Genomic DNA, 70,323 nt, shown 5'->3' with positions numbered 1-70,323 from the left:
CGTCTAGGTATGCGGTATACTTAGATCCATGCTAAAGCTAGGAAACTCAAGAGAATGGGGAAACTTACGCGAGGCTTAAGTGACGGAGAAGGTGCTCATTTCGACGAAAGGCAGCGGGGCATATGGTGCAGCGGAGCTGGGGAGCCGTATCCATTGTTCATAGGAAGATAGTAATGGTGGACTCAGAACAGATGCTGTGAAGGTTTGCCGGAAATCGACTGCTTATACGGGCTTTTCCCGCCTCCGCAACTTCACCCCGCATCACCGCATCACTGGTAATGGAGGCGAAGTTCACCAGTATGTTGTTTTAGTCTGAACCCCACCCAGTGGTGATATGGGGGTCAGATGAGATCCATGCGTTATGTGGAACTCACCGTGATTGGATATGTGGACGAGGTCGGCAATCATAACACAAGCAATTGCCGGTAGATGTATACGTCGACGGCAAAGAGGATCAAGAATACAGTCTCAACCGATATGATATCTGAGTGGAACTTTTGCAAATCTTGCATATTAAGTCAAGGCGAAATAGCCTAAAAGATCATTTATGCTAGTTTATCTCTGGTTGTGACATGTGGCTAGCCAGCCGTAAGGCTTTTGCGTCACATACGTTAGGATTCTAGTGATCTTGGGATATCTTATCCTAGTAGCTCTAGTACTAGTATATAATTTGTATATCAAATGTGCCTTTATGTGTAGGAGCTACTAAAATGTGTTCCCCCTATGATTATATAACTAGTACCAGGAACTACTGGCTGACAGTCTATTAATTACATATACTAAATCTACTAGTAATATTAAGTATAAAAAAAGAAAAAAGAAAAAAGAAAAAATTAAATATCTTTTACTAGAAGGCTCTTTCATGTATATATTTCTTTTATTCTTTTATTTTCTAATATAATACTACTAAGAGCATTCATGTTATAGCATCGCCTAGTGTCCTTGCCCTAAGTATGGATTGCTCCGGTCAACCCCAACAGCGCTCTATCAAGTCCTTGAGGCTCAGAGAATTTTCACATTTAGCTTGTCGTGACTCTGATCACTTATCTATTAGCTATAACATTCTTAATCTTCTGATATTAATATAATAATAGATTATAATAGCTATATATATATATATACTAGATACTAATAGTATTAAAGAATACTTAGAAACTAATAAAAAATTCCTTCTCCCAGCCCTAACTTTGGGTCAGCTTTTTACTTGATTTACTTTACTATTTTCAAAGAGTAGCCCTACTTGATTGTAAAATAAGACATATCGACATACGCATGAACTTTTAATTCATTCCGCGGCTATTGACCGCATGACGATTTGACGATGCTGCATATTGAGCAGTTATTGTTTAGTGGTACTTGTCCTACTCACTATATTTCTTAACAATATCTAGAATCGCTTCATTGACCTCCCGTGGACTAGTTGCATTCAGGTAATGACCACCACCTTGCACCATCGTCAATCTAGCTTCCTTGGACGAGGTAAAAAGTTTGATCTGCTCGGCGGGGAGAGTTGTGCCGAAAGGGGCGTCCTCGGTACCCTATTGCATAGGAATGATTAGTCAATAGTATGCGCATGTTACGGGAGGACAAATTAACCTGCAACCAATACACAGGACACTTAATATCTTGCAGCCTTAATAACAACCCATCCCTGGAGAGGAGGTTGATTGAAGCCATTCGAACCTTTTTGCGGCCCTCTTCTCCAATATAAGTGGATTTCAATGTTTCCTTCCAGAAAGCTAGGGTTTCTGCAGAGACAGTACCGCTAAAACCCAGACTAGCCACCATGCCGCACCAAACATCATCAATGATGAATTCCGGAGTTTCTGTCTTGCTCGTCCATTTCTCTACGAAGGGTCCGATAATGGCATTGGGCTCCCAGGCTCCTTGTTCGCGTGATTTCGCCGATTCATAATCCATGGATGTACCTAGGGGTAGAAGACCCAAGATCTTTCAGCCAGTCAGAATGAATTTCACAATCAGAGTGATAAACTCATTCATTTATAGACCAGAAAACATACCTTCTCGGGCATCAACAACGCCATACGAACAACAACCCAGCCGCCTTGGCTAGTACCGAGCGCAAAGGCTCTCTTAATACCAAGCTTTTCCATCACTTGCAAAGCCATTATCGCCGAGTCCCAATACGTAAAATGCTCGTTTGGTGAGCTCGTCGAGCCATGGCCAAGAGGCTCAATGGCTAAGAGGTTTACCGCATCGGTTAAATTCTTATCTTCAAATTGCTGTTGATAAAGCGCAACTGTAGTGCACATTGAATTTATCATAACCACTGTTGGATTTGAAGAATCATATCCGTTGCCTGACAAGAAATAGCCGGCTTTGATACCACCCAAATGGGGGACATCAATTGTCGAACTGGAAATCATTGTTTTATTCCTCGTCGCGCTGAATCTATCCAAAGACCAATGCAAGACAAGGAATAGATTCCCTATGCTGGAAGTATTGACGAAAAAGTTGTGTATATGACATCCGAAGACGTTCACGAGATTTCAGGTTGATATTAAGTTTTCGGCCCCTTAGAAATTACTGTTGTCCCTCGCCATCCCACTCCATACATCAGTGCCTTCGTTTAATCTCTATAGTACGCATGATTGGTTGATTAATGCGATGAAAGAGACGCTAAACGTTGTAGTTATCTGTATCTGATTTCGAAACGAGGCCCCTGGTGTCAAGTCGTCAAGCAAACTTTCTAGAACTTCCCTTTAGGGTTAAGTCCCCGTCAAAGTCGGCTTGAGTAGCGTGTACCAGGAAATCCCCATTTTTCCTCGTCAACACGAGGGGATCTGAGCGCTGAGGGTCTAATAATGAATGACACCGCAGCTCCATCGTGTGGATTATTCAAATTGTACACCAACCTTTTGTTAAAAAACCGACGATTCGGCAGCCACTCCTCTCCTCTATACTAGTAGTATACACGGCCGTCAGCGCAGTCAAGCCGGATAACTCGGGGTGCTAAGCAGTCAATGAGCTCGGCTAAGTTAGGAGCTAGTGAAGGGCTCAAGAGTACACTAAAACTTCTAAGACGTCCTTTCTACTAGCTGTTAGACTCATTCTTAACGCTGATCGGACCAAAAAGAGGATTTATACCCAATTGCCAATATTCATATGGCCAATCAAAGGTTTAAGGCTCCAACTGGAATCGTCCTAAAATCCTTAGTGAACACTAGCGGTACGCACAGTGGCTCCCGAGGGCTTAATGCTGATGAGCATATTAATACAGACGTATCACACATATTACAGTAAAACCTGGATATGAGAAACCAAATTTATAACACCACGCTAATTGTGTCAATAATGGATACATGATAGGGATCACTAGCCAATTAAAATTGTAATTTTTAAGCACATCCCTGAATATAGACACAATTTTACCTAAGTGTCTCCTATATAAATGTGCTTCTAGCCAGTTTGATCACGTGTAGATCATGTGTAATGAATATTATTGGCTTAAAATGACGCTAGTAAAAGCACACCTGAGTTATAGCACCAAAAGATTTCTGCCTGATTAGGGTGCTTATATCCAGGGTTTACTGTACTACGGGGACCAGGGTCCAATCTAGATACATAGTGAGTCGAGTAGGCGATTGACAGGCTAGCGCCTCTATCCGCTCCTGCACGGTCCAATAATTTGGACTATGAGAAAAATTGCATACCTCGACACCCACTCAATTGATTCTTTTCTGTTATTGAAATATGACGGACAGACAGACCATGACTTTTGCTTCCCCTGGAAGTTGTCATCGTCTCGTCGCATATCTGTTTGCTTTTTGGCTGTCTTTCATTCATGAATTTGAACGTATCATTACTATGAGTAGTCACGCTCCAGATGACCTACAGCCATGGTCAATCGCAGTGACCGCCAGCATGACTTCTCTGGCATTCTTTTGTGTCTGCTTGCGTCTCTTGTCTCGGTATGAGCGGAAACAGGCTCTCTGGTGGGACGATTATATGATTGTCTTTTCCATGGTATGTGTGCCGCACATACTCTGTCAAATACAAGAGTCAACCACTGACAAGTGTGAAAGGCGTGGAATTTGATAGTGGTCGCATTTATTTCTCTGATGATTCATGCTGGTATGGGTCTCCATGTTACAGTGGTCGGTGTTGAGGGTGCCGTATTGATGGCCAAGTATCTCGTTGTGGCCGAGGTTCTCTACGTGTACAATCTAGTCTGGACCAAGCTGTCCTTTTTGTTGATGTACTACCGAATTTTCCACTTCGATTACTTCAAGCGATGGGCCTACGCCATTGGCGGCTTTGTCATTATTTGGGTTATCATCGTCACTTTTCTTTTTGTTTTCATCTGTGTGCCAGTTCAGAAGTTATGGTATCCTGAACTGCCTGGTCATTGCATCAATCAAGTGGGAACTTGGATCGCCAACGCTTCATCGACGATTGCCACCGACTTGGTGATTCTAATTTTACCTATGCCCCAGATTTGGAAACTGCAATTGGGTAAAGTGGAAAAGGTGGCTTTAACTCTGACATTTTGTCTCGGGTTTTTGTAAGTCTGCTTTCTCAAAAGAATGAATCTTTTTTTTCTTCAAATTAACGCGAAGACCATGCATAACGTCGTGTTCGCTTCTGTCTACCGCTTTACAGTCCTGTTTACCTACAGTTCCGAAGATCCGACTTACACGCTCACTCGCACAGTCGGCTGGACAGTAATTGAAATGTCCGCAGGAATAATGTCAGCATGTCTCCCGACGATGCGACCTGCGTTTATTTTCTTGACTCGCTCTATTGGGATTAGGCGTGCCCCAACACCCTGGAGTTCTCGCATCACCGCGTCCAGACTCACGAAGAGCCAGGGCAATAGACCACTCGACAACAGCAATAACACCCTACGGAAGGATAGCCCACACGCCTTCTCACAAATTCCCGACAATAAGCTGGGCTCTAGGGATGATTGGGACCCAAACTCCAACGATACGTCGCTAAGACCTGACAAGTGTGCGGAAATGATTACCAGGGTGATGGGCTCGAGGGGCGATGAGGATAGCTTGGAGGGCGATGAAGTTCCGTTGCACAATATTAGAATACAGACCGACTTTGAGCGGATGGTTAAATAGATGGCTGCTGTCCATGCTGACTGTATTTAAGAAACTATGAATTATAATATCTCTTTAATTAATAATCCTAACAGTAGATTCCAGTGCAATAACTGTTACCTCACTTTTTTGGAACAGGCCAAGGCACATCCCGATGCAACTGCAATCACCACGTCCGATGGGAAGCAAGTCTCTTATATTGACACGCTTAGTCAAGCCCGAAGCATTGGTTATATTCTGCGGAAATCTGGGATCCGACCTAAACACCACGTCGGCATTCTAGCCCGCCCTGGAATTGATACACTCATTGCGGGAATTGCCATTTTGATGATAGGCGCGGCCTACGTTTCCCTGGACCCAGATCACGCACCGGACCGCCTTAGTTTCATGGCGTCAGACGCCAGTTTGAAAGTGCTTCTGTTTGATACCTCTGTTAGCTTCGTAGCAGAGAGTGTGATCTCTAATATTGAGCCAACAAAAAGACAACAGCTGCTGGAAATAAGCGTCGCTGCCGTCTCGCAAGATGAATTAAAAGTTCAGCCTTCCTCTCCTCACAATCCTTCTTACATAATATACACCTCAGTAAGTATAACCATTGAAGCTAGTTGAGGCATGTCCACCTATATATATTGATTCGTCACAGGGTAGCACAGGGTATCCAAGGGGCATTGTGGTAAATCATGCCGAGATGCAACAGATGTTGGCAAGTACAAGCGCCAAATTCCGGTTCTCTCCGCAAGATTGTTTTCTCCAGCAATCTTCGCTATACTTCGATATCTCTGTAGTTCAAGTATTTTCAGCTTTAACTGCTGGCAGTCAAATCTGCGTACCTGTTGGCAATATTCGAAAGGACCCTTGTTTGTTGGCCGAATTCATGCGGAAATCGTCCACATCAGTGACATTCTTTAAACCCACTGAGCTAAATTTTTTGGTTGAATGTGCCAGTGATATTCTCACAAGGTGCACTCAACTACGGATTATCCTTATGGGTGGGGAGGTGTTGCTACCTCGACTAGCAAAACGTTTCTATGATCTCGGAGGACCTGCAAAGTTGTACAATACCTGGGTTCCTAGTGAGCTGGTAGTACAAGCTGTGATTGGCGGGGTTACTTATCCCCACCAACGATGCTACTCATGTTCCATTGGGTCGTCCAATGCCTAACTGTCGCGCGTATGTTCTCGGTCCTCGTGATGAGCTCTTGCCCATTGGGTTCATTGGTGAGCTCTATATGGGTGAAAGCCAAGTAACGGCAGGATATTTGAATCGGCCGATGGAGAATCGACGAGCTTTCCGAAATGACCCGTTTGGTACAAGCGATGATCGAGCCAGAGGCTGGTCTAGACTGCACAGATCAGGTGATCTAGGCCGATTCCTTCTCGATGACCAGTTGGAATTTCATGGTCGGTTTTTGGGAGACAAGTAGGTAAAGCTGAGAGGCTTTCGCATTGATCTAAGAGAAATTGAAAGCCAGCTGTATCAAGCCACGTCTATTAAGATATCAGTGACCAAGAACAAAGAATACCCGAGGTCTGTGTTGTTGTACGGGAAGCTACGTCGGGCTCAGCTTCAATTTCTCCTCTTCATGATGAGAAAACAATCGTTGCGTTTGTGGTAACCAAGGTACCCATGAAAGATATTTGTCAAAGGAATGAATATGCGATCGAGTTAGAGGCTCGAATTCAAAATCACTTAAACTCCTACATGTTACCTACTGGGTACGTCTTTTTTAAACGCCTTCCAGTAACAGTCGGTGGTAAAATCGACCGTCCCAACCTCCAACATCGCAATATCAGCGATGACATCGTTTTACCTATTGAAGAAAATCTCTCGACAAATAAGGCAAATGGCAGTACTATGGATCTGGAGACTCCTCCAGATGATGATTACGTGAATGACGTCCTTGCTGACTTCCGCCAGGTGTTAAAAAGGGAGCAGATCTACCCTCATGCCAACTTTTTTGAGATTGGTGGAAACAGCCTTCTGGTACTCAGGCTTCGATCCAAATTTCAGCGCAGATTTGATTTTTCTCTGAATTTACCAGATTTGATCAACCTCAAGACTGCGCAGGGGATTGTTGAGTTTATTTGCGCCCTCAAGAACCCTTGGGGAACTGTTGCTGTTCCTGATATCACGATTGATTGGATTCAGGAAACCGCTCTCCCATCCGGTCTTGAATCAAAACTATTTTCAGTTGCCTTGAAGAAATATAGCAGAAAGGCCGAACTACTGGCGCAGACACTTTCGTTGGCGCTCATCTTGTAGCTCGCATTCTAGTTACAAACCCCGTTGTCAAGATTTATGCCATTGGCGGCACAAGCGAACTAGGTATTCAGACCTTGTTCAAAAAGATAGACGATTACCATCTATTTAGCGGCGGATGTACTGTCGACGATTTCCTCAAACGCACCACCTGCATTTCTGGCGGTGCCTTGGTCTCACAACAACTAGACCTCACTGGCACTGCTTTAACGAGCTAGCAAGCACCATAGACACTATCTATTACCTCGCTGTCGAAGTTTCGCTTCTAACGACCTATCTACAACCGAAACCATTCAATGTTATGACCTTACATATCATTCTAGAATTAGCAAGCGAGGCCGAATGTACACCTGAGATCTATTACCTCTCAACGACCAACGTGCCGCATATCCAGTCGTGGACGGATACCACGCATACGTACCTAACGGTCAGCTCTAAGGAAGAGACAGTCCAACATTTTGCACTTCCTCCGACTACGGACAAGAGCTATTTCAAGTCTCGATGGGTTGCGGAAATGCTGCTCACAACTGCTGCAGAACAAGGGTTCCCAATCAAGATCTACCGTTCTTCAGCGATAACTGGGAATACAGAAACTGGTGTAAAAAACCCAGAGGACAGCTTCGTTTGAAAAATGGTGATGAGCATGATTAAGCACGGTGCAGTGCCTGAAATTCAAGATTCTGTTATCGACTTTATCCCGGTTCATTACCTTGTGGCAACAATGTTGGATTTATCCGGGAGCCAACAAGACGTTGCCGGGATACGATTTCCTTCTATTTACCATCTGTGTAATACGAAGCCATTGCCCCTATCAATCTTCCTGAACTTGTAACAGGTATCAATACGGGAAGCAAAATAAGCGGTCAATCCATCTCTATTCAAGACTGGTTGGAGATTGGCGGCGAGCAGCCGGATAAACAAGAGCAGCTCCGAAGAGTCGCGATCCAGGAGTATACGATTGGTGGGTATTGCACTTTTGCGTTGGATTACAGTGAACAGATGCTGCATTGAAAAGTGTGACCGGAGCGGTTGCATGCCTTCCGGTGGATTTGGAATACTTGAGGAGGCTGTAACCTGAATGTCGAAATTGAAACGTATTTAGATTTAGGTATCGGCGTTAGGACAGAAAAAACAAACAATTGTTGAGTGAAATTGGATCACCTTTGGCACAGTTTATGATCAAAAAAAGTGTAAACGTGCCGCGCCATACATTCAAAATCATTGTTAGAGCACTAAGTGACTATCTAGTATCCAGGAATGCCGTTGAAATTCAGTACAAAGATGAACATACTCGTAAAACGTTTTGGGTATTATTTTATTACACGATCCTTATAATAAGGAAGGCTCATGAACAATGTACAATGAAAAAAAGGACAATCAACCTCCCACTACGTAATCCATTTCCCAATAGTCTCACCAAACCAACTCTTAGCCTTCCCCTGCCTCTTCTCCAGAAACTCTTGCCGCTCCTTGATCAACGGCGCTACTTCTTCGGAATACTTCTTCTTCTGCTCAATATCAGCTTTGATAGACTGGATTTCGAGTTCTCGTTGATGCGGTGTAAGCTTCTCTAATGATTGGGGCAGCTCATAGCCTTCGGGGAGTTGTTGTCCACCGGGAATTATGGTATTATTATTATCATTACTCGGCGATACGGGTTTGGCATTTGGATTGAAGAGAGACGTGATTGGGGGCGTGGCTCTTGTCCGACGGCGCGTGCTTCGGCAACTCGGTTCTCATAGTCGAGCATTTGGTGATATAGTTTGTCGGCGTGTACTTGCATGCGTTCCTCTTTTTCTTCGTCTCAGTTGAAGGAGGCGGCGTAGCCGAGGGCTTGGAGGAATTTCTTTTTAGTTGCTAGTATACAACATTGCCCATCGAACAGAAAAAGACAAATGGCTGGGAATGAGAGAGACAAACGGCTTGTGTGATATAGCATTTCGAGAACTTCCTATTCTCATCTGAACACACGATGTTTTGCCAGGGCATTTCTATCGTCTTTCTGCATATTATTATATCTTCAATAGCATATGTCGGTTCTGATCACCATGTTCACGATCATCATAGAGTGCTTTCTAAGCGATCAATCTCTGATACTATCCCTGGCATTACAATTGGCATGCCAGATCCACATACCTTGACAAATTTTACGGTTCCTGTTACGTTTGGGGAAGAAGGGTATGCTACACCCCGAAGCTTAGAAGCTATTTGAAAGTCGGCTTTAACACCAGCAGGCTCATTGGCCCGATTCATGTAGGCACTCCCGGGCAACTCATTTACGCTCAATTCGATACTGCATTCAATGGGATGATGGTTGAATCTACTGATTGGAAAGGTTCTACTCTTGTGTATAATCATCTAGATTCAACATCATGGTAGATTATTGCCCTCCCTATAATCAGATATTTGAGGACGGCACTACAGCGATGGCAAATTTCACGGTGGAGACATTGAACATTGGGGGCTTCCTCTATTCCGATGTCTAATTTGGCCTGATGTATCAATATAGCAGTGAACTGATTATGCCCTTTAGCGGGGCTAGTGGTATTATAGGTCTTACTCCTTCCCAACAGCAGCACTTAGGATTCCTTAATTTTATGTATGCTGTTCAGGATCAGCTAATAGGTATGTGTTTATAAGCGCAATGTGACTAGATTTTAACAGCGTGTTTAGAATGGACCTGTTCTCTTGACTTGTCTCGCACGTGGAAAAATGGAACATGGAGCTTTGGAAGTCTAAGCAGCGTAGACGCTTTGTCGTAGTCTGATCAAGGCTATTGGCCATCCTATGCTGAATGGGCATAAAATGCCCTACGATATTGATGACGACGCTATACTACCTAGTACGTGCTTGCAGCCTTCCAAAAAAAGCGAAATAAACGTTTCGCCGTACGTATCACATCGACACTGTTCCTGTATAATGTACTCTATCTGCGTGCAGAGGATCAAGGAAGAGTAGCTTGCGGTTATATCTTCAGGCCCGACTGCTAGGAATTCTGCAGCGCTCTTTCACCCTAGCCGTAGAATCCACGAGACTCGGCGACTGTGGAGGTTGGCGGGGTGTAGCCATCGAAAAACATTCCATAATGCGGTCGACTAAGGTGGGAAAGACTATGGCATCGTATTTATACTCTTCCTGGTCCCGAGCGGTGCGCAGGATGCTTTCTACGATCATCATATCCGGGGAATGTCTGATGAGCTTCTTAATAGCTGGGGACTGAAAGCCCAACTTATATGCGAACATTACTATCTTATAGATTACTAATGCGTCTAGCGTTTTATTTTGGGATTTCGCCGAGTTGGGTGTGGTCAATGATCGTATTGCTCTGGGGTACACACGCATTGCATATAGTATATGAAATCAATTGTCTTACTTACCTGATCGTTGACTAGCTGGTGCCCTTCACTAAGAGAGCAGGTAGACACTTATTTCGGATAGCTAGGCTCAATTTCCCGGTCATGCCAAAAGGATTAATTACTTTTCACAGGGCCAAACAGACACTTCTGTTCAAGCCTTCGACGTACAGGGTCTTTGATTGGCTACGAGTGGCTATAGAGGATGGCTGCGTTGCTAAATACCCATCCATAGCGATCAGATCCTATATCAAGGTTTCCTTCTAATGAATGCCACCGCTGCTAGCCTACCTATCTAGTTTAGAAATATAAAAGTAGGTAATTTAATTATATTCAAAGGATTACTCTATATTTTTAGTGTATTATTCTGCTGGGATGGCGTAGCGAATAGGAGTTGTCCTTAAACTTCCACCAAATGTGATGGAAGATGTATCACTTTATACAGGTTCTTACAGAATGGATGTTAAAATTTGATTCATCTAGTGAATTAACTGTATAATTTACAGTATTTTATAGCATATGCAACACCTATGCGAGGGATATACGTAGTAGGTTGGTTTCGTAACAATCAGCGCACTAGTGCCATATAGGGTTAGTCCCTCCGGGCGTAATGAATTCAATTCAATTCAAAATGATGATAATTATGACAGGATTACTTTATACGCATTACCACTCAATTTCTCAAATTATCATCCTCACCGTCGTCGTCACCATCATCACACTCTTTCGCCTCTGTCTTCTAAAATAATCTCGATGACTCCACAGCAACCACTGTTCCATTGTCACTTCCCCGGATGTGGCCTTAGCTATCGACGCAAGGAACACCTTACTCGCCATGCCAAAAGCCACTTCCAAGCGCAGTCTTATGGATGCCCTTTTTGTAGTCGAGTTTTTGCAAGGAATGATACGCTCCGTCAACATGTCCGCACGAACCATAAAAACAAGGAGTTGCAGTCATGCCGGGCAGTCCAAGCCTGCGAGTTCTGTCGCCTGCGAAGGTCAAAATGTAACGGACAGCGTCCCTGTGATGCCTGTTCCCAGCGAGGGATTCAATGCTCCTATTCCCAGAATCCGCGACGCCGCGCATTGGAACAGAGATTGCGTAGTCCTGATAGCCACATGAACTCAACGGCATCTAAAGAGGCGGGTTGTACCTATTCCATGTATTCTTCTGTGGCGGGATCAAGTTTTCTCCAGCGGACGGAAGCGATTGAGAATAGCCCATGTGAAATTGTACCATACGTTGAGGCTTACTTCGAGAAATTCCACCCAAAATGGCCATTTTTACACCCTGCTACGTTTGATGCAGACCATGAGCCAGCATTTTTCCTACAGTCAGTGGTTATGGTGGGACTTTGGGTTACTGGGGAAAGCAATATGCAACAAACGGCAAAATATCTACATCAGAAACTCACCTCATCAATCTATGAACAAAAAGTAAGTTACATATTCTCATTTCATTTTTGTCTGTTCTATAATATATTTATACCTAGTGCTACAGGAGAAATGGGCCATATCGAATCACCACAATGAGTCACTGGAACCAAATGATACACCCTCGTCTGCGCTTACCCCTTGGCCTATGGCAACCTATCAAGGGATATTGTTACAGCTAATTTTCTCCCTTCTTCTGTGTTCTGACCAAATGGATCTGCAATTGACTCACACACTGCCTGAAAAACAATCTCAGCTTCTCGTCGCTCTTGTCCGCACCTGTCGAAAGCAGAATATGTTCTTTTACCCCTCGATACTCAATCAATTCGCGGCAGGCGTGGCTCCCCATGTATTCATATGGCTTGGTGTCGAAGAGGTCAAACGATTCTGCTTGTCATTGTACAAGGTTTGCCGGCAATCCCGAGTACATGACCCAAAGCTTTTGAAGGACGCGCGCAGTTTCAGTCCCCATTGTGGACCACGACTGTCCTGGGAGAACCTTCTGTCTCTATCAGATTTGCAATTTGCTTTGCCAGATAGCGATGAGCTCTGGCATGCTACTTCAGGCTTGGCTGCGCGGCTCGCGAAAAATCAGGCCGCGTATGACAATGGAAACATTGAGGAAAATTGGATTTCTCAAACTGCTCGGCTTTTGCAGCCTCGGAATATACAGTTTCAGTGGATATGACACTTTTTAAAGTTGAGCTCCATACAGTGTACATAAGTCTCTTTTGCGGAGGGATAATTGCATGGAAAGGTGAAAACATAGCATAAAAAATATATTAGCTAATACGCAACATGAAAAACTCCCTGTGAGTTGGGATGCCGTATCGGTTACAAAGCACGATACTCTGTCCACATGCCGAGGCTACTGAAATAGACTATACTATAGCTAACAAGCCGGAGTCACTCTTTTCTGTTATCTAAGCAGTACAATATAATAAGACTACAAGTATGAAGCAGTCATGTAGGTTTTTCAGGTCTCCCAGATAATAATTACTAAAAGCCTAAGCTATGAACTTATGCCAATGCCACCTTATCTCCTAAATACGCAATGAACACATCGCCCGTCCTAAGAGGTGCTGCCACCGATTTCAAACGCTTGTGTGCCTCGCAGTCAGAATAGTAGAAGTTCATATCATCCACATTGCGGAAGGTTGTCTCAACAGCTAGTGTATAGTCCTTGGTCCGTACATCGGGCAAAGTGCGACCAGCTTAAACGGAGAGTATATAAGGTTTCGAGTCCTGTATTTCGGCCATGGACGGACCAATAAGTACTGTCAGAAGATCTGGTACGACACACCCTGTCAATGCCGATAAGTGGTCATAAGCATACCCTCTTTGCTTCCTGAGCAAAGTTACGATATTCATCCAAGAGAATGAAAATATTCTCCGGCTTAGAGATGTTGAACATGGAAATACTGGCGGAAGCTCGCTTTCTTCTCAGACGGTAGATATATATTTTCGCTGAGATCGTAGACAAATTTTCAAAAAGGGTTTGTGTGAAACTCATCGTATATTTAAGGCGACTTCCACGTCAACCTCCATCGAGCTTCGACTGTAGTTGGTAGGATGCTACCTAGGTCTCCGGAGTCGGTATCAATGCGAGATGCCGTGGGGACGTTATCCCAGCGGTAACCCATTGTGGCTTCATGTTCCACTTTAAGTCAGTAATGGCAAAACTAATTACTAACTAAAGGCGGAAAGGGCCCGATTATCGCTATCCCAGCGGGATCCCGTAGTCTCCTTTGTTCGGTATCCCATCGTAATCCCACATTGCAAATTAAGAGCCCTCAAACCCAGATTGCTAACACAATCTGGGTAATCATGGTTACGGTGGACAGCTCATTGTTTTTTGTATTAAGATGTTCGTATAAATATCCAACCGTATCCCGAAATTAAATGAGGGAGGCCGATTAAATCACTGGCAATTCAACCTTTAGCAAGGAGCCTAAATAATCTGCAGATATTGCCTGAATAGTTGAAATGACTGAGCTTCTGAAAGCAGACGGGGGCGAGTCGGCTCTCCCCTTCACTCTTGCAGAGTCTCAGACACCCGGCTCGAGCTCCCAGCTCAGTGAGAAGTATGACAGCTCCTCGGAGGAAGAGCAAGAAGGGTTCAGGACTATCACCGGGTTCAGGGTTAGTTTTATCACCGGTTCGTTGGGTATGCTGCTAAATTTATGAACTATAGTGGATTCTGGTCGTGACTGCTATCTTATCAAGTCATATGCTTTTTGCTCTAGACAATACCATTGTGGCTAACATCCAACCGGTTAGTTCTCTTACCTGCCTCCACTAAGCAGATATTAGGTCTAATCATGTCTGATCTTCAAAAGGCCATTCTTTCGCATTTCGAGGAGGCTGATCAAATTTCGTGGCTCTCCGTTGGGTAAGACTCCCACTTTCTTTCCCACGAATCAACTATCCATTGACCGCCAATTTCCCGGCTAGATTTACTCTCTGCTCATCTGCTTTATGTCTTCCTTGGTCTAAGGCCTACGGAAGCTACAATGCAAAGTGGCTGTACATTGGGGTAGGTGAAAACTATTCTTACGAAAAGGTTATGCAAAATGGACCGTTTCTGATCATTTTCAAATAGTGTGTCGTTCTATTCATGGGAGGTTCCGCTCTCTGTGGAGCTGCCCCAAACATGAATGCTATGATTGTTGGTAGAGCCATGGCCGGCGCCGGAGTAAGTCAATGAAATTTTGCAATGAAAAAGCCTTACAGTTACAATCACTAACATTGCTTCAGGGAAGTGGTATGTATCTTGGTGTCTTAACGCAATTATCGGTCAATACGACCGTGTCCGAGCGTCCGTTTTATATTGGATTGACGTAAGTCAACTTAGAACAGTAAAATTCGTGCTCATACTGATAATGCATAATAGCGCGGTCTCATGGGGTGTCGGAACGGTCACTGGGCCGGCCATTGGTGGTGCATTTGCCGAGAGCTCTGCCACATGGCGTTGGGTATGTTTCAAATTATTTTGGAATTTTTATTTCACGGAAAAATGACCAAATATAGGCATTTTACATCAATATTGTCATTGGTGCAGTGTTCTCTCCAGTCTACGCCCTCCTACTGCCTTCAGTCGACCCTATTCCAAATGCCACATCCAAGGAGAGAGCCAGGAATATTGACTGGGTCGGAATCGTTCTCTTCATCGGTGCCCTAGGAAGTTTGATCATGGGAATTGACTTTGGAGGCGTAGAATGGTCATGGGTTAGTGGCAGATCGATTGCTCTCTTTGTAGTGTCCGGTGTGCTCTTCGTCTTTTTTGGGATACAGCAGACCTTCTATATTTTCTGCAATGAGCAGAATAGACTCTTCCCTATCCACTTTCTCAAGAGACGTTCTTTGCTGTTGCTATTTATTCTCAATAGTGAGTTCAACCCTGCCACAATATGCCTTTTTCCTTCGCCACTAGTTACTAATATTCTTTCACTAGCGTGTGCCAGCAGTGGACTGTTTATCTCGGTATACTATATTCCCTTATACTTCCAATTTACTCGGGTAAGATTCGGCAATTTTAAATTGATACTGAAAATATGATTGATTGGATTTTAGGGTGATACCGCCGTCCACGCATCTTTGCGTATTTTACCTTTCGTATTAGTTCTGATCTTCATCATCATTGCCAATGGCCACATGATGTCTAGATTTGGTTACTATTCACCGTGGTATCTTCTCGGCTCAGCTTGTGAGCTTGTCGCTGCCGTCTTAATGTGTAGGTTTTACCATGTAGGCTCTGCGAAATTCCCAAATTATTTTAGAAGCTAATTAAGCCTGCACATTTAGATCTCGTCAAGGCGGACACTTCCGCTAGTGCAATCTACGGTTACACATCCCTCATGGCATTAGGGGTTGGTACCTTCAACCAGGCAGGCTACAGTGTAGTGCAGGCCAAGGTGAAGAAGACCGAGATACCTTGGGCTCTGGGTTTTATGATGGTTTGTAGGTGATACCTTTGGAAGTTTGCCTTTTCTACTTGCCATCAAAATTAACCTGAACCAACAGCGCAATTGGGAGGCATTGTTCTGGCCTTGGGCATGGCAGGTGCTATATTCGTTAACAAGGCAACGAATGAGCTTCTGGCGTTGCTTCCGAATGCCAATTCAGCCGATGTTAAGAATGCTATCGCGGGAACGACTAGTGGATTCTTTAAGACCCTGACAAAGGCTCAGCAGACGGCAGCTCTTAATATTATCGTACAGGCTATCGACGATGTGTAAGTGTTCATTCCTGATCAACTATTTTTCCGGAGTCCTAGGTTTACTGACTTCTACTCTAAGCTATATCCTTCTAATCGTTGCTGGCGCAGTTGCTATTCTTCTCTCTATCTTCTTGAAAGTGAGCCTCTTTTCTCTATGACGGCCTCGTTTCCAGATGTCCGCTAACGTGTTAACAATTTCCAGCGTGAAAAGTTGTTCATAGAAGCAGCAGCCGGTGGTGCCTAGATTGGACATGATAATTGACGATGAATGTGACAAGAGAAATTAGAACGTACCTAGAAAAGCATATAGCAGCATAGAAAATTATCATACTGAAACTAGAAACCTAGATTGTTACCGAGTTTCTTTGATTTCTGGTATTCTACCTTTTATATTCACTTCCCTTTTCCGTATATTTCTCTTCGCCAGATAATTCTCATCTACGAAAATTTCACTTCTACCCAAATTTCGGTTTAACGAAATTCACAATTTCCCGAAAGTACTCTTTCCTACGCCGCCTTTGTGCCCTGTCTGTGACCCGACAATTTCGGGAGTGTGATATTTCCGGAAAAGCGAAAATCTCTCTTCTACGAGGATCTCATTCAATCCTTTGCGACCTACGAATGGCCAGAACGCCTCACGATCTGCAGACGAGATACTACGTTGCCGACCATGTCCGTAGTTTCCAAGCCTCATTCAACAAGTTCAGTGCCCCTGACAAGATCCCGTATTATAGTATGACATACTACGGAGGCGTCGCCCAGGCCACCTATAAGTTTGTTCTATTTTTCTCGTTATCACAGTCGTGGTTTTTGTGTCTACACTTAATTAGTACGGAAGCAAACATAATACAAAGCATATTACTGCCAACACAGTCGCAAGAGAGCCGACAAATCATCGTGACGGGGAAGCGAGAGTGTGAGAATTGAAGGTCATGCCTGCGTCCAATCCACGAGTCACGATCAAGGGCTTTACGTTGACCATGAACCCCGGCGAGAGCATCGAGAAGGAAAAGAATCGGTCTAAGAGACATTGGAGAGCCTTGGTTGCGTCCAGACGAGACCGGCACGGGTGAGGTACGATTGAGATTCGTATGTGAAGCGAAGTGAAGGGGTATGGTTCTACGTATATTATTTCACTATTGAGTCTTAGGATTGAACCAGTCTCCTGAATATTAATGTGTTTCAATCTATATCATTCTATACTTATTGTTATACGAGATAAACATAAAATCTGTAATCCAAGCTCTAGCTCACCACAGCTCTTGTATCTTCAAATAGATTTATTATTATTATAAATTAATAATTCTTTGTTATTCTACTACATTTATTTCTAAATCAAATCTATTATAGTATTCTATAAATCAATATTATAAGCTAGATTATTATTAGATTAAAAAAAGTTATTCAATAGATCTATAACTATTACTAGATTCTTACTTCATAAAAGATTCCGCCCAGAGACAGTGAAGTGCAACCTAAGGGATAGGTTATTGCTTATATAAGCTAAGTATACTGAGATTTCACTATATAGAAACTAAGCTCTCAAGACAACTGGTGTTAGACATTCAAAAATTAAAAAAAAAAAAAAAAAAAAAAAAGTCTTTCTCAGCAGTCCTTGACTATGAGTACAAGGTACACCCAATTCCAGCTCCAGATGTCGCAGCTCTGGGATGATATCCTGCTTCCTGGTGCAATGATGCTTGATCTGAGTTTATTATTGGGTTTGCTGGCAACATATACCTCAATCTTTGGTTGTTAGTTCTACCTTTGTTCGGTTGCGTTCTGTTCATATTCGCTCGGAGACAAACTCTGCCGAGAAGAAGAATGTGGTAAGCTTGGCAGCGGTTTGGACTCCCACGAGGGTCTAGGGTTAATGATAGTATTGGTAACTGTAGACTGTCTTCGAGGCGTCGAGACATTCCAGTTGATCTTGATATCCATCAGCTTCTCCTCGGTGCAATCATTTCCCGCCTGCTCTTCAATGCCCCCAGTTTTGAATACGTGCACTATAGGTATGCTCTCTTGCTGCGAATTTGATTCCAAGGAGAGCACTTTGACGCCTGCGAATCTTACCCTCCCACTTCCCGACTGGTTGCGGGACGATTGCGAGCCTCCAATGGTCCTGATTTCCTTCTTAACCCTTGATGTAACTGAGCGAACTGCCGGTGCAGCCGCGCAGATATTTACAGTAATCAATTCGGAACAAGTCCAAAGATAAGCGGGGACATTATTGTATGTTGGATCATCCATGGTTGCGATGTGAGACAGAGTAGGAATGCGAGCAGAAGCAATACCTATAACTCTATTACGGGTTAGTCACCTGGAGATCAGGGGTGTCATTTTCAGGATGACGCACAACAAACCGGCACCAATTAGTGCGTAGAGTGCCACCTTCTTTCTCCCTGCAATACGCAAGGTATGCAGCATGGGCAATGGCAGGACTAAAATAACTGCTTCAGTGGCGATATTGACGGCAGCGTTAGCGTACGCCACATCTGAAATACTCAGACACTGAGCGTTCTTTAAGTCCAGTTGCCAGGCTGCGAAAACAGGATTGCACTGCCAGATTACCATTGGAAGAAGAATGATGATTGAAATGCTCAGGAATGCGATCGCCGCGTAAGTGGCTATACGGAATCTCTTACTGGGAAAGATACGCAGATACAAACACAATATCGAGATTTTGACGGAGTAGATCGCAAGGGCCCAAAATATTTGACAGAGGTAATCTAAAGAAGCACTCTGTCAGCACTAACATAGACGAACCGAGCATGTTATTGACTGACACCAGAATAGCAAATTATAAGCTTCAAAGACAGAAGTAAAAGTGATATCGTAAAGGTGATACCCAAACCCGTGGTTCGCGCCTAAAAACTTCCGTTAGACCTGATTCGCAAAGGTATAAATTTACAGACTTCTGAACCCACAAAGGTTGGCGAAAACACTCAAGGGCACGATAAAACCCTATCAATCAGAGGTCAGACTCTTGTGAAGGATGTACTACCCGATCAAGTAAATCTGAAGAGAAGAACCCAAGGTAAAGTGACATACCCCTCCCACAATGTGAAAATAGTCATCCCACCAGAGGTTGCCAATTGTATACAATCTGCCGACACTTCGCAACAAGATGGCCAGGTATACAATTATCGGTGTTCCCACTGCCAATGCTTTAATTGCCGCATGGTGATTGTTATGAGGTCGATTGCATTGAAGTGAGTCAACTTTCACTAACTCTGTTACAATAGATTTCAGTATGCAATGACCATGGTAGCTATCAGGGTCATATGGCTGTACCTAGTGACTCTTCTAGTGTACAATTGGCTAGCATGCAATTTGTAACTATTCCAGTGAAATTCGTTCGCGAGCATTGGCAGGCAATATCAAGGAGTTGGCAGTTAACCAAAGGAGCCTTCTCAATGAGGCAGTCCAACTATGTATATCATGAACGGAATTAAAATCTATATTAATTCACCAGATTGAATACATGTCTAGCACTTACCGCACACGTCGACAGCTCGGAGAGCAGGCTGGCGTTCATGCCAACCGCGAGAGTGCTGCCCGGTACACCTACAAGGAAAAGGATCCAAAAGACCGATGCGAAAGCGGATTTCATATCTGTATTCTTTCGTTCTGATCTTCCTTGTATGTTCAAATATCAGGGATGATAATTTCCAGCAACTGCAATGTAGTTTTCAATCACGGTCTGATTGATGACAGCAGCATACACATATTAACGGTTGCCCCGGTTTGACTGCCTCGTCTCCATGTTACAAGCATCACTCGCAAGCAACATGTTCGCAAAATGCGGGGAAACGGGGAAATTTAATGGTGCGGCAGTTCTATGCAGGGAGATGTAGCTAGCCAATGGTGAGTCGAGATATGTCTTAAACTACTCCCAATGAAGAAGTTTTGTCCGTTAGGCTAAATCGAACCGACAGTTTAGGGCAATATTCAATATGTGCATGGTTTTAACAGGCCACCAGAAGTGGGATAATTACATTAGTTTCGAATTGTCCAAGAGCCACCAATCGTCTGGTCCTTGTCCCTTCATAGGTGAACATATATAAACTTCACTTGTACTACCTACTACTTTCTTAGAACATTTAGCAGAATTTCTTGAAATACCAGAAAGTGCTAAAATAAATTGAAGTAATGCTTCTGAAACAGTATACACTCAAGAATATTCAATTCTTTATTGTTATATGCGCTTTTCTTTTCAATTCCTTGGATACATTTCTTTTGTGACAAATATGGGATCGCTTTTGCTGCATGCAACCCTAGCCCTGTCGCCTCAAAGGACATGAAACAACCGGATAAGGCCCGTACTCATTCAGATGGGGTTCATAGACCTATTTCCTAATTTCTATTCAAAATTTGTAAGTCATTTGATTTTAACTAGTTAGCTCTCCACCCTGCATTTTCTTAGCAACTACTAGATTTGGCAATGTCCGTAAAGCCATGTCCAAGGGGATTCCCAACCCCAACTATCGACTAGTAATATGACGGTCAACCTTGCAATCATAGAAAAAAAATCATAATTCAATTGTCTGTGGAGACTTGCAGTTCGGACTCTTATTCATCCGGATCACTACGCTTTTATCATTCCCCCAGGAGACAGAGCAGGTAGGAAGCTAGATTATAAGAAGTCAAACGAGGAACAAGCACACTTGCAGTGTAGTGCTCGAAACCCTTAATCATTTCATTCTCTGAAAAGAAGTGTAACCCCCCCCTCCCCCCTACGTTGTAAGATTTCTTATATGGATGATTTATGCTCAGGGACTTTGTTCCTAGATAGACGACGAAACAATATATTACATTACAGGTCCCACTTACATTCCCAATTCTTCCGTCCCAACTGTACTAGCCCAGGCTCCAATGCTGCCGTTTTTGAGCCAAACCACATGTCCAAATCCCACGGAAATATTCCGTGCACTTACATGCCTGAACATCCGACTGTGGGAGTGACTCTTTAGTATCTCCCCTAGCTTTACGCTTTCTTCATTTGAATATAATCCCTCATGCTCTTTGAATCTAGGCATCTAACCCTGAAATATCGGGCTTACATCCATTTACTGTACAGTCAGTACTGTGCCTCTATGACTACCAAGTAAATGTACCCCCATTTAAGTGAGGGAATATAATTTACTTCCCCCCCAACCCCGTCTTATAGGTAAATGGCTCATCATAGTCTAGAAGGTGATTTGACGTAATAATATGTCACATAAATGCGTAGATCTAAGATGCTCTCGGGAATGCCGTGCCTAGGCGGGTAGCAAGTAGCTATAATTTCGTACGAAGAGTTAATGATATGGGATAAATGATGGATCTCTCTCCCACTTTCTTCACTATCTGGTGTCACTGCCCCTATGATCACGTCTTTGGCCTACCATGGGTCGGTATTTGAACAAAGAACAAACTTCGCGGACGTCTTTAGCGGATAAGCAAGGGCGGATTTAAATCTTGAAATGACCATAAACTTGATGAAGAATGTTGACCAACGTTAGATCACTCTTCTGCTGCTTGTATATTGAGTTTATTTGATTTTTTGCTTTAATAATAGATTCATTAGGCCTTATGAACTGTCTCGTGGATGACTCCTAACTCCACATCACTCCTTTCGCCGCTACTCAGGTTTGCCACACTATCCGCGTCGTCTATAAAAAAGGTCATAGTAGCCGGCTCGGTGTTCGCCTTCAGATTATCCTGGCTAGCACATCGGTGCAATTGATCGATTTTTCGATTGCTCAACCGGCCATGAATGATTGCCTCTTGTCTGCCCGAACCGCAACAAGTATGGTTGAAAACGGCAGTTAAAAGTGGCCTCAATGTTGCAACGCACGCGGCGACAATACCAACTCCCACTTCCACAGTCGACAAAATTGCGAAGTCCGTCGTTTGCCCTGGAATCCCAGTCAGTTCATCTCAACTGCAGCTCATATCAGATGTGCAAAGAATACACAAAAAGTCCGTATCATCGACCAATGTGGCGACATCTGGGATGCGAACCACGGTCACAGTACCTCCACTGGTTGTCGTTAGTTTCTGGTAATCACCTCTTCATTTCTAGGATTGTATTTTCACGTACATCGCGGCAAAGCCTAGAATACATGAAACAGCAATCTTTGTTCTCAATGACATGTTGAGTTCCCGTACCATGAAAATCGGAAGGAGACCAAATGTCCAATCCCCGACAGCGTTCACGATTGAAGCCGTATACATGGTGCCGAGAACCACATTGGGTTTAAAGCAACCCTGTTTGGGAATAGTCCACCAACCAGAGATTGGTTGGCATTGGAAAATAGTCAAAAAGAGATAGATAATCCCAAAAATCATGGCTCCCAGCATGAATAGCCGAAGAATCCAAATATGGGTTATTCGGATGGTAATACGTAGTAGGAAAAACCCGACCGATACTTTTATCAAACATGCACTGATGACGTAAAAAACCTCACAAAACCACCAGAACTATGTAGAAATTTAGTTAAGAGATACAAATGCATGAGGCAAATGTGAGATGTTACCTGAAGAGCCTTTTCAGCATGTTCAATAGATAGGTCAGACAGATGGCGGCCAGTCCCGTATATCGCTCCACCCAGCTGGCAGGCGAGATATGAAGAGTAGAAAATCTAAACATAATCTTGTATCTTTATCCTTCATATTTCTCAGCCATTTGGATCGAAAGATTTCTTACTTGCGTGCCGACCATCAACCAGTCATCGATGCCAAATGCCTTCCGCAAAAAGCCTCGTACATATACGCGCAATAAGAGCGCCAGCCACGTGAGAATCCAGAACACAATATTAACGGCGAGAAGCTGTGGACCTCGGTTATCCATTGCGTTGTGTATCTCCGGAATATGCCGTGGTATTAATTATCTGAAACGCACCCTTATGGCTGGCAAAAGGGAATAAAGACGGTTGGATCGTGTAGCAAAATAGAAAAATAATAAGAAATGAAAAAGAAGATGAAAATAAAGAATAAAGGAGCTTCCTTCCACCATAATAGTTGACATAATAACTTAACCACTATCACGAATGTGGTCAGTGTAGTGCATATATCTACTCCATGCCCTTATTGGAAAGCGAGCATGCCTTGCTACAAGGTATTGCCCAAGAAACCCCTTACTAAACTAGCGTGCATAGCTTTACGCAATATCCTGTACGTAGTATGACAGCCGATGCCAGATAAATTCTCTCTTTTAGTTAGATACACCGTACAATACATTACGCATTCCCACTCAATTTCTCAATAGTCTTCCGCGAGTCATTCTGAAAATGCGCCATCGGTACCGATACCTCCAAACGTTTGAGCAAATCATACATCATAAAATAGAATTCTTAGCCTAATGCGGGGAGAGCCCAGAAACTGCCCCATCATACGTCGCAGCGGCCTGCGGAACATGACACCTTTCCCAGTTAGGGCTATTTGTTGGCTATCTTTATGCAAGTCGGTTTCATAGCGTTGTAAGACTCGTAACTGACCCTGTAGGCTATTTCAAATTCGGTATAGCTTATCCTGGGTTCCAACACCCGCTTCAAATCACATGTCGTGATCCTCCAGTTAGCTACTATCTCCGGCAACTCTCTTGCCGAAAGGGCAGAGATGGTGAAGTTTCACAACGTCTAAGAACATATCCTTAGAGAATTTTGTTCTATCTCTAGGAGTATCCTCATTCTAAAGGCTTTGTCAAGTACTTTATAAGCTTTGTTTAAGGGATTTATAAGGTTTTCTTAGGCAAGCTCTGTCAAGGAATATATCTAAGAGTAAGCCGTGATTAGGCATAAATAAAACCTTGTAAAAGACGCTTTGACTTGGGGGAAAGGTAGTGTCAGCAGTCAGAACACTAAAGTTCTTGGCGTCTTTACTCCAACTGTCACAGACCTGGATCCACATCAGTTAAAACCGCTCGCCCTAACCCCTAGTGACAGAAGAAGGCGGTATTTGAATAAAAGAATAAAAGTCTGGCTAAAATGAGGCAATAAGAAACTCTAACATATGGGCTAGGTAGCTGTTAATGATCTATACTAGCTTAAACTTCTCATATCTTCATCTGGCTGATACTTGACATTTTTCATTATTGATAATAGTATCCTACTTTATAGATAACTTACGCCTTTGTATGACATATTATGGTCTATGGAGTGTCAAGGGGCTAGAAAGGCTCTTTGAAAGCACTTGATTGAAAACTAACGAAGACGACGGCGGATGTCTAACACTAACTATGGGGGGCGAGAAGCCCATACTTATAGGCGTGAGTCCCTGTGCTCGGCCTTCCATTGGGGCACGCATAGGAGATATCCAGGGGATATACAAGTATTATATTGGCAATGGCATAAGTTAGTGCGCAGTCTATGTCAGATATATATTCCGGGGTCGATAATTGGCGTGCATACATGTATTCTCCCGGGGTTGTTGCCAAGGCCCAACCGGTGGATCTTCGGCCAAATATGTTGAAATACATATTCTCCGTAGTGGGCCCATGACATATAAGATTAGCAGAAGCAGCAGCAGCAGCAGTGCACATAGCGGCAAGTCTGTTGGCAGAGGAAGATCTAGATACTCTGATCCGAACGGTAAAGTGTGCTCTGGAACCGGTACATCGTACAGATACGAGACATGCGGCAAGTGTAGGGATACAGGACGCAACATCACATATTCAGACTTTGATTGCAGTCAATGCCACGGGCGTAGGCGGGTGCCGATCGCTGTGTGCAGCTGTGCCTATGGATAATATAGGGCCCAATTCTATGAGATGCTCGATAGAGGAGAGGTAGTCAAATTCTGGTACTACTCGTGTCCTACTGTTTTCTATATTTGTTGATTGCTCATTCCTGTTGTTACCTCACCAAATTGTTGTGCGGCGGTGGGAATTTCTGTCACATCATTATTAATGTTGTCTTTGTCTTTTTTGTTTGTGGATGCTTCCATGTGCAGTTTATCTTTCATTATTTGCACTGCCTTAGGGTAGTCATGAACCTCTAAGAAGCTTTTCCAAATCAAACTGTGCATACAGTAAAAGAACCAGTGCGGACTAAATTTGGAGAAATTACACGAAGAATTGAGTTCTAATAACTTTACTATAACAAAGAAGAAATAAGCAGAGACCAAGAACAATTTTAGAATTCGACTAATAGTCTTCCTACTTATCGTCATTATCTATTTCCTTTTCTAGATCCTGTCTTATTGATTAAGTAGTCGTATCTGACCGGTTGCCACCTTCCTGCTCGATGGGGGGATTTTCTTTTTCAGTCTCAGCTTGAATATCTCTTTTCTTAATATATTCCTTTATGCTCAGTTTTCGCTGCAAGGAATTATCTTCTGGGAATTGCGCTTCCATCTGTTGTACGAAATTAGCCCAAAATCGAGGTCTAAGCTGTCTTTGAAGCCAGTCTATATCCTCAGGGTGGTCCTTCATATATTCTAGCTCGTGAACAGGGACTTTTGCGGCCGAACGTAACCAACTCCTAACGCTTTCTCGTATGGGTGGCTTCTTTCTTACTTTGCCACGCTGATGGGTGAATGGGTGATTCTTGAGTTGTTCTTGGACTTCTGCGGACTGACGTAGCTCGGGCGTAGGTTCACTTTTCGTCCTTGATTAGAAAACTGACAGTTGACTTATGAAGATGTCCAGAGTAACATAAAATGACTCGCCTGTCCATTTGTAACATAGAACTGGCACATCAGCATCGTTATCGGCTTTACCGCAATCAACTAGGAAAAAGCATAGTCGGTTATTGTAACCGAAGTCAGTATCATATCCGTACCACCGGATTCCTGGCTCCAATCGACAATTCCAGTGATATTCACAGATACGATTGACCATTGATATAGTTTTATCGAACCAAGGGTTGCCGGGAGACACCTCGTCGGAGGGAACAAGGTGAGTGAGTGTTCGAACTAAGACGCGTAATGGCGAAGGCTGATGAGCCCGTGGTGGACCAGTGTATTTTCCGGGGTACGAATCCATGCCGGTGATGATTATTCGTAAGAGTTATATCAAAGTTAGTGGAAAGTCGGGTTAAAACTCTTGATATATTGCAAGAATCTAGACAAAGGTCCGCGCATGTAATTCTCAGAAGTAGGACGAGTTGCGTGGCTAAGGCAATGATACTAGTGGACGGTTCAGTTACCAAGGCGGGCGGCAGTCGGAAAAGTAATACGCACCATAAATGCGCTTACCAAAAATATGCGGCGCTTGGCTAGCACAAACACCGTCATAAAACCAACGAGGGGTGCGACTACTTATTGCATCCCACTGTAGGTTGAAACGGTTGCGATGGATGTCACCAGGGCAGAAGATGAAGTTGGAACTATAAGTGACGAAGTTGTCCCATATATTCCAATTCGAATACAGTCCATAGTAAACCTCTGCAAGTCTTATAGTGTGACAAGTACGGGGGTAGGGTCGCCAGCTCAACCTAACCTACCGGTAGGTAAGCACCAGCCCCAGGGCGTATTCTGACTGATACGCACAGGGCGTATTCAGGCTCGTACGTGATCATAGACTGTCTTTTGCAGGTCAGACTGCGCCTTGATTTCAGAAGGATATATTTTCTTAATGTTATACATCTAAGAAGGGAACAGAAGAATATCCCATAAAATAGACATGGTAATTGGGTGGGTCGGGATGGGCTCTGGGACCTTTATTTTCAAACAATGGGTTCGGGTAATAACCCTAAGCCACCTACCCTAACCTGGAATCTATATTGGCTTTTTTGACTTGTCAGTCAACCTACCGGTAGGTCTAATATTTATTCTTCTTTATTATCCTTAGCTTTTCTAATAACTTTAATTTGAGAATTATTATCATAAATCTCTTTTTAAGGCTAGGTACTCAAGTTCAGCCAGGCTTAAGGAGTAGATACACATACGCTATACGCTCACTGCGTAAGCGAAATACGCTAATCGGGATACGCTGCTGCGTATACGGTCAGATTTCTATGCCCAAATCTCTGTAATTGTCGATCCGATTCGAAATCTGTCATGACGAGACGATGAATTTTCGTCGTGGAGTCAAGTATAAGAACGGCGGTCTTCCGCCGACTTTCAAGCTTGACGTAAGGTAAGCATCGACATTCGCGCTGCCTCTCATAGAGTCGTGGCTGCACAATACAAAATGAAGAACGTTCTCTCTCTTGTCTCGTTTGGGTTTCTGGCCCTGACCTCCACAGTAGCGAGTGCTCCAACCGCATCTGCCTCGGCTGGATCAGCTACGCCAGCAAGATACTGCGTCCATCTCCAGATACCAGTTCATGTGGTGACCACAAACACGCACTACAACCAGCCTCGGGTTGACAGTAACCTTGACGCCATTGATTGGACAGTAAAGACCACCACGTGGGACTTCAACTGGACTGCACAGGCCAATGGGACTAAGCACGTCGACGAAATATTCGGCATCAATGCACAGCTTTGTGTTCCATCGCGAAAAACTAAGAAATCAAGTATTCTACAAATTGCAACCGCAGGTCAAGGCTTTGATAAGCGGTGAGTAATAGGAACAATATGGAAGTATAATTAGTGACAGTCAGCTGATACTCCATATAGATACTTTGACGTAGAGACCAACCCCTCAGAGTATTCTTATGTTGATGCAGTTGTTGCTAAAGGGTACTCTATTCTAACTTACGATCGACTCGGAACCGGGGCATCTGATAAACCAGATGCTTATGATGTTGTCCAGATTCCCACAGATGTTGAAATATTAGCTGGCTTAACAAAGATGGCTCGCAGCGGGAAGATTATCAGCTCAGCTACGGTACTCAATGGGAGCCTGGTTTCCGACTTTATACCTACAAAGATTGTCCACGTGGGCCATGCGTATGGATCATATATGGGCACATTCATGCTGGCAAAATATGGCGACCTTGTTGACGGCGCCCTCCTGACAGGTCTACTCTTTAATGACCAACTAGAGGACAACGGGATCACCGTCCTGACTTATAACCACGCATTCCCTAGAGAGGTTAATCCCATCCTCTTTGCCGATTATGGCTCSGGCTACTTCATATTAGATTCGGAGGAGACTCTTCAGAAACTCTTTTTCCAAAAAGCTAGCCTAGATCCGGCGTTACTAGCATATGCCGAGAGCATAAAGCAGCCCGAAACCGTAGGCCAGTACGCCACGGAGAACGCGCTTGAAATTCCATCGACGGCGGCCAATTATACAGGACCGATTCTGGTAAGTTCAACAGAGCCTAATTTGAATAAAAAATTCCCAACTAAGAGTTTTTCACGCGTAGTTCTTCAATGGCGAGTTCGACAACTACGTCTGCAACGGTGACTGTAACGGTGTCCAATATCAGAACCAGACCGAGTATATTTATGGAAATGCAACCGATCAGTTTTCCTTTTATCTGCAGCCGAATACTGGTCATGCCACAGGGCTTTCTATGAATGCTTCTGCCGGCTATGAGGTCATGCTACAATTTCTAGACTCTCGAGGCCTGTAGCTGAACAGCCTTCCGTTGCTCAGCCTTCCGCTGTTTTGTTTATATATTTGCATAGATAATACAGAATAATCACAATACTACCTAGAGATGATATTGCTAATAGGCGGGCCGGGTTTTGAAAAAATAAAACCTGACCTGCTAGGTTCTGGGTTTCTCAAAATGAGATCCGCTCTACTTTGTGGATTATATAGACTAGGTTATAAAATCTATAATGAACTATTCTACACATAGAAAACAATTTTGTGCTTTGGATAATGGAAAGCATGGATTTTGATTTATGATGCGGGCTACTCTCTCAAGTATTCTGGATAATCATAAGATTGAAAGGGAATCTCCATTATTCGCTACAGGTCTAGCATGTGTCCTCTTTCCTTCTGGATCGACGGGGAGGCCCAAGGGAGTCATGACCGAGCACCAGGCAATTGTACGACTAGTTAAGAACTTCAACCTCGCCGAATCCGCAGGAAAGCCTCTACCTCATATGGCTGGTCTATCCTTTGATATGTCTACCTGGGAAGTCTTCATGCCTCTCCTAAGTGGTGGAGTGGTGGTTTGGATTGATGTGATGACGGTCCTAGACTATAAAGCCCTTAGCGATGTGTATGCCCGCAACCACATGCGAGCTGCCATGTTCACCCCTGCGTTTTTTAAACAGCGTCTGCATAGTATTCCTGCATAGTATTCCTTCCATTTTCAAGAACCTGAAATTATCGATTCTAGGCGAAGATCGTCTGGATCCAAAGGATGTCTTTCAGGCAAAGGAACTAACGCGAGGAGTCACCTTGAACGGATACGGACCCACTGAGAACACAGGTGCTAGTACTATTTACACAATTCCAGATAAGGATGCATTCGTAAACGGCGTGCCTATTGGGACATTCAAGGTAGCTCTGAAGCATATGATATGCATGATTTACAATGCCGTCCCCAGAGTTGTAGTTGGGGAGCTTATTGTCGCTGAGAATGGGTTAGCGAGAGAATATACCGACGCAGAGAAGAATGGAGGTCGCCTTGTACACGTGCTCATTGGTCAGGATACAGTCTGGGCATATTGGACCGGGGATTATGCTCGATGGAGACCGATTTGATGGGCAATTGGAGTACTTTGGCCGTCGAGACGACCAGGTCAAAATCCGCGGCCATCGGGTGGAAATGGGTGAGATTGAACACACCCTCCTCTCCCATCGCGTAGTACGCAGCGCTGCAGTCGTCATGAACGGTGTGAGAGCAGAGGCTGACCTATCGGCTTTTATGACATTGCATCCGTTTCAAGACGACGTGGCGGAGACGGAACGAGTAGATCCATAGAATTTATTTGATACAGAGGCGTATGACAGCTTCACACATCAACGCAATAAACTGAGACGAGATTTTGTTGGTTGGCTCTCTTTGTACGGCGGATCCAATATTGACCTTATAGACATGGATGAGTGACTAGATGACAACCTTCAAGCGTTATTAAACGGGCAAGACCCGGAAAGGTGTTGAGATAGGCACGTGTTCTAGAATGATCCTCTTCAACATCACCAAAGAGCTGGAATAGTACGTTGGTGTTGAAATCTTTCCAAAGCTCATGGTGGAGCAAGTGACCAAGGCCGACGAAAGATTCGCAGGAAGAGTGAAGCTCCATGCAGGTGTCGCTGCCCGTATCGAGAATTGCATGCATGGGTTCATCCCCAACCTGGTCATCATCAATTCCCTCGTGCGATACTCTCCAAGCGCAGGCTATCTCTCTAAAATTATTCTAAAGCTTATTCGTTGCACGGCGTGAAGACATCATTCTTTGGTGATATCAGGTCCTAGCCTTTGTAGGACGAGTTCATAGTCTCGAAGGCCTTGCACAACGCCGGCGCGAAAGCCATATAGGATCAAATCCGCAAATACATAGAAGAATTCAAAACAGCAGAGACGGAGTTGCTTGTTAATCATGGATTTTTCACCTCCTCGACGAGTCAATTCCCAGATCGGGTAGATCACGTTTAGATTCTCTCCAAGCTGATGAGTGCCACAAACAAACTCAGCTGCTACCGCTTCTCTGCTGTCATTTCATCTCAAAAATGCTATATTATCGCCGCGATTGCCCATCAGGTCTAAAATAGTAAATGGACCGATTATACGGCGCAGTCTCTCGATTCCCGAAGCTTGTTAGAGCACCCGAGAAATTCGCGTAACAACACCATAAAAGCAGTAGAAAATATACCAAATCGTAGGATGATCCTCGAAAGCTACATGGCGGTCGCCCTCAGAGTCAAGGCTCCTTCTCGTTCTTTGAACACTAGGAGTTACTGGCAGGKTTGTCACCGTAAGCGAGCAGCACAAAGTGCAGCCTTGCTGCCAGGAACTCTGGTTGCCATTGTGAATTGGGCAGGCAGGCATAAATTAGCTGGGCTCGACAAAGCCCACAGCGCGGGGTATTTGATGCAATCTTCCACCGACTGGGATCAGACTGTGAACAGAAGCGGGTGATGTTCAACTTCCCTGTCGATCATCAGTGTCGGAACGTAGACTTCTTCACAAACCATCCAATTCTAGTAACACGGCTCGCATGGCAGAAAGTAGTCGAACGCGAAAAGACAATCCGCACTGCTTTCATACCAGTTGCTAAGGATCTCTCTTCGACATGCATTACCTCCAGCGCATTTTGGCAATGCATCTTCAAAATTAACTCCCGTTAGGTTCACCGGCTCTTGTCAATTGAGATGCGAAATTGCGAAATGGACCGCCCTGCTTTAGGCTTCGGTCATATCCCAGTCTCGTTAGCATTAACAGCAACCGCAAAAGCTCCCTGCTTACATGCAGTTGACCACACGCAGGAGCAGTCGGGCGACGATACCAGTCCAGCGTGGTTGACCAAGTGGTCCCGCGTCTAAGTAAACAGTATGACATCGTGCAAGTTTCTGATCCGTTCTTTGGAAAGCTTGATGGCGCCGCATCTCTGTGCGTCTGGGCCACAAATTACTTGGAAGCGCTTCACACCTACTTCAAACAGTACCGACCCGTCGTTTTGCTTGGGTATTCTTTTGGCGGCCTGTTGGTACTGGAAATGGCTCGATTGCTAGAGATTAGTAAAAAGGGATCACTCTTCGCTGAAATCGTACTCGACACGCGTTCTTATGATCCAGACCAGCCATTTTCCAAGGACGAGGAAGAGAGACAGATAGCTGCTGACGATGCCGTCCGCCTCTGTGGCCCCGGCCAGGGAAGACTGATTGAGAATACTGATAGAAAGATACTTTGACAAGCACGCCATAATATGAGAGAATTCTGGACTCCCGGATCACTACCTCGGCCGTTCACTCTACCTAGCCACCCCGGAGGTCGTGGAGTCGTGTATTGTAGATTGGTGGCAGAGTCAATGTCCACATATTGAGGTTCAGCAAGTGGAATGCTAGCACGGAGAGATTTTCGAACCCGCGATGGGTGGTCGCATAAGTGCACTGATAAATGAGCATTGCGGCCTAGATTCACGCGCATTGAACCTTAGGTAGGAGGTGCGCCTCATACGATGATATCTACATTGGTTGGAGTCTGGTAACTGTCTAGTTTTATTGATGTTAAGCGAGTATGGAGATATGCTATGATAATAAAGCGGAGACGTCATTAATCTAAGGCCCGATATCTTGTAACACCAGAAGATTAAGTAACCCTAGCGCCGGACCATGAGGCTCTCTACTCTATAAATTTCACACTCGGGTCGTCGCAGGAGCACCTAATGTTGGGAGGGTGGAGTGATATTTGTTGAGCGATTTTTCGACTAGAGTTAAAGTGGGTTGAAGAAGCAACAAATCAAGGGAATAGCATTCGATATGTTAACTATATTTGGAATAGCCCCTAAAACATTCTTAAAAGAGTTTTATATACAAAAGAATATGTACGTATAATTAAAAGTTATTGAGTAATTAGTAGGTAAATCTAGGCTAAAAATGTCTAAATTTCTCAAAAGTGGGGTTTGGCATAAATCAACGGTTGGGGCCGTAACTAACTAACTGACGCTGTTGACAAACCGACCACGCTGGGACGAGATCTGAAGTGAGCTCAATGATTTTCTGTACTTTTGACTAGAGGGTAACCTCAGGCCTTTTTCGGGAGAAGTTTCAAACAATTGTGTCCACTGAGGCACCCATTTTGCGGCGGGACTGCGGTGATTAGATCTATCCCAATGATTTGTGCTCCACTAAATCGCTCGCGACTTTATGCTTAGCCCAGCTCAGATGTCGCATCCGCGTCGCCAACCGAGGTGAATCACCAGACCTCAAGGACCCAGTAAGAGCCTATGAAGCACTGCCGAGCCATCAATTGAGATTATCACGACATGCTCTGCCCGGATCAGTTCCTTCATCCTGCCTTCCTCTCACGATGCGTATCCTCTAGCATGCGCCGCCAAGAACCTGAATGTAACCATGATCGGCAAGATTATCTTCATTGGCAATTGTCGCCTACCTATCCGGACGGCTGCCGATCGCTAGGATCTCTTGATCGAAGTTTGGACTTTTTCCCGTCGAACTTCCTTCCGGGATACTGCCTTGATTTGGTAGGTGGTTTACTCGACGCCGGGTTCTTGATAACACCGTCGTATTTCGACGGCACTCTAGAGTAGCGGGCGATCACATTCGTCTTTTAGCATGTTTCTCAATGCATCGAATACTGTTTGGCCTGTGAAGCCGTGGTATTGTTCTATATTTAAATGAGAGGTTTTCCAGAGTCGTAAGAGTGAATCAAAACCTCCTTCTTCAGTAATCAAGGTCTTCGTGAAAGTACTAATGCGGTATCAAAAGTGGCTACTGCCTCTATTGGCAGGCGGGGTCAGAGCTGCCCCGGCAAGCACCACGAAAGACAACGTCTCGTCTGTCGTTAAGAATGGCGTCACATATACCGTCTTCGAGCATGCCGCGACTGGCGCTAAGATGGAGTTTGTCAAGAACTCTGGTATCTGTGAAACCACCCCGGGGGTCAATCAGTACTCGGGATATCTCTCCGTTGGCAATAACATGAACATGTGGTTCTGGTAAGTGTCGCTATTTATCAATTGGGGAGTTTTTTTTTTGTCTAAGTAAATAGGTTCTTCGAGGCGCGAAACAATCCCCAAACAGCTCCTCTGGCTGCCTGGTTCAACGGTGGTCCTGGATGTTCCTCCATGATCGGCCTTTTCCAAGAAAATGGCCCCTGTCACTTCGTTAACGGAGCCAGCACTCCCTCACTGAACGAGTATAGCTGGAATAACTACGCCAATATGCTCTACGTTGATCAGCCCATCGGTGTTGGTTTCTCCTACGGCACGGACGACGCGACTAGCACGGTGACTGCGGCACCCTACGTCTGGAAGCTGCTGCAGGCGTTCTACGCACAGTTTCCAGAGTACGAAAGTCGTGACTTCGCCATCTTCACCGAGGTAAGTCACCTGTCCAAGTCAACCAGCACTGACTAATTATTTAGTCATATGGTGGACACTATGGCCCCGAGTTCGCCGCGTACATCCAGGAACAAAATTCCGGTATCGCGGCGGGATCTGTCTCAGGTGAAAATATCAACTTGATTGCCCTTGGTGTTAACAACGGTTGGATAGACTCCACAATCCAAGAAAAGGCCTATATCGACTTCAGCTACAATAATTCTTACCAACAGCTCATCGACGACTCTCAGCGCACAAGCCTCCTTAGCGACTACAACGACCAATGTCTTCCTGCTATTCAACAATGCGCACAAACAGGAAGTAACTCCGACTGTCAAAATGCGGATAACGTTTGCTACAATACCATCGAGGGACCAATTAGTAGCTCGGGTAACTGGGACGTCTATGATATCCGGGAGCCGTCGAATGACCCATATCCACCTTCGACATACTCGACCTATCTGTCCAACTCCCGCGTTGTGAAGGCTATTGGTGCCCAGACCAGCTATCAAGAATGTCCAAACGGGCCGTACAACAAATTTGCATCCACTGGTGACAGTAAGTCTCAGTCTTTACCTTTGCTATCTTGATGCAGGATCTGACAACGTAGACCCTCGATCATTTCTCTCTACACTCTCCAGCGTGGTCCAGTCCGGCATTCACGTGCTAGTCTGGGCTGGGGACGCGGACTGGATCTGCAACTGGCTCGGCAACTATCGGGTTGCCAATGCAGTGGACTTTTCAGGACACGCAGAATTTAGCGCAAAGGACCTGGCACCATACACGGTCAATGGTACTGAAAAGGGCATGTTCAAGAATGTGGACAATTTTTCGTTCCTTAAGGTATATGGCGCGGGACATGAGGTCCCCTACTACCGTGAGTCCCTTGTCCAAATTATTTTGTGAATGGGTGTTAATGATTATGATGTAGAACCAGCGACAGCTCTACAGGTATTTGAGCAGATCCTTCAGAATAAGTCAATTGTCTCAACTTGAAGCTTGTAACGTGGTATGCCTTTCCTGTCTATGGATGGATATTTCTGCTGGTTGCACATACCGAGACACACATGTCGACCCAAAAATACCGCATTGTGAACAGTGTATTACTTGCAAATTCACTACTATTTATTCGTCCATTATTAGCAGAGATGATAGAGAATTATATTGTCAACTGAGTTCACTATTCGTTCTTCACGGGTTCATCTGGTAGGAGAGGCGTGTCCCGATCAGGTGTGTTTGATAAGCGGTCATCTGATCTGACTGCGTAGTATATTATCGTGATATCATATGTCGGGAATATCTTCGATTATTTTATTACTAGATCTAGAAGATATGAAAAATAAATTTTTCTACGTTATGTTATCTCTCTACTATATGTAGCTTTATATTAACTCGGACTCCGGCTATTTGTATATTTCCGTAAAGAATATTCGGATTTACTTTTCTATGCCCCTGATTGAGTCAAAGTTTAGACAAACTTACAATATAGAGGGTTATGGTGTAAAGCCACAATAAGAATTTTTCCTTGATTAAGTGCATATTCTCAGAACAAACTGAAGCGCGTACCCTCTTATACAGCGGCTGGTTTGTGTGCTCTTGTAAATCGTTCATCGTATCGCGGATGTTATCGTTGCATTCTTCGACTTTTATAGACGTATCGAGGTAATTACAAGCATGCAAGACTCCTGGCATCAGCTACCACGTTATTACAGACCTAAAATGCCGTCCTTATACGTGTGCACTCGCTAGCACGATATTGATCGCTTGCAGGCATTGCCGCAGCGAAGCAAAGAAGTCTTAAAACATTCGAGTTACTATAGTCATCATTATCAACCGTTTCAGCAAGCGACTGCAAAACGTCTCGGAGATTGAGAAGCTCGGTTTTTCAGCGCGCAGGCATTCTTCTCATGGCTGTGGAAGTTGCGGATAGTCGAGACAATAGCAGAGAGATAATCTCTTATTATCCAGTGATTGGGTTACAAAATGCAGCAACCACATGACAAAAGCTTTTAGGTCATGCGATGGGTACAGTGACCTGTTCTTTTATCTGCGACCCTTGTAACTTATAAGTATTCTCGAGTCTGAAGTCCAAACTTTCCAAGAAGCTGATCCCCAACCCAGCGACAGCAGTCATCTACTCCTTTTTTGATCGCCATGAGTATAATGCAAAGCTCATCCATACCTTCCGGGTTTGCATTCGCTATATTAGAAGCTCAATTAGAAAAGCGTATGGGTAATGCATGACGTTTGGCAACAGCTGATTTCCATTCGAATCGTGAAGTTGCGCACCAAAGAACTCTTTGTCTGAAAAATGATAACACTGCAATGTCATGATGCGCGTCATCCCAACCAATTTTAAGGAATGAATATAGCCCATACAGGCAGTATCCAACTATAACTGTGCCTCGCATACTCTCGGCAAGGCTCCAAGTTTCCCAATCATCAGACCCTTTTGTCCTCAGTAGACTGGCTATGCTTGATTCAGGGTCTCCAACACTTTTCATGCGAGGCTGTAAATGCCCGACATTATTCACAAAAAAAAGTATGTATATGCTCAGCATTGGCTCTTTGGCGAATGTCTCCGTCAAATAGACGGAGTATTTGTAGAAGAATTAATGCCTGAATTGAAGCCAATAAACCGATATGGGAGTCGGACATTTGCGTAAACTCAATCAATTCATCAAAATATTGCTGGATAGTATTACAAATCAGTTGTTGATTTGTTTCCAATTTTCTCTCATAAGACGAACGAATCCCTAATATTCTAATCAATAGCTTTGGGAGGTGGTTTCGAAGTAACCTGTTGGGAATAAATGGAATCTAACCATAAGGTACCAACAACTTGGGGAATGACTTTGAACGCTCAACAGCGTAAACAACACGATGCTGGTATAACTCATCAGCCAGCACGCTTTTCTCAGCTGTATCATTTATGCTCAATATGTTCAGAACTCAAAAATCGTGGATGTTTGTCATGGCTTCTTGCTAGTCTATATCGTAGTCTGGGAAAAGCGGCAAGGAGTGGTTGTCTATCCCAAAACCAAAATAAAGGGTATGGTCCTGTGTATACGGAGTTGTCTCATATTCGTTGGCTGAGGTGGTCGTTTCTTGCGGAAGAGACTCTAAGTTTGTGGGCCTCAAAGAGGGAGATGGATAGTGGCACTAGAGTGATCGAATACGACATCGATAACATTTTGGACTGGCCACGTCGCACCGTCTCTTTGATCTGATACACGCAGAACATGCTTGGCGATAGGGAGGTGGCATGATGAAAGAAATACACTAATTATGTTATCACAAAAGTCGTTGCTTACAATGATGAGGGGAAGTTAATATGAGAGAATCAAAGAGTTGCGCATCTCAAGACTCTCTGATTGGTTCGACCTGTACTTGACTTCCACAAACCTGTGAGTCTTAAGCGTATAAATTGAGTTGTATAGTAAAATTGGCTTATCTATATATGTATATGAAATGATTTACCTCTTTATTTATTAGTCATGTGCAGCGTGAAACGTATATTCTTGGAGTTTTCTTGCCAGCTCAGACTACAATCTCGTGCACTTCCAACACCTTAGCTGCCAACGCTTGGAATGTCAAAGTAGTTGCTAGCAGATCTTGGAAGGCGATGTTGAGACCCAGCTCCTTGAACAACCAGTTCCGAAGCTCAACGCCAATCATACTATCCAACCCGTACGCGCCTGGAGACTTGCTGTCAAGCTCCATTGATTCAATGGGGATCATCAAGATCGCGCTACATTTAGCCATGATGTGACGAGCGGTAAATTCTAATGCTACAGCCGGATCAGCGTGTTTGGCGTGTAAATTTGATAGCTGTTCAACAAAGCTGGCACCATTGCCAGATTTTTTATTAGCGGAACTGGAAGAGCCTCCGCGTGAAAGCTCCGATAGCGCTCTGATTTCTGAGAAACGGCCAAGAGAGAACCAGTCAACATCCGAGTTTTCAGTTTCCTGGGTTGCATGCATTGACCTTGCAATCTTAGTAGGATCCAGTCCCATAATAATAGCCGCATTGGCTTGAGTTAGTGGTTCTGAACCCAAAGTTGGCCTGGGTTGCGACATGGCTGCACCGAAGCCTCGCAACATTTCTCGTTCATTGTCACCATAAAGCCCTCGACGTGTTACCAGAGCCTGCGCGGCTTGACTTTCCTTTTCAGCAATGACACCTACACCTATTATCATGGGCAGTGCCAAAGAGGTTCCAGGCTTCCCGCTCAAGTTACGGCTCCAGGCAAGATTATCCAGGAAGGAGTTGGCAGCTGCATAGTTGGTCTGGCCGGGAGGTCCCGCTGTGGCCGAGATGGACGAAGTTATGACAAAGAAATCAAGATCTGCATCAATGCCGTTCGAAGCTAGCGCCTCATGAAGCGCCAGCGCTCCATCAACCTTGGGCGAGAGTGTATCATTCCACATGTCGAGAGTCATGTTATGAAACATCACGTCGTTCAATACCATAGCTGCATGGACCACACCTTTAATCTTTCTCGCTCCGTCACCCTTTGTCACGGCATCAATGGCTTTTTTGATGTCCAATACAATGGTCGCGTCGCCTCTGAATACTCAAGGTCGAGCACCTGCAGCCTTTATGTCTTCGATGAGTTTCGCGGCGACCGGCTTATCAGCGCCTGATCGAGAAATGAAAATAAGATGCTTGGCTCCTCGGTCCACCATCCAGGTCGTTAGACTTCGACCCAATCCACCCAAGCAGCCAACAAGAAGGTAAGCATCTTCGGATGAGAAGCGGATCGAGTACTCCGGATCAACAGATCTGATCGTATCCTTTCCGTAATTGAAACTCAGAACTGATGCGTCTGGTAGCGTCTCGCTCGATGCTAAAAGATGATTCAGAGTAATCATTGAATTCTCGCCGATATCGCTGTTTTCTTGTGTGGCAACAGCGATCGCTGTTTGCAGGTTTCCACCTATTACTGTCGGATCAAGTGCAAGGCTGTAAGCTACATTTGTCACGATGAAACGAGCCCCGCGATAGTATGGTGTAATGTCGGGKGCAGCTTCAAGCGTGTTGTCCGATGCCGGGCTTGATACGACAAAACTGGCACCTGCTGGGATGTCCTTCCAAATGCGCTGACTTGTATTCGAGAAATTCTCGACTATTACAACACCAGCAGACCCTGCTCTCTTCAAGGCTTGATTGATGCCCTCAAGATCGTTGCTGTGAAAGGTGGTCAAGTGATCCGTAGTTCGAAAGTTGGGGTCATCTTGAATGATGACTAGTTGGAATCCAAGTGACCTGCAGATTGCTATCGTTGAAGTTTTCAAAGCATCCGATGAAGGCATTAGGAAAACGATTTTTTGTGCAGATGCCGACGCAGCTTGGAGAGCACTCATCGCTTGCATGATGGTGGGTAGAGATCGAATTAGTTTGGTCACGTCTTCCGGCACAGCCGACAATTCTACAGCGGCAGCAGCCTGAACTCTGACAATTGTGTCATAAGCACTGCTGGTATATGCAATAATCGGTTTGTTCTTGAGACTTTGCTTAACATCAGACCCAACCTCAATAACCGTACCGTAAACGAGTCGTGGATCTGAGGGAGGAGACTGCATATCCTTCTTCTGGAATTCAAGCGCTTCAACCTGAATGTCCACCTCGCCGACGCCGATTTGAGATCGTTGCAAGCGGCCATTTTGGCTGAATGTTAGCGCTCCGTACTTCGGTACACCTTGGAGGTATTCTCCTCGTTTAAGCAGGCGCTGGATTGGCTTGTCGCTGGTTGCAGATCCGATCATGCGCATGTTTAGGCTGTTGTTGGGAACTACACGACTCACATGGATCTGACCATTGTGAAGCCAGTATTCCGACTCGAAATATCGAGGACGATCTTCGTGAGCAAAGATAGAAATAATGGCTGTCGCAAGAGATTTGAAAGTGGTATTTGTGTCGTAGTCCAGGACCGAGGCAATGGACGTTTTGTTTTCCTCTCGTACGACGCGAAGGAGGCCAGCAACTGTTGAAGCAGATGGATTCTGGCCCTGATTCACGCCCGTTGTCAGCCAGAGAATAGGTGAACTGGTTCCAAGGAGTTTTTTGAGATGTTCGAAATTTTCACAGTCAGCGGCTGTGATGAGGTTGGCGTTGGGATTGAAAACCACAATAGGTTTGTTGCTAGTCGACGCATTGGTATATCCCTCCAGTGTTTGAATAGTCACCAGGATTCCACATGCCTTCAAATTTACAGCTAAACCCTCGGGAGAAGCAGAGTGTCTTGGAGAGTAGACAAGATCGACCGTCGGTGCTGTGGCAGACACTAACTCATTTGTCCGGGAATTTTTCGTAGCTTTGCTCCATATTAAAGACTTATCAGCAAAGGAAACAGCAGAATTCTTGAATCCAGCAGTGTCAAGGATTTTCAGAGCCTTGGTCATTTCTGAGGACTCTAATAGAAGTACGGCATGACCACTTTCAGACAAATGCTTTCTTAGCGAAGAAGCTGAACCTGTTTCAAGAAGTTGTGCGCTCTCTTTAGTTCCCAAGATGACAAAATCTTGTTTATCAACATTGACAGCTTCAAGCGCAAACTGGCCTTCCGGAATAGATAATTTTCCAAGTCTGGAATCTTCTTTAACCCCCTCCTTGTTGGAGACAAGAGAAATTGTTGTAATTAATGATGTATTTCTCAGTAGCTCCATTTCAGGTATCTCACCGTCCTCATCTAGTAGAAGAAGATATTTTAGGGGATGCTTGTGGCTCSCCMTCCCAACCAGTGCAACGACAGCTGAGACGGCTTGCATACTGTTTGGTTGATCGTAAGCGTTAGATAAAACAAGATGATCAAGATCTAGTTTCCAGGAGACCCCAGAATACGGCATGGGAGGCAGTGTTGCTTCATACCTCGGAGGCAGAGCTGCTTCGTAGGCCAGGGTATGTAGACCTTTGATGTCTAACACAACTTCACCCGTCTTACCAAAGATTTTACCGTCAGATAAAAAGCGCCGCAAGCGATCTTTACGACCTTCAGGTAACCAAGCGACAGCATCACCGACCGTACCTTCTGATTCACCAGCCTGCCTAACAGTTACCTCATCGATGCCAACGGGAATGACTCCCCATAGCATTTCCTGATAATCTCCTCCATGTATAGCTATTATTATCAGCTGCAGGAGTGAGTCCACGGTAGCTGGGTGCAGGAAGTATCGAGATTCATCTTTCATCAATTCACTCTTCGTAGTTATCGGAATCTTGCCTGCCGCTTGACTTTCATACTTGCCGTGAGTACGAATTCTATCTAGAGCTCCAAACTGACGCCCGTACTCAAAACCGACCCGTTGAAATGTCTCATTCCATGTCTTCCCGGAATGGCGCTGCGTCAAATTATCAAAATTGACGGGGTGTTTCTCGCTGGGAGGCTCCGAGCCAACTGTTTGGGCTGTGCATGTGCCAGTACAATGAATAGTCCAAATGCCGTTGTCGTTGACGGATTCCACAGCAAAAGAGTAAGACGTGGGCTCTGTTTTGGATGATGAAGATGTTAATCGAACTTGTATTTCAATGCCTGCGTCTGTTGGTGGGATCACCAACGTTTCCTTGAGTTCCACGTTTCGTAATGTAGTGCCTATAGACTCAAGACCGATTACGTCGCAGCGTTGGCGGACAGCCTCAATAGCTAACGCTAGATGTCCAGCACATGGAAAGATGATTGATCCACCAAGCTTGTGGTCTTCAAGCCATGGCACATCCTTCAGACGCAACACATTCCGCCAGGCTATGTTATTATCTGACAAGCCGAGAATCCTCCGACCAAGAAGATCGTGCCGAGCATGAGTAAGATGACGATACTCAAAGTTAGCTCGAGGCTCTGCCCAGAATATCTTCTCGTAATTCCACTGATATCTCGGGAGGTCAACAACTGTTTGAGGGGAGCTTAGTCCTTTGAGCTCTGACTTGTTGACCGCAAGCAAATTGACGGGGTAGCCTTCTACAAAAAGGACACCGGCAGTCTTCAGTAAGCTGATAGCAGCATTACCTTCAGGGCGCACAATAGTTGGAACATAGGCGAACCTCAACTTATTCGATTGGCATATCTGCTTGAATGGCCCGCCGAGAGCAGAATGAGGTCCGACCTCAATAAAACCTTGCACATCCTTAAGACTTCCACTACTGGCAAGTAATGAAACACCTGTGTTGAACTTTACTGGATTTGTCAAGTTCTTAGCCCAGTATCGACCATCAACATCAAGACTATTTAACATCTTATTAGTGACAGTGGATAGCATTGGTTTAGGGTCCTGACGCCACTGATGATCAGGGCTGTCTAGACCAGCTACGGCGCTATCAATGTAGTTGGCCATTGGCTCGGCAAAATTCTGCATGTAATTCGAATGATAAGCCATGCCAGTGCGAACCTCACGCGCAAAGACTTGCTGTGCAGCAAACATTTCCCGGGCCTCTTCAATCTCAGCAGCAGGGCCACTGAGTGTCACACTGTTGGGCGAATTCTCGCATGCAACGCTGAGATTAGGGCCGAGTTTAGATAAGTCAAGATCGTCAACACCCTTCCCAACTGCCAACATAGAGCCGCCTGACGGACCAAAAGTCCTAAGACAATAACCACGGTAATAACTTGCAACAATAGCTGCAGGGGCAGATATCAAGCCTGCTGCGTAACATGCCGCGATTTCGCCAGCGGAATGACCGATGGTTGCTTCAGGTACAATTCCCCAGGACGCGAGAAGGTCGACCACGGCAATTTGTATGGCAGTAAGAGTAGCCTGAGCCACATTCGGATCGTGCAATTTACTCTCCTCCTTGGAGCAGGACAGTTGTTGTTCAATTAAGAAGTTTGGGGGATGTCGAAGACCCCCGAGAACGATATCAAGCTTTTTAATAACCCTACGAAACAATGGAAAGTGCTTGATTGCCTCTCTTCCCATAGTAGGCCACGCTGCACCCTGGCCGGTGAAAAGGAAAGCTACTTTCTCAACTGGTGTAGAGCTTGACGTGAACCTGAAATTTTCGCCATTCAAATCCTTGGCTACAGCCTGCTCGGTAGTAATGATGAAGCCCTTGGTACTTAACACGCTGCGCTTATTGTTAAGTGTGTAGACAAAATCGTGAAGATTGTAGTAATCCACAACCGCCGCATGCGCTCTAATATTTTTTGTCAACGTTGTCTTGTCGTGGGCCGACATTGTCAGCAGTAGTGGTCGGTCCTCCGAGACCTCAGAGACAACCTCAGTGATCGGTCCTTGAGCCTTCAATGCGACATGACTGTAGTTTGGAACCAAGGCCTCGACATTTTCCAAGATAACGTGCGCATTAGTGCCGCCGTAGCCGAAGGATGAAATGCTAACCCTCCGCGATTCGAATCCATCAGGCCAAGCGCGAGCATCACGATTGATGACGACATTCCACTCCTTTTCGTGAATAGCTGGATTGAGATTCTTGAGACCAGCAACACCTGGAATGACGGCCTTCTCCACCATGAGAGAAGCCTTGATTATGGCAAAGATACCACTAGCAGCTTCACTATGACCGATGTTGGGTTTAATGGCACCCAGAAGTAGTGGCTTATTAGGCGAACGAGTGTCATTCATAGCTCTCGAAACAGCTTTAACTTCAATGGGATCGCCTACGGGAGTACCGGTGCCATGCGTCTCAAAGTAGGCTGTATTGTTTGGGTCGAGGCCAGCTCTCTTGTAAGCATGTCGGAGACCTTGTAAGCATGTCGAATAACTCCTTCCTGACCTTCGATACTAGGGAAGGTAATTCCGTATCCAGGAACCTTTCCATTAGTATTGCAGGCGGAAGAGCGAATCACAGAACGAATCACATCGCCATCGCGGACAGCGTCATCCAGTCTCTTTAGGTAAAGGGCTCCAGCCCCCTCAGCACGACCATACCCATCTGCAGATGCATCAAAGGTGTGGCACATGTTTGTCGGCGACATAATGCCTAGATTAGCTGTATTCATGTGTTGGTCGATAGATATGATGATATTAACGCCGCCGCACAGCGCTGCATCGCAGTCTCGGGCGCGCAGCGCATGACACGCATTGTGTACAACATAGACGGCTGAGGAGCAAGCGGTATTGATTAAACCACTAGGGCCTCTTAAATCAAATATGTTTCCAATACGAGCACTGATTATTCCGGGATCAACACCAGTAGCTGCGTAATTGTGTCGAAAGTCATGATCCTTGAATGTCATCTGTTGGTAATCGGCAGTGAACGAGCCACAAAATACCGCAGTGTTGCTTCCAGCGACATGACTTAGAGTTACACCTGCGGATTCAAGAGCCTCATAGCAGACTTCAAGCATTTTCCGCTGTTGTGGATCAAGCCACATGGCCTCCACAGGGGTCATGTTGAAGAATGTTGGATCAAAATTCTCAGCATTTCCATCCAGATAGTAACCACCGGGAATTTTGATGCTACCGGGTCGATCTTCGTTAGAGTGTAAGAAGGCATTGATATTGAAACGGGACTTAGGAACCTTTTCGCTGTTCCCAACCCGCTTATCGAGTAGCATCTGCCAGAGATCCGAGGGCCCGTCAACAGCACCTGGCAGTCGACACGCTGTGTGTAATCAATTAGCAATCTTTCAATAGACATAGTGATGAGAAAACCATGTACCCATTCCGCAAATAGCAATTGGTTCTAATTGAACATCCTCATCTGGAGGACATGATTCGGGTGATTCAACGTATGGCATCGTGAAAGATATGGTGAATCTGTACAATGGTGCTTTCCTTTTCGAGCTGGCATGATTTCTCAACTCACGGATATTTGCTCATTTATCTTTCTCTTTTTGGAGGATAAGTGGGGGCCCAGAAACCTGTTATCCGATGAACACTTCATTTCGGAATGAATGTAGCAATCCTACGTGAGACTTGACAGCTGGAAGCATCTTGCACATGAAGACTTGTTCTTCGACAATGTCATCATCGGAAAGGGCCTAATGGTATTCTTGACCGGGTCCGGGTAACATGCCGAGCAGAGCATGCGGAAAAGAAAATTCGTATTCGGACAAATTCGTTCCCTCAACTGGGAATGGGTTATCGCCAGAAACTTCGTTACGAAAATAGGGATAGGGTTAGGGCGGAAGTATGTCGGCTCGGGACCTCGGCCGATGGTTTCGCGCTCTATTTCGGATCATATACTGACCAATCGCATCACATATCCAGGCATATAAGGCAAACAATCCCTGCGAGCGAAATTCGGATGACTCGATTTCTCAATAAACATCTCAAGGAGCAGTTTTCCAAATGTCTTCCAAGTACGACGCGATCATCGTAGGAGGTGGGATTGCGGGCCTCGTTGCGGCCGCTCGATTAAGCGAGGATGGTACCAAGAAGATACTTGTCGTTGAGTCCGGTAAGGATCGTCGCGGCGATCCATATATCGATACACCAGGCTTGTTGATTGAAACATGGGGAAACCCAGTGTATGACTGGTGCTTCTGGACCACTCCACAAGATGCCTTAGGTGGTCGCCAGCTGCCACAGCCTAGAGGCCGTGTCCTCGGTGGCTCTTCTGCCATCAACGCGACAGCGATGCTGTATCCTTGTCCGCGCGATTTCGAGAACTGGGGTATACTTGGAAACTCGGGCTGGGGATATAGCGACCTTCTCCCCTATTACCGCAAATCGACAAAATTTTTCCCGCCCTCTAAAGAAACGTCTGACCTGTTAGGACTGAATGCGTACTATCAGCCTGAACTATACGGCAAACAGGGCCCAATTGCTCAAAGCTTTGCAGAAAGCTTTGGTCCGTTTGATACTGCTTTCATTGAGGCATTAGATAGCACTGGACTCAGCAAAAAATCGGACCCGATCCTGGGAAAGCAACATGGCCCCTTCACGCCGACCAGTTCGGTTGATCCAACTATCCATAAGCGATCATACGCCGCAGAGGCTTACTACTCGGGAATGGCTGAAGGAAGGGAAAATGTTGAAGTATTGTTTGAAACGCACGTTGATAGGCTCATACTGCGTAGACCTGGAATGAAGAATTCCCTGGTTGATGCAGAAGGGGTTGTCACCATTGATAGCGATGGAAACATAAAACGGATATACGGGGACACTGTGATACTAGCAGCAGGCTCAATTCAGACACCGCTAGTACTAGAAAGATCTGGGATCGGTCGCCGTGACGTCCTCGAGCAACACGGAATCGACGTGGAAATTGATAGTCCGGGTGTCGGAGAGAATTTGCAAGACCATGTCTTTGCGTCCATATCAATAGAAGTCGCTGATGGCTTAACTACGAAGGATGCCGTAAGGAGTCCGGCAGTTGTTGCGGCGCTTGTGAAAGAATATAATGAAACAGAATCGGGACCTTTAGCGAGCGTACCTCTCAATTACGCAGTCCTGCCCCCTGTCGACGGATCTGGTAATATCTCAACACAGAAATTGGAGGAAATAGTAAAGGTACATGGTCAATGGAATCAAGCTCAAACTCTCGCTCCTGGAATTCAAGCACAGTTATCTGAGCTCACAGCCATGCTGCTCGACAAGCAAATCTGTGCCCTATACTTAGGTGCACTTGCTGCCCAGAGCGTTCTAAATCCGGAAGGGAAAACTTCCATGGCTGATGCGCATTCACCTCAGCGTCCAGAGAACTTCTTGACTATATCCATTGGATTGAATCATCCGATGTCTCGTGGAAGTGTGCACATAGGTGGGAAGGCAGTTGAGACGGATGTCGATATACACGGGCCTACCATCAATCCTGCCTATTTATCTCATCCACTGGACCGGGAGTTATTGGCGCGGGGTCTGCAATTTGTTCGGCGTCTGACACAAAGCGATGCCTTGAAGAAAGTCCTCAAGCCAGGTGGAGTCTTGTTGCCTCCCACCGCTGCCCAACTTTCAGATCTGAACATTGCAAAGCGTGTCAGTCGGGAGAGGGCGTGGTCCAACTATCATCCTGTTGGTACCTGTGCGATGATGCCCCGAGAATTACACGGTGTGGTAAGTGATCGTCTTCTTGTGTACGGCACAAGTAATATTCGTGTCATTGATGCGAGTGTTTTCCCAATGATACTCATGGGAAACATTCAAGCAACTGTTTACGCCGTTGCTGAGAAAGCTTGCGATTTGATTAAAGAAGATTGGCTGTCCAATCGTCGTGAAGAGTTTTGATCCACTTGATAGTCAGTGTACATAAATACCAACACAAAGCTATATTTTTAGTCAAATTTTTGTGCGCGAAGACTATCTGATTAGCACAGTATCATATTGGAGGGAAAGTTGACAACATATCCAACTTGAATTGATCCATCGACAGGTTATCTTGAGTCCTGACCAAAAGAGACATAAGGTTATCAGTGAGTTTCCCCGTGACAGAATATCAGAACATCTTTCCAGCGTGATAGACATATTGAACAGAATATCTAAAAACCTAGTAGGTCGATTGATATGACAATAGATATAGTTAACATGCGTTGGTATGTAATCGATGATAAGAGTCATACTCAACTTCCAAGGTGTGATGAATAGGCTTAAGATTATCTAAAGCAGCAAAAGGTTTGAAATAGCAACACTATCTCAGACACTAACTACGCTATCCGATTTCGACATGGACATGTAGCTGTAGTGTTGTGCATGAATCATCAGCTATGAAGAAAATTTGTAGAGGTCCTTTCCTACTGTGTAAAAACATTTTTCACTGCATATGAATTCCCCTAATTGGATTTGTCTTTATTGCTGTCCTCATTTCTCAAAAATCCTTCCCTGATGTATAAGATCACCGAGAGAATAGCTCCAGGGTTAATCAGGTAGCCCGCAACACTGAAGAAAAAAATCAGAGCGCTACTGCGGGCAGAATTATTACTTCCGATGTGAGGATACATGATTTCGATAACGCGAGTGCTCCAGATTGCAGTAATTAGGACAAAAAGGGTGAAATCCCACTGCAGAAAAAAATGGACTTCTGGAGCCATCATGACTGACTTCGAATGGTCGGTGCCGAGCATATCACCAAAGCTTGGAATGAAGACTTTTGAAAGCGAGACCCCTGGATTATCGGATCGCAGAATGGTGCCAATGGACGCCAAATGGACAAGTGCTGAAAACAACCCGAAAAGGGCATAAGTCCCTTGAATCCAGGAGATGTCAGCATTTCGAGATCGAGGCGTCCGATCGGTGTGATTAGACGACACAAAGCTCGCACCACCAGCGACGAGTAGATAGCAAAAGATGCTTCCGAATTGGTTGATTGCGATTACTTGTTGGTGCTGCGCACTTGTCATTCCAGCAGGTGGGAAGTGAATAAGAATGTATGGCCAAATGTAGGCCAGAGCCGAGGCGAATGGGAGTGACACGGCGTAGTGGTAAGGGACACTAGGTAAGTTGTCACTTGTACGAGTGGAATAAAAGTGAAAGAATAAATCGTAATAGCAGAACAGGCCCATAAAAACACCAGTTCCAAGCCACATCCACACAAATACAGACAGAGGAGCGAGACGCAGCATTAGAGGCTTATTTCCACTCCTCCGAAAGCCCTCAACACTAGCCCATGCCGCTAGAGATTGCAACGCTGGATAAAGAACCACCGATTGCAGCTTTAAAGCTGGATACTGGGTAATGGCTGGAGTCCAGAAACCGACCGGCATCGCGATGAGATAGTCGACCGCTGCGAAACCGGTGTACACATTGTGTCTTAGACTGCCGTCACTAAATCTTTGATTCCACATTGTGCGGAAAAGCTGATACATGGCACCATTGATGGTCAAGACTCCTAGCAGGATGCAAAACCCAAACGCACTAATGGCGAAAAAGGTCCTCTTGGTCGAGGCTATATTGAGGTCTGTGGTCTTCATCGTATCGAATCACTTGCTCTTGGATTTGGGTCTTCCTGGTTCGAGCGAAGATAGAACTTGGGAGCTCACAAATTTCAACTTACTTAAAACAAAGAGCATATGATATAACCCTGGTACATTCACAACTCGGAATCGCTACCGAGCATCGGAATCGCGTCTTCCTCAGAGCTTGGACAGGGTTAGAGTTGCTCGGCCGATGCACCCGACTTGGTGAAGTTTCGAGTCAACCAAATCGATCACGACCATGTTGATTTCTGTAATACTTTGTCTTTTGCTATCTTTTCATGTTTTGAGTACAAGCATTCAATAATACTGGGACCTAAAATTGAAATCAAAATCAAGACCAATCATGGCGGACATCTTTCGAGACTCAGTCTGTGGCCAGATAGCGAGAGTCCTCTTTAGAGGGCGTCTTTTGTACGCCGATGAGCAGCAAGACTTTCAAATCCCTTTCTTTGAAGAGAGGTCTTTGGGAATTTCCAGTCAAATTAACCGCTCAGTCGCTGAAACGGAAGGTAGTAGCTCGTCGAGCGAGGCCCGTGTAACAACAAAAATAGCGATTGTTGGTTGGTACAGTCCTGAGGATCCAGACAACCCCCAGAACTGGTCCACCGCGAAAAAAGTGCTTATTTCCACATTGATAACTCTTTTGACGTTTTCTGGTAAGTTTTAGAAGCATTCCTGAATACTAGTATTCAGTGCTCAAGATGATATTTTAGTCTATGTTGGATCATCCATCATCACACCGGCGAACACGATTCTTATGGAAACATACGGAGTTTCGGTACAAGTTGTATCCTTATCATTATCAATGTACGTCTTGGGATATGGCATTGGGCCAATGTTCTTCAGTCCAATATCTGAAATGCCACGCACCGGACGCAATCTACCATATTTGGCATCTCTTTTCCTATATTTGATGGTCACGATTCCTGCAGCAACCACAAAGAGTTTTCCCGGATTCCTTGTATGCAGATTCCTACAGGGTCTTATGGGTGCTCCTGTACTGGCTACGGGCGGTGCGTCCGCCACGGATCTTTACGACTTTCACAAGGTCCCTTATGCACTAGCCGCCTGGAGTGCCGGTGCATTCGCTGGGCCTGCACTAGGCCCTGTAATGGCAGCGTTCGCGGTGACAAATTCATCTTGGCGTTGGCCAATGTATGAGCTACTCATAGCGGCGGGGTCCAGTTTTATAATTCTGTTTGTGTTTCTGCCAGAGACCAGCGCAGATACCATCCTACTAAAACGCGCACGTCGACTTCGTCGATCGACCAGAAATCCAGCCCTTCGCTCTGAGTCCGAGATCAAACAAGGCGAGATGAATCTACTAAGAACCGCGGGTCTTTATTTGACCACACCACTCAAAGTAACACTCCTTGACCCATCAGTTGCTTTTATCAATGTTTACACCGCATTGAATTATTCTATTATCGTATGTACTATTTTGTTTTCTTCAGCATTGTCCACGGGGTCTCCTCCTACTAGTCTGGTAATGTGACGGCTAATTTGCCGTACGCCGCTACAGTATTCTTACTTCGAGTCATTTCCGAGAGTTTACCTCGGTGTATATGGCTTTTCCATCGACTCTTTAGGCGTCATATATACGTCGCTTCTCGTTGCATGTGCCATCGGATGTGGCATCTTTGTTGTTGTACAGCTCCTGTTTGACGAGCCGTACACTTTAAAGAACGGCATTGGGACTCCAGAGCACCGCCTTATTCAAGGAATATATGCTGCCGTTGTGGCTCCATTTGGTATTATGTTGTTTGCTTGGACGGCAAGGACCGATATACATTGGATCGTACCCACGATTGGTATCACGATATATCAAGCTTCTGGCTTCATTGTAAATACGCTCTCCTTCTGTTTTCTTAATTGCTTAAATCTTCAAAATAACCACTGACGTGAAGAGATTCTGCTCATAGGTTGGATCTGTCATCTTTCTCTATCTAGCGCTGACGTACCCTCGCTATTCGGCGAGTCTTTTCGCTGCTAATAGTAAGCCCTTCAGTCATGATTCTCGTCCCTCCTTTTTCGAGACACATTATATGATTCAATTCCTGGACGAGGCAAACGATGAAATCCAACTGCTGACAATGTGTGCAGCCTTCATGCGAAGTGCGTTGGCGTGTGCTGCGATACATTATGCGCAGCCCCTGTTTGACAATCTAGGCATAGGAGGTGGATGCACCCTCTTGGCTGGATTGACTGCCGTGTGTGCAGCGTCGATGGCCATGCTTTGGTATTATGGTCCAAAGTTGAGGGCCAGGAGCAAGTTTGCAGAAACGTATTAATCATTTTTCGATGCTTGTCTTGTAAAGGTTGGTGCAGATCGCGACTTTTACGATAATGAGTCTTTCAGTGTTAATGAAAGCCTTGGACTCTCTCAGATCCCAAGGTCTACGACCTGAAAGCTACTTGTTGTTATATGTTGTGAATTTGGCTGTAGGATAGGCCTTTATTTGTATCTGTAACTGCAATACCAATTAATCACTTTCACTGCAAGCAACTACAAATTCCTTCAGAATAGAAAATTCAAAAATTCATAAAGAGTTTCCTTAGTTCGCTTGGAGTCTGGTACTTTAATCAAAAAGGCCTTGATGGTGACTCGGACTAGTACCTTGAAAAGAACCTTCAGTATTGTTCCCAACCGTCATACAGTCTATCAGCAATTGATCCTTGAATTTTGCTTTTGTGGAATACTTGAATAGGATATATATCTGTCGGAATCTGCATACCTCAGCTTTTCATTGATGCTCGCAGATTTTACCCGATGAAAATTGAATGATTGAGATTGTATAGACATAGCCATAGCAAATTGACTTTGACTACTGTCAACTTGATTCGGAGCTTGTACGGAGTGAATAGTATCCGTATCTGAAAGCTCCGAATTGGGCTTTCGTATAAATTATGCTCCCGTGGCACTGGGGGGCCATGCCGAATCAATATCCAGACTGTGAGAATTCGGCCTCATGAAACACTATCAGGTGAGTTTCGGCTCTGCGATATCATCTGGGCCATCGTGTCATTGGCCTGTTCGTTAATTATATCGGCGGCCTCGGATTTTGCAGCTTCATCGTAATAGTCATGGCCGAGGCGGATAGAGTTCTCATATAGCCCATTCACTACCTTAGGTCGAGACTCAACAGCTTTATTGTCAGAATGCACAATACTTACACTAAATCATTCATCATGTAAATCCCGTTCAACTCGACTACAATTGCTTATTACAATGAGAGACGACATAGCGATCATGAAAGGCATCAAACAGCCTTACTTTTGGTGCACGCTCGCCTTGGTTGCAATCACTGTCTTCATATTGAAAGCCATCTGTGACAAACGAAACTTAACTCAGACAGTTGTTAGCTTCCTCGGCAGCATATTCGGCATAAAGCTCCGAAATATAACTATTCCTGGGCCTTCCGGGCTACCTCTTGTAGGATGTCTGAATGAAGTAAGTATCCAACGGGGTTGGCTTTGAACTTTACTCATCATTCTTTCTAGTTCAAAAGTGGTCATATCCAGAAGCTTTCAGAATGGTCCAGAGAATATGGCGATGTGATTCGTGTTCCTCTAGGTAAACGTGAAGCAGTACGTAGTTCACTTCTCCCATATACATGAAAGACGTTGAATTGATATGTTTTGTATTGGGCAGGTGTTCATAAATAGTCACAAGGCTCTAGTACAGACAATCGTCCAACAGGGTCCTGCTTATCAGTCACGTCCTACGTTTGAGCTATATCATAGTAATTACGCATCGGATGGCATCTGGACCCTTGGTAGTAAGTTTTAATGTCTTTTGTGTACATTAAACTCTGAAATGTTTTGGCAGCTAAGACTGATGTACAGCATCTCCAATAAACATAAGCGTTGCTCGAACTCGTAAGGCATTTTCTAGTCAGACGGCGTCTCGCATCCTTCCTGTTTACAACTCAGTTGTCCACACGAGACTGAAAAAGCTTTTTGATGACTTACTAAATGTAAGTCACGGTCCTGCGATTGACGTTGCTGAGATCCTTCACTGTTATGGCACCGGACAAATTTGTGAGCAGCTCGTTGGGCAGACTCTTGATGATGCAACGGTGAGAGTCATTGCTGAAAACGAGACGAATATTTGTCAGTAGACATACTAAAAGTCGCTGCCACAAGCATACGTTGGACTGACACGACATATTAGTTCGTCAGCGCACGATTGGTTCACCCCTTCGCGACTACATACCTCTCCTGCGTGCCGCCAGCCAGGTTCGCTACTGGATCATGACTGTTTTCGGGCTTAGTACGTGGGCTATTAGTAAGGACGTGTATAATGCCCGCGAATTTCGTAAAAAACAGCATATATACATTGATGTGTTGTTAAGCGATCTGAGAGCACGTTTAGCCTCTGGTGATCAGACTCCCTCCATCGTGGGCAATATTATGCGTCAAGGGCGATTGAATGACGACGAGATTCTTTTGGCTTCATACACAGGCAGTATGTTTCTACACTTATCTATTGAGATTCCTGGCTTCTAATTTAATTTCGAAACAGTTGCGGCTGGCATAAATCTAGGTTACTCACTTACTTGGATTATTGGTTACCTTGCAAACAGGCCAGATTTGCAGCAGAAAGGATTCGAGGCTATCCGTGAGGTATACCACGGCAAGGTACCCAATCCTCATGAATTCGATCGCGTCGAGTACGTTAAGGCACTTCATACTGTCAGTAACTAAATTCCACTGTCATACCGACTACCATCTCTGACAACAGAAAAATATAGGATGGCTCCCGCATGTTCACTCCAGTCCGTCTTGGATTTCCCCGAGAAACACTTGATGGTGCCAAATATATGGGAAATGTCATTCCCAGCGGCACGGTAAGCTTCCAGGCCGCACTCGACCTGTTTTCAGGATGGAATTCTGACAATCAATGAAAGCTAGTTGTCATGAATCTGTTCCAGGCAAATCGTGATCCCATCGCATTCGATCGACCAAACGAGTTTTTACCGGAACGGTGGCTAGATGGGCACAAAGGTCGTACCGACCGGCTTCTTGAAGGAGCAGATAAAATTGGTACGCCTCACTTAACCTACGGCGCTGGCCGTCGTGTTTGTCCTGGAATCGATGGTAAAGTTGCCTCGTGTACTGATATCCGGGACTCGCTTTGGTAAACTGACGCACTGCCTTAGTGGCTAATCGCGGGCTATATTCCACCCTCGTAATTCTTTTACACTTTTTCACCTGGGAGCGACAGCCTCTGGGAGAAGGTGAGAAGAATTCCGTGTCTCCCGCATTTCGTGCCAAGCGCGAATGCTCGCTTGAAATGGATGCTCTTCTGGATACTGCAACGCCGACTGAGGCTCAGGCAATTCCATGGTCTGCTGGGATCATGTTCCACTGCCGTGATCCTGAGGCCCTTCGTGCCTGGCTCGCGTCCGGGAAAAACTGATATCTAAATTTTAGCGAATAAAAGAAGATAATGTGCTTGTGTGTGGTCGTTTCCATGTTGCTACTAGGCCTCGCACCCGGCATAGGGAGTCAACAAACTCTGCACGGCTAGCTACGTAGGTCCTAATTCTATATATCATTCATCCTCGGAGCCAAATATACCGTTACTTTCAACTACATATTAGGTTCTATGTATCTCGCTAAATAAGCATAAGACTTGCATGTCCCCTTGCGCAGAAATTTCTCCAGACGTCACTTGCAGTGGCTTATGATGCATTAACACTTAGCAGCTATATTAGAGGTTTTCGTCATTATTTTGGATATATTGTTATATTGCTGCATTCTTACGGTAGAAACCCGAAGCAGTTGAGTTACGTAGCCCTTCAGAAATGAGAACGACTGAACTAACTAGGTAGAATTCATACTTTGTGTTTTCCATGTTTCTTCCCCAGGATTTCCCATACTGAATTCAAGATCCAAGCACAATCCCTGCGTCAATTGCTCACGAATTAAAGAGCCTATCAATGAAATTCTTCCCTCGCTATGGAACGTCTCGTTATATATGAACTCTATGTTGAGCATACCTCTAAAGGTCCAAGTATCCACTAAGATATTTGGATGCAGGAGGTCTAGCGCGAACCACAGATCAACCACTTCGACGACGGGTTTTGTATCTTTTGCGTTTTGATATAGGCTCTTGACCCATTTATCCATAATTCCAAGACTGGAATGATTCAGATCACTCGGGGTGTCTTTGTCATTGAATCCAGGTTGAGCCGCCGCCGAAGTGAGGTGGCATATAAGGTCTGGGCCAAATTTCTGGCTAGCAGCACAAACTACATCATCTTTCATAAAGCGCGAAAACTCAGCTTTAGCTGTTTTTGCACTTTCAACGAAAGACTGATCTGGAGGATGTTTGAAAAGGGCAGGCATCACAAAGATATTAGAGCCGACTAGTCGCTCCACTGGGTATTTACGAAGGTCAATATGTTTCGCGCGTGCATCATATATAGCCATATTGCAGTGGTTTTCAGCTTCACTCTTTCCGCTTTGTATTCTGCATGCGCGTCCCAAAGCTGCTTGCATGGCAGAGGTAACGCTGAAACCCAATTCCTTGCATCTTGATGCCAACGTCGTTGTTTGCTCCGAACCGAGAGTCATCCATAGTAATTTTGTTCTCTGAGCCGGCATTTTGGCATTGCGTGTGGCCAACCTGATGCTTGAGCTGTCTGTAAAGAAATTGCACATGCTTCTTTCGTATGTATCGCGTTGAGAAGATGACATACTTCGGGGAGCCCTGGCTCCGATCGCCACCGATGGCATCAAGTGCACCGCTTCCTGGCCAGTCGGAAATTGAATTTCTTTTCCACTAGTCGCCACGAGTTGGCGCATCAAATGGTCCATAAACATTGCCATCCCTAATCCGTCTACATGTGTGTGCGGAACTCTAAGCAGAATTTCTTGAGTCTGCGAGAGGACATATAGCTGAGCTCGCTGTGGTATGGGCTCGTCAATGAGTGGGAATAGCTGGCGTGCTGAGCCGGCTGTGTCATGGACGTGAAAAGTCTCGTCAAGCCATGCGTTCCAATCGTGTTCGTCAGCAGTACGATATAGCCATCGTCCACCTTGAACAAGAGCTGAGAGGGAGGGCAATTCTAGTTTAAGCGCCATCCATGCCTGCTTTAGATCTGAGATAAATTCGACTTTGTTTCGTTTGGTGACTACTTTGATGCCAGAGAAGCAACACCAATTGGATCGGTCGGGCCGGCCTTGGCCGACCTGTGAGATGAAATCAAAAAGTTTCTCTAACCCATCGAGCTCACGCTCATAAACTCCATGCCTAGTTTCGGTCCACTCTAGTGATAGGGATGGAGGGGAATGCTCAGGAACCATTTCGAAGAGGAAGCCAGACAGCCTGACTGAGAGCGAAAAGCTGCATGGGCGACAGACCCCGTGCAAGAGATAAAAGGGAGAAAAATCCTGCCAACAAATAACCTTTAAGATCTGAACCTCAAACTTCACGGAAGGAAGCGTCAAAGCAGTCTTTGTTCTGATTGAAGTGCTGTTACCTCGGAGACCCGAGATGAGTCTCGTATCGCCGGCCGAGGCGGCTCCGACATGAAACTTTCCATTTCGGGACGGTCTTACCATTTTGGGACTAATGCGGTTCTTCATCAATTGATTATACAATATTTTATCGACTGGTGGTTTCTTGGATAAGTATAACATCTTGTAAATTGAATCATTGTATTTGCATGAGCCAGGCTAATCGGAATTTGCACTTTTATTTTGCTTTACTACAGCACCTCTCTAAGCAAACGTTCTCAATACCCAGGATAGCAGTTGACGATGGTATTTTCACCAAGCACATCAATGTATGGAGAGACACCTGGTAACTCTGATGTCTCAGAATCCCGGTCAAATTCTGAGCATACTCGTTCTTTTCGCGTCGTTATCACGGGTGCAGGAGTTGGCGGACTCGTCATATCGCATGCACTAACCCGTGCAGGCATCGAGCATGTGGTACTAGAGAAGGGAGTTGTAGCGCCCAAGTGGGGAGCAAGCATATCAATTTGGGCGAACGGTGCGCGTATACTGCAACAAATTGGCTGCTGGGACGCTATAAAAGCTGCCAGTTTACCGTTGAGGATGATATACATACGTGATCGGACAGGTAAATATTACTCAGCCGAACCCTACTTCGAGATGATGACTGAAAGGTACATTTGACACAAATTGAGAAGATGTTGCCATTGCTAACAATCATACGGAAATAGAAATGGCTTTGAATACGTCACACTGGAAAGGCGCGACTTTCTGAGAATTGTGTACGAGCAACATCCTGATAAGAGCAGAATTTTAGAAGGAAAAAGAGTCATTGATGCCGTTGACACGGAGAATGGCATTTCAGTCAAGCTTCACGATGGCACAGTTGAGGAAGGAGATATCTTGATAGGTTGCGATGGTGTTCATAGCACGGTGCGAGACCTTATGTGGAGAAACGCCAATACTAGTATTCCCGATTTTATTACAGCCCGAGAAAAGACTTGTAAGTCGCTGCTGGATCGAAAAAATCAAACTTCTGCAATGTCACAGACGGTACTAATCTTTGAATAGCGCTCGAAACCACGTATCGGGCTCTTGTGGGTGTTGCAAAGCCAATTCCAGGAATGAGCACAAACGACATGCACTGGATTACACACTGGGGCTTATCTTTTTTGATTCTCACGCAACCGAACAAGACCTTTTTCTTCGTCAATTGGAAGCTACCGCAAAAGCTGACGTGGCCATCGAAAGCCAAGTGGACGGACGCCGAAGCCGAAGTTGCTGCAGCTTCCGTCTCCCACCTGCCCATCACTGAGTCAGTAGTTAGTATTTCAAGAATCCTTATCCAAAGCTGATAGTCGACTACTCACTGAATTGCTCATATTGTGAAGGTCTTTGGGGAATTATGGAAGAATAAAATACGAGCCCACCTTCTTGGTCTCCAGGAAGGCCTATTTGACCACTGGTCGTTCGGAAGGATTGTTCTCGTGGGAGATTCAGCTCACAAAGTAAGCAATGAGTATCGCTGAAATCTAGCTGGTTGCTAATAGTTCAAAATTATCAGGTAACTCCTAACCTTGCTCTAGGGGCAATGTGTGCTATGGAAAGTAGTGCCGTATTAGTCAACAAGATCAGAGATCTAACGAACGATCTCGAGCCGGGTCAAAAAGCGTCGAAGGCTTCCATTGAAAAAATGCTCTGCGAGTTCCAACAGGAACGCATGGCACGACAGCTAGAGGCTTCAAGTGCTTCAGCATTCTTAACTCGTTTGCATGCCTACGATGGGATCTTAAAATGGTTCACGATGCGTTGGGCTACACCCTTAATGGGTCAGGTCAAAATTGCAAATATGATGAGCGACCTTTGTTCTCGTGCCCCCAAAATAGCATTTCTACCAGTTGAATACGTGAAAACAGCAACTTATAAATGGCAGGATGAGCCAAATCATATTCCTGTGCCACCTCGTGATTCAAAAGAAAAGCTGACTTCGGTTCTCGAGAACCCAAGTATATTTCAGCCCATTGCTGTGCTTTTTGCTATATTTCTTCTCCTCTTAATGTCTAGTTCTGAATTTGAGCGAGCAATTACGTCTACAACCGCAAATTTGCAATTGCCCGACGGCTTTGTACGACATTGATTCAAATGGCAGTTAGCTTGTATGAAGCCTCTATACTTTTGCTACGAGACCTTTTCCAATGTTCCCAAGAATGATAGTGAGAACTATGACTTACGCCACAGAATGTAAGCGGGTATGCTGTAACGACCGTGTCGGTCTAGTACTTGAATTCAGGCTGAAGATCAATTTCGGTAGAAAAGGGCCGGATAATCTTTGTACATACTGAGAATAAAGACTTAATAGCAAGTTGGAGTAGTAGCGATTGTGCTTTTACACTATAAAATAATGAAAGTAGACTTGAAATTCAAATTCAAATGGAATTATCTGGAGAAACGCCTGAAATGGTCATCAAATGTGTCCAATAAAGACGTCATCGGTCGAACAATACCATCGCAGGTATGAGAACGAGGATTTTAAATTAGACTTGGGAATGCGAAACTATTTCGAAATCGAGGTAGTAAGCCGATCCAAGTTCGTGAATTCGGTGCGTAACCGTCTCCGAGATCCTGAAGAGCCGAGAAAGCCCTGGCACTGACTTAGAAGATCTGTGTACCTATTTGTCTCATCTTTGCAAGCTTCCATTGCCCTATATAGCACATTGAGTGATTCACGTGACTCCGAACTTAGAAAATGCTGGCTATTCCCGCCAGCAGCTCCAGTGATTTTGTTAGCACAGACTTCTGCGAGACGCATATGTGCCTCGGCCGCTAGAGCTAATGATGGCATGATGTAGAAGCCTGCTTCGCGATATATTGTAATCTGTTTCAATTAAATATACCAGCAGTCTAAATGAATGGTCATGTGCAAATCACTCACCCTTGCATTATCCAGCACCTGCGCTTGCAGAATGATGTCGCTTATGTCCTTGGCTGTTGACACATTTTGACGTAAACACTCATCAACTACAGGTTTCAGGAACCCTGCCATGCCACTGTGTAGGATAGCTGTATTAAAAAGCTGGATTCGGGCACCAAGGATCATTATCATTGCCAACACCGACAACTCATTGTCAATGGGTTGAGTAGATAAATGGGTCGACGCGAGACGCGATACCATGATTCCTATCTCCTGATCAATTCGATCATGAATATGACAATAATTGTATTTTACCAATGGACCCGTAGCATCAACTGCTGTTTCTCGGCGATGGAGGTCAGCATCTGATGTTATGCGGCAAGAGAGCATGAATAATGAAAAATCGTCCAATGTATTAACTGTTGAAGATGTTATGCGATCAAAAATAGAGCATTGTCCAGGAATATTGTACGCTGCACTCAATTTGGAAGGTTGCATACATGCCTATATTTTTAGCTTAGTAAAATTCAGCAGGTTTATTCGATGTTCGTTATGGGCGAACTTACGAGATAGCTTTCAGCATCGTCGTGTATCTGTGCCGCCATGACATTCCGGTACTTCAAGGAGAGTACAAAGAAAACAGTTCTTTGAAACTCTCCCTTCCTGTTCGAATCTATTTTTGGAATGTTCGAAAGAGTGTGGCTTTGATTTTTCTCATCTAAACGACGCTGTAATATCGAGAGTAGAGTGTCCAGGCGAGATATAGTGATGAGAGCTTGAGGTAAATTCATGTGCGTGACTTCGTATCGAGCTATCAAGACAAGAGCCTGAGCTACTTCCAGAGACCAAAAGACAGAGCTGTGAGCCTCCAGCTCGGCTTGCTCAATATGGTAGCGTGCTTTCTTATAGAACTGTCGTTCCCGCGATGATTCTTTATCTATGTGAGCGCCCGCCATGAAAATCGCGTATTTCAACGCTCGTGCCTGGCTTGCATTCGAATTGACTGTGGACTGCCTAAATCTATCCTCGTCAACCAATGGCAAGTGTCTTTGAATAATGGCAAAATATTTCTTCAGTCTTCGTGCAGCCAAGAAAATTGCCTGCGTTAGCACAAGCCATTTGAGGAAGAAAACCCAGAGCTTACAGATCTTCGTCAGCCCTTTCATGTAGCTGAATGCTCTCGTTATCGTATGGACTAGATCGCGATGAAAGATTTGCTGAACTGTTTGAGAATCCGAATCCACCGCCCCAAGACCTATTTGCTTGGTCATTCTCACCCAGATCCATATTTAGAGTGATCTCATTTTGATTGGTTTCAGGCCATTGCGGTTCACCATCCAACTGATCAAAGACAGTATCGAAATCAGATGCTAGATTCTCCCTATCAATGCATTTGTAAGCGTTCACACTGAAGTTAGATTCGCTGATCTGATAAAATACCACGATGAGACCAGGGCTTCCTGGCTCGCAACTGCAATATTTACAGTCCCTGGAATTGATGCAATGAAATCTGTACTGGACTGTGGTAGATAAATCTGGGAGTGCGATTCGCGGTGAGGGTCATGTTCTTTGACTTGGCTAGAAGCCTGAATCATAGACTCGGCTGGKCCTGTTCGACAAGAAGTCAGAATTACTTTTCTCAGTGGGATTGATTGGCTGGTCGGAATCGACTGACTCAGACGATCGTTAAGCTCTGCTAGAGCCTTGGTGAACTTGGCAGGAGTGGCGTTCTCAGATGGATATGCGCATTTGTATCCAGATCTTCTGCACCTAAAACATTCCGGTTTGTTTCTATCGCAGCGAACTTTCCTTTCTCGGCATATGTCACAGGTCGTTCTCTAGTTAGCGGCTTATTGTTCACCGCCACTTGTAGTTGCCTCAACCCATCCCTGGCATTCGAAGCCATTGTTATCAGACTGTGCAAATTCTGACAATGTGCGTGCAAAATTGATTCATCACTTACAGCTTGGGCAGTCGACGGATATATAAATCCTTGATCAGTGCTCACTAAGCTGGGTGCTTCATCCCGTCCGAGACTTCAAAGACTAGTCATGCAACAACCGGTAGGGATGGGCCTACAATATCAGTATAACGCTACACCCGATTGGCCCTGTTATGGCGCACTCACAACTAATATATTTTACTGATTCGTGCCTGTGCCACTTCCGTATCCTGGCCTTTGTTGAGGGCTAGCTGGAACATGACCGCAATAGTTTGTAATTTGTGGTATTTGAGCTCCGATTGGCCAAAAAATTACAATTTCTTGCAAAAAAGCAGTACAGCGAGGGAGAAATAGCACATATTTAATTCTGTCTAAGCAGGAAGCTATCAATCTCCGCCAACACCCAAGGTGCGTTTTCTCCCTTCGATCTGCGCCGCAAAGTGGAACCGAACTGACACATGCACGGAAGGTCAATTTAGTCGATGAGCTTCGTGTGCTTTAATATTCTCAATCGGGTTTAATCTCCCCATACCAATGTGACCAGCCTCAACGAAAGTTCTTTTACTCTCCGTGTAAGTATCCACTTTGACAAAGTAAGAAAGCTCATTTAGATGGGATTGGTTACGCCAATCCCGCCGTTTCCGCCACCGGAGGACCGGACTTAGAAACTAATTTCCAAATTTACAAAAGGCGTCCGGGATAATCGCGCCGCACACGAAGATCATCGAATGAGAATATTAAAGAAGAGCTCTGTTGGTGTTCGCTGCAGTATTCACCTCGGAATCGATATACGCGATGCGGCTACCTTCACTGGTATTTGAAACTGGTCCGACAATTTTACTGCCTTGGGAATTTTTGAAAGGATCGTAGATTTTCCTGGGCTTCTTTCGCTTTAAAGCCTCGCTTGAAACCTCTCATGGATCTTAAAAGGCAACGCTTTCCGAACGCCAGGGCAAAAAGTCGCCGAATTTATCTGAGCTATTCCAATTCAGCTTCGCTAGCAAACATCGCGTTTGCGCTTACTAGATTAGCAGCTCTCCTACCTAGACAAGGGTGGCGTTAGAACAAAGGACATGCGAGTATATCCTGAGAGATTTATGATTATATGATGTCGTTATTTCTATAAAATCATTACACGAGTTGCCTCACAGGAGATCGGCGTTACCTGTTGCGTTACCACCGACCGCTAGGTGGGGGGAGGTGACGCGACGGTTGTGGCTTGCTTTAGTCTTTCAAGTTTCCACGCCTATCGTACAATTCCCTCGAGTCTCGAGATAACTTGAATCGCCATCCTACGTGACATGGGAACAGCATTATCTCGGCTCACAAAGAGCACTAGTAATAGTAGTTGCACTGCAACTTCCTGAGTAGGTGGTGGGTACATTTGGACCTCCGAGGGTCTGTTGGCTTCTGTTACGAGTCAACCTGCATTACGCTAAAGCATACTAGCTCCAACAAGGAAAGGAGAAGTATTGTCGCGAATGGCATCTGGCTTCCGCGGTAAAAGGAAGGAAAGATACCAACCCAAGTCCCGTGACTACGAGAAATATACGTGATAAAATAAATAGTATACCCAATGAGCCACCATCTACCATCTACCGCGAGTGGTAGACGATACACGGTATATAAAACGTGGAGAACTGGATACATAAGGACGAACCTACCATCATGTATTTAGTTCTTCATAGCTCTTTGACATAAGTCACTCGAATACAACTGCGAGAGTCAGGAAGACATTCTAACTCATAAAGGCACCATGTTATACGGGGGATCTCTTCTATCCTAGTTATATTTAAACTTCCAGCTTATCGAGCGACACATTGTTACTTTGTTTACACAAGTTACCTCCATCGAAGACTCAAGGAACCTATGTGAGGGTCAATCAAGCCTAATTAATGTATGTTGCCATACTACTGTTTGACTTAAGGTGGATCTAGATCCGTGACATTCTGGACCTTGTCCTGTCTAGCCTCATTGACATGATTTTTCGGTTACCTGACGCTCGTATGGTCATCGCTTCAATGGCCTTCTGAGAATCTGAGTGGGACGCGTATTGTATTGTATTTTTTGTATGTTGTGTGTCAATCACTATGTCCATACATAATATACGGAGTACTACATATGGTAAAACCGTGCACGCTAGTTTAGCGAGAGTGTTCCCTCGTCAAATCCTTATATCGAGGAATACTGAATATCCAATGAGAGCACGCGAGTGGATTTATGCGCTGCGCGGCATTTCTAGAATACGGTTGACCCCGGTCGTTTTGTTAGTACAATATTTATACGAGGGCCAGATTCCAATCAATTCTGCATGTCATATGTGATTACCGTCAGAATATCGATCTCACATTTCGGAGCTATTGCGCCCCCGAGTGCAATAGCGACGCAAGAGCGACCGGAACGGAATAACCTTTATCCCCCATGCTTACACGGCGACCTGCTTCTAGTTTTGACGCTTACTTTACGGACTCCATATGTTGTCCCCGTGACAACACTTGTTGCAAGCCTCGTATTATAAGGTAAATCTTTATACATACATATAAATAAGCGTATACCGATCGACTCTTGTCATGTTACAAACGTCCGTTAAAACAGCGAAGTCAGATCGAAAGCAAATACCACCACCGTCACAGTATCACGTCATATCATAAGTTCTCCTCCAAAGCTGTCTGTGTCAGAAGAACAATGACTTCGCGGTTACGTAGATGGCTAGGTCGCCAGGAGGAGCCTCCCACTACTGAAGTACTCAACCTCGTGGGGATAAATGAGAAAACCTGTAAGGTACAAGCGCGAGACGATGACGCGAGAAGAATGCCAATACCAAACAGACTGCGTCGCCCACTTACCCCGCCCTTTGTCCTAGAAGAAAGCCGGACGGTGATTAAACGTCGCATGGATATCAATCCACAGAAAAACAGTCCATTTTTCTCTCGAATACCTACGGAGATTCGGCACTTGGTCTACTTGACACTCTACGGTAAGCGGAGAATACACTTGGAATTTCACATCGGCCCAAGGCACAACATTATCAGGAACAACCGTAATCGATCTAATGACAAGACGGCCTATATTTGGGGCTGGTGGCATTTTGTCTGTCATCAACCTACATTTCTTCCCGCCAGATGTGTTCAGCCTCCCGATCCATGGGATTCTTGTCAAGCTATAGCAGAATGGGGGATTATGTCAGAGGAGGCAGGTGAGCCTTACGATAGGGAGCTCTTTGTCGATCGGAAATTACCCGGTTCAAATTGGCTGCGATCTTGTCGGATCGGGTGAGAGCGCTCTCTTTTCGTTCCTATGCTTTCTCCAGTCCGACTTGTACAAATAAAAATTTGCTAACATACTCGTCAGATACGCTGAATGTATCGAAGTAGTGTATGGCTCCAACACCTTTATTGTCAGTCAGACTGATGCAATGCTGTTCCGTCTGTCTAAGCCGTGGCCAGCAAGCCATCTTTCTATGATTACGTCTTTGGATGTTGAGCACCATGTTGAATTCATGGAGGGCTCAAACTTCCCTACAAAGTTGTACCTTCAATTTTTTAAATTGCTCTGTAACAGAAATATGTTTCCCCGTTTACAGACCCTTCGCATTCTACTTGGAGTACAGCCTCGCCAGCCAACAACAGAATTTGAACGTCGGACATGGCCGGCGCCTTGGGAAATCGAGTACGGAATTGACCTTCGTCGCCCAGCTGCTCCGTTTAGTGCGGAGGAAGAGGATGCATGGCTACACCCGTGGGAGGAACTTGTCCGTAGCCGGCCCAAGTGGAAGAGGCTCCAGATAATTGTTCCTAGAAGCTGGAAACAATTCTTTGGCGACATAGTTCAGGGGCGGCCCACGCTTGATAATGATGCGCTCGAAATTCTTGGTGGCGTCGAGTTTCGTCCCAAAAGGACCATCCACTTTGTCTGTGAAGTTTGATTGCTCTCTCAGGTTAGAGCAGAACGGATTCTTTTATATGCCTCTCTTTTATGAAATGATATATATACTTAGCTTGAGGATTTTTAAATCGTTTTGGAAACAGAGCAAAGCTGTTGGAAAAATGCAGATGCTTTACTTCGTTCAAGTATTAGAGTTTTGGTGTGATTTCAAAGAATCGCAACGCTTCACGTTAATTTTTAACCATTGCCTCTCCACCTCCACCCCCTTAGGACCCCTAGCGCCGTCTATAACCTTATTGTCGTTGAAACAGCCTAGGCGAGTGCCAATTGGTGTGCGAATCGAGGTCTTGTTAATGTACGTGCTTATACTCAAATTCTCCGATCGTGCGCTCTACATATGTTTCCTTTTTGTTTCTTTCATTAGCCCGTGATTATGCCTCAAATATCTTAGATAAAGCTACCATTGACTGATTCGAAATATCCCTCTCTTAGATGAGATTTAACAGGCCAATATCTAGGATATTATCTTCGATCTATGAGCTTGTTCAATTTTCGCTTCTTGCTTGCACGTCGTCGTGGTCGTTTTGTATAACATTTTCACAGTATTGGGCACTTCAAATTCGTTCTGGGCTATTACTGATATATTTCAGTGCGGTGATTAGGTTCATAACTCCACTCAAGTCTATGACATAGTGGTCCGTAAAAAGGCGTACCTACTGCGGACGGGAAGACGCCACCATGAGACGATTGGGTAGTTCGAGAAAAAAACATACTCTGAAGAGGTGGCCAGCAGTCATGACTGCATGGCGGATAATTTTTATTATCGAATGTTATAAAAATTAATTCCCAGGTGTATCTATCTCTGTGACTGGTAGTAGCTAATTATGTGATCGGACATCTCACTGTTATAAATTACTCAACTCACAACGCCAAGCAGAAGACGCAAATAGACTTGCAGACAGCAGTCAACATTTGAAAATTATACAGTCTGCCCAGATGGCTTTGGGTTGAGTATATATATCTGGTTTTTTTCTCTTCCATCGAACAAAACACAACACTTCAATACGGTCCTCACGCTCAAAGCGACATACGTCCATTTGAATTGATCATCTTATTCCAATATGCGTTTTTATCCACGGGCTGTTGAGGGACGGAAGAGCATTAGGGATCCTACCGTTCACAAGTCTCGCCTTACCGTGTTAAAAACGATTGGTGTGACGGCATTGCTCTTGAATCTCTTATTCTTGGCTTTGTTTTCTTATATTTTTGGTGCAATTTATAAGGAGACCAGCCATGTCCACAATCTCAACGTAGTATTTGTTGATTACGATCACAGCCTCATTGGAAATTCATTTCGCCAAGCGTACCTTCAGCAACTGCAAGGCGATAGTTTCCCAAGTATCATCGAACAATCAATCTTGGAGTACCCAGAACCTGCTCTCCTGGAAAGCGCAGTATGCCGGATCGACTATTGGGCAGCGCTTTATGTTTCCCCTAATGCGACAGCACGTTTGGCTTCTGCGCTACAGGGAGCTTCTGCTGCTTTATCATATAACCGCAGTGATATTGTCACAATGATTTGGAATGAAGCGCGGTATTCTGCTGTTGTCGATCTCATACCCACTGCTCTTGGAACTCTCTCCGAAGCCGCTCGGATTATGTATTCCGGGCTAAATGGCACCGGAGCTATCCAGACTATGGACACCACCAATCCGGCCGCCGTCGCAGCCTTTACGAACCCTTGGGACCTTGTATCAATCAATATTCAACCGACTACCCAAGGTTCTCGGTTGATCTACAACACTGTTCTCATAATCATGATTCTCCTTCAACAATTTTTCTTCCTCGCAACGATGAACGGTGTGGCGTCCCAGTCCCTGCTGTTTACGTATGTGCACCCGAGAGTGATAATCCTAACGCGATGTTTAATCTCTGTCACGTATACACTTGGAGGCTCTCTCTGTGCTTCAGGCGCCGTCTGGGCATTTCGGGGAGACTGGGGCGTAAATGGAAACCAGTGGGCGCTTACCTGGTTGTCCCTATGGCTCTTTGCCCATGTAAATCTCATAACATTCGACGTCTTTACGGCATGGGTACCGGCTCCTTATCTTCCCATGGCTTTGGTGACCTGGGTAATTCTCAACGTGACCTCCATCCTATTACCCTTTGAACTCACTCCGGCCTTCTACAAATGGAGTTACATGATGCCCGCTCATGCGGTGTATCAATTACTGATAGATATCTGGTCGAGCGGCTGCAACCCGCTGGTAGCCTATGCATTACCTCTCCTTTTTGGATTCGAAATTTCCAGCAATGTTTTATGTTCCATTGGAGTATATCGACGCTGCCACTATGCCGCAATTGCGAACGAGCAATTAGAGAGCAGCTTTAAAAAGAAACTTGATGATGAACTAGCAAAATATATGGAAAAACGTGAGACAAAGACTATGAAACTGACAAACGACGATAGTCAAGTGGGAGAAGCAAGTGAGGCAGCTAGGGATCGCAGAAGAAGTCCCGATGTGGTCGAAGAAGAGGATCATGAAGGACCAGCCGAAAGTATTATGAGATCGATATCGTCTTTACGTCGAGAACCAAACTTGAGCACAAGGAGTAATTCTTTACGCCCGGCCTTCGAGATACCTTTCGTAGAGGACGTGTAGAAGTTATAGTCCACGCTGTCTTATTTTAATATCTTGGAAAGAAACATCCCCTAGTTATATGAAGTGGTACATTTCACGTTCTGCTGCATTAAATATATTCTATGATAGAAACGCTAGTCCTAGGTAATTCTACGAGCTTACATCGTGGAATAGATATGTTTATCGATTCTCACGGAACCTGTACATGGGTTGATCACTTTGATCCCAAACATTGACCCTTCTATGGACTGCTTAAGCCTGATTTCCGAATAGGTAATGCACGAGAATCGAGTCGATTATAGTACTCCTAGGTTTGGACTATGTTTAGTCCTCCTTTCGCAACTTGATTACGTATCAAGCCAATTGGCGATCTAGTGAGCTCAAGCCTTTTGCCAACTTGACCTCTCAAGTATGTTCTGGCGTTTATGTACCTCAAGAAAGAAAGTAGAGTGATAACTCAGAACTAATTCAGCTGCGTGGCTTGGAGTAATCTCAATACCCACACATTTTCTAAAATATCTATCTGTCTTTTTGGCAAGCGCACAAAGACCTCAAGATCACCATTTTGGCGTCGTGGGAGCACAATAGGCCATCTCTTGTTCTTCAAGCCAGGCAATCGTACAGCGTCACAATCACCAACCTTGCAGCCCCAATCCAAATCATATATGCCCTGATCGGCCCATGACACAATCGAAGGGCTAGTATTATGAGGTCCGAGTTCAATGCCCCTCAAATCACTTTGTGCCGCCAAATATTCAACCACACTTCTCATATTTTGTTCGTTAATTAGATTAACGGCTTTTCGTATGGACGCTGCTACTCTGGCGAGTGCTGATAGAAAGAGATCGCCATCAGCACCAATGGCAATGTTCTCAAGATCAATCTTTTTTGCCGTTGCTAGGGAAATACCAAAGGCAGCGCCAAGATAGTTTTTTGGTAGAGAAGGTCTGTAACGACTGCGAAAATTGACTGGAATGCGTATCGAACGGTCATCATGTTTTGAAAATGTGCCACCGCCGGCAAAATGAGCGTCGTCTTGGAGTTCTGCAAAGGAGAGAGCACTCCATAATACCGCAGTCAAAACGTCGCTAGTTGAGACCCAGGTAATTTCACCTGGAAGGTAGCGGATAACGTCGGCTTTCAAACTTTGCAATCGTTGTTTGTGGAAATTAAATATCACGCTTTCCATGGCATCTCCGGGGTCCTCTAAATTCTTTCTTCTTGGTGAACCCTCTCGGATATGTAAATATTCAGGACAACGGCCTAGAGGGTTGGTAGGCGTGGGTAGGAGTCTCCCACGATCCAACCAGTCGTCGGCAAAGTGAATGGATTTGGAGCTACCCGTCCTACAATTTGAAGCCCAGATCTTTAGCAAAGCACCGAAACCTGTGATGTCTGTTGTTGAATGATGGACGCTGACACATAAAAGGTATCCGTTTCGTATTAGTGATAGGGTGGCTCTAAAAACTGGTTGTGGACCAACACCTGAGATTTTGAGGTTTGCATGAGATATATCAAGTCGATCTAGTGACGATGGGGAGAAGTTCGCCAACTTCAATGTATCATAGTCTGCAGTTGGGGAAATATCCTTGATATCGAACAAGTCATCCAAAGATTGAGTAGTTTTGCTTAACATGACAGAACCCTTCGGTGAATTTGCCTCAACCACTTCACATGTTAAATATGGGACGTCGGCGAGGGTACCAGCAAGTCCATCCTTGAGAATGTAAGGGACTTGCGGGTTGATGGTTGAAAAACACAGAATCTGCGAGATATATGATCGGGGCATCATCCAGTCGATAGGTGAAAGAGAAGCATTTTGTGCGTTTGCGGACATTGTTGGTATCTCTCTAGGAATTAAAATCTGATCCAACTGAGTACTTTGAGCTAAAGCGGATCAAAAATTGTATCGATTAATAAGAGGGACTGTTACGGGTTTGCGCTAGCACGCAATGCAATGACCATAACTGTAGCGTGCCTCGTGACCGAGGGTCAAGGGTGTCAGCCTACAAGCCGTATAAGCTATAATCGGTCTTATAGCTATCGACACTGCAAGAATCAATGAGTCGCAGTGTTATAATACTTTGATAATTTGTAAATAATTCTTAAAGAAAAGTTCAAAAGGGTTTGGTAAATCACCTTGTAATTTTACGTGGCGTGATACAATCATACTAGGGAATTCAATGCCTCAAGTTAATGTAGTAGATAGCAGCCAGCTACAGCGAGTAGGTGAAATTTAACTAACTAACTAACTAATTAATTGATGTAGCATATTATTAAAATTTGAGTTCAGTTCATGTCCTAGCAAAGACTTAACAAATTTCAGGAATCACAGTACCAGACGCCACAGCTACTACAGTATCTAGTTTGATACGAATGATCTGGACTTATAACTTCTAGTGGCCGATGAAGTGAATAGGGTTTGAAGACGTTTGGAGATGCCAAGACATAGAGGTTTTAACCAGTGTTTGTGGCAATAAGAATGAGTAG

The 70,323-nt window shown here is 44.8% G+C and overlaps 12 protein-coding genes across 12 annotated transcripts in view; 7 read left to right on the top strand and 5 right to left on the bottom strand.

Moving 5' to 3' along the window:
* The window catches only part of BHQ10_003615 (uncharacterized protein), a gene marked incomplete at both ends in the record, with an annotated part of 4,517 nt that extends 2,130 nt beyond the window's left edge, over positions 1-2,387 (bottom strand). Inside the window, 3 exons of the mRNA XM_040875891.1 lie at positions 1,370-1,538; positions 1,684-1,950; positions 2,022-2,387. Of these exons, the coding sequence (XP_040732119.1) occupies positions 1,370-1,538; positions 1,684-1,950; positions 2,022-2,387 (802 nt within the window). The remainder of the gene's footprint in view (positions 1-1,369; positions 1,539-1,683; positions 1,951-2,021) is intronic.
* Positions 2,388-3,885: 1,498 nt separating this feature from the next.
* Positions 3,886-7,335, top strand: BHQ10_003614 (uncharacterized protein; the record flags this gene model as incomplete). The annotated part of the gene is made up of 5 exons (XM_040875890.1): positions 3,886-3,987; positions 4,047-4,525; positions 4,775-5,084; positions 5,211-5,475; positions 6,815-7,335. 5 exons carry the CDS (start codon positions 3,886-3,888, stop codon positions 7,333-7,335), a joined length of 1,677 nt encoding a protein of 558 aa, XP_040732118.1.
* A 6,770-nt stretch (positions 7,336-14,105) lies between these two features.
* BHQ10_003613 (uncharacterized protein) lies at positions 14,106-16,582 on the top strand (the record flags this gene model as incomplete). Its single annotated transcript, XM_040875889.1, has 14 exons — positions 14,106-14,261; positions 14,314-14,394; positions 14,459-14,511; positions 14,574-14,655; positions 14,722-14,814; positions 14,877-14,959; positions 15,013-15,094; positions 15,150-15,507; positions 15,574-15,638; positions 15,693-15,852; positions 15,924-16,079; positions 16,143-16,353; positions 16,418-16,475; positions 16,541-16,582. The coding sequence occupies 14 exons, from the start codon at positions 14,106-14,108 to the stop codon at positions 16,580-16,582; spliced, it is 1,680 nt and encodes a 559-aa protein (XP_040732117.1).
* A 1,517-nt stretch (positions 16,583-18,099) lies between these two features.
* BHQ10_003612 (uncharacterized protein) lies at positions 18,100-18,912 on the bottom strand (the record flags this gene model as incomplete). The annotated part of the gene is made up of 2 exons (XM_040875888.1): positions 18,100-18,640; positions 18,695-18,912. The coding sequence occupies 2 exons, from the start codon at positions 18,910-18,912 to the stop codon at positions 18,100-18,102; spliced, it is 759 nt and encodes a 252-aa protein (XP_040732116.1).
* A 2,991-nt stretch (positions 18,913-21,903) lies between these two features.
* BHQ10_003611 (uncharacterized protein) lies at positions 21,904-22,557 on the bottom strand (the record flags this gene model as incomplete). The annotated part of the gene is made up of 4 exons (XM_040875887.1): positions 21,904-22,111; positions 22,178-22,238; positions 22,296-22,363; positions 22,424-22,557. 4 exons carry the CDS (start codon positions 22,555-22,557, stop codon positions 21,904-21,906), a joined length of 471 nt encoding a protein of 156 aa, XP_040732115.1.
* Positions 22,558-27,454: 4,897 nt separating this feature from the next.
* BHQ10_003610 (uncharacterized protein) lies at positions 27,455-35,175 on the top strand (the record flags this gene model as incomplete). Its single annotated transcript, XM_040875886.1, has 13 exons — positions 27,455-27,825; positions 27,886-28,519; positions 28,581-28,786; positions 29,118-29,446; positions 29,511-29,757; positions 29,825-30,086; positions 32,992-33,053; positions 33,121-33,221; positions 33,588-33,795; positions 33,849-34,179; positions 34,224-34,737; positions 34,790-35,056; positions 35,111-35,175. The coding sequence occupies 13 exons, from the start codon at positions 27,455-27,457 to the stop codon at positions 35,173-35,175; spliced, it is 3,597 nt and encodes a 1,198-aa protein (XP_040732114.1).
* Positions 35,176-37,719: 2,544 nt separating this feature from the next.
* BHQ10_003609 (uncharacterized protein) lies at positions 37,720-44,870 on the bottom strand (the record flags this gene model as incomplete). Its single annotated transcript, XM_040875884.1, has 4 exons — positions 37,720-38,714; positions 38,772-43,823; positions 43,904-44,734; positions 44,792-44,870. The coding sequence occupies 4 exons, from the start codon at positions 44,868-44,870 to the stop codon at positions 37,720-37,722; spliced, it is 6,957 nt and encodes a 2,318-aa protein (XP_040732113.1).
* A 553-nt stretch (positions 44,871-45,423) lies between these two features.
* BHQ10_003608 (uncharacterized protein) lies at positions 45,424-47,301 on the top strand (the record flags this gene model as incomplete). The annotated part of the gene is made up of 1 exon (XM_040875883.1): positions 45,424-47,301. The coding sequence occupies one exon, from the start codon at positions 45,424-45,426 to the stop codon at positions 47,299-47,301; it is 1,878 nt and encodes a 625-aa protein (XP_040732112.1).
* A 542-nt stretch (positions 47,302-47,843) lies between these two features.
* Positions 47,844-48,980, bottom strand: BHQ10_003607 (uncharacterized protein; the record flags this gene model as incomplete). The annotated part of the gene is made up of 1 exon (XM_040875882.1): positions 47,844-48,980. The coding sequence occupies one exon, from the start codon at positions 48,978-48,980 to the stop codon at positions 47,844-47,846; it is 1,137 nt and encodes a 378-aa protein (XP_040732111.1).
* A 3,235-nt stretch (positions 48,981-52,215) lies between these two features.
* Positions 52,216-54,408, top strand: BHQ10_003606 (uncharacterized protein; the record flags this gene model as incomplete). The annotated part of the gene is made up of 10 exons (XM_040875881.1): positions 52,216-52,437; positions 52,488-52,574; positions 52,639-52,765; positions 52,833-53,099; positions 53,161-53,259; positions 53,362-53,454; positions 53,512-53,681; positions 53,741-53,836; positions 53,897-54,086; positions 54,149-54,408. 10 exons carry the CDS (start codon positions 52,216-52,218, stop codon positions 54,406-54,408), a joined length of 1,611 nt encoding a protein of 536 aa, XP_040732110.1.
* A 2,705-nt stretch (positions 54,409-57,113) lies between these two features.
* On the top strand, positions 57,114-58,064 carry BHQ10_003605 (uncharacterized protein; the record flags this gene model as incomplete). The annotated part of the gene is made up of 5 exons (XM_040875880.1): positions 57,114-57,127; positions 57,185-57,456; positions 57,525-57,768; positions 57,845-57,961; positions 58,040-58,064. The coding sequence occupies 5 exons, from the start codon at positions 57,114-57,116 to the stop codon at positions 58,062-58,064; spliced, it is 672 nt and encodes a 223-aa protein (XP_040732109.1).
* An 8,248-nt stretch (positions 58,065-66,312) lies between these two features.
* Positions 66,313-67,854, top strand: BHQ10_003604 (uncharacterized protein; the record flags this gene model as incomplete). The annotated part of the gene is made up of 1 exon (XM_040875879.1): positions 66,313-67,854. One exon carries the CDS (start codon positions 66,313-66,315, stop codon positions 67,852-67,854), a length of 1,542 nt encoding a protein of 513 aa, XP_040732108.1.
* Positions 67,855-70,323: the final 2,469 nt, after the last annotated feature.

Source organism: Talaromyces amestolkiae (assembly GCF_001896365.1).
Source record: "Talaromyces amestolkiae strain CIB chromosome Unknown scaffold5.1, whole genome shotgun sequence".
Taxonomy (NCBI): Eukaryota; Fungi; Ascomycota; class Eurotiomycetes; order Eurotiales; family Trichocomaceae; genus Talaromyces; species Talaromyces amestolkiae.
Note: the sequence above shows the minus strand (reverse complement) of the source record. Positions and strands in the feature narration are given on the sequence as shown.